General features: G+C 35.2%; 7 protein-coding genes and 1 pseudogene across 12 annotated transcripts; 3 read left to right on the plus strand and 5 right to left on the minus strand.

Annotated features, from left to right (window-relative positions):
* The first annotated feature begins 3,777 nt into the window (after nucleotides 1–3,777).
* On the plus strand, nucleotides 3,778–5,693 carry LOC121261356 (annotated as a pseudogene).
* Nucleotides 5,694–6,514: 821 nt separating this feature from the next.
* LOC121260687 (cryptochrome-1-like) lies at nucleotides 6,515–9,980 on the minus strand. The gene is made up of 4 exons (XM_041162644.1): nucleotides 9,668–9,980; nucleotides 8,997–9,215; nucleotides 7,696–8,402; nucleotides 6,515–7,374 (listed from the first exon to the last, which is right to left on the minus strand). Exons 1-4 carry the CDS (start codon nucleotides 9,978–9,980, stop codon nucleotides 6,571–6,573), a joined length of 2,043 nt encoding a protein of 680 aa, XP_041018578.1. The 3' UTR covers nucleotides 6,515–6,570.
* A 9,194-nt stretch (nucleotides 9,981–19,174) lies between these two features.
* LOC121260823 (multifunctional methyltransferase subunit TRM112 homolog A-like) lies at nucleotides 19,175–35,841 on the plus strand. The gene is given in 3 exon segments (XM_041162858.1): nucleotides 19,175–19,194; nucleotides 35,292–35,350; nucleotides 35,352–35,841. Coding segments are annotated over 2 exon segments (363 nt in total). The 5' UTR covers nucleotides 19,175–19,194; nucleotides 35,292–35,300; the 3' UTR covers nucleotides 35,665–35,841.
* On the minus strand, nucleotides 21,787–23,642 carry LOC121260822 (transcription factor MYB93-like). Its single transcript, XM_041162857.1, has 3 exons — nucleotides 23,261–23,642; nucleotides 23,029–23,158; nucleotides 21,787–22,899 (listed from the first exon to the last, which is right to left on the minus strand). Exons 1-3 carry the CDS (start codon nucleotides 23,391–23,393, stop codon nucleotides 22,143–22,145), a joined length of 1,020 nt encoding a protein of 339 aa, XP_041018791.1. The 5' UTR covers nucleotides 23,394–23,642; the 3' UTR covers nucleotides 21,787–22,142.
* Nucleotides 32,254–34,396, plus strand: LOC121260824 (signal peptidase complex-like protein DTM1). Its single transcript, XM_041162859.1, has 2 exons — nucleotides 32,254–32,495; nucleotides 34,108–34,396. Exons 1-2 carry the CDS (start codon nucleotides 32,254–32,256, stop codon nucleotides 34,193–34,195), a joined length of 330 nt encoding a protein of 109 aa, XP_041018793.1. The 3' UTR covers nucleotides 34,196–34,396.
* Nucleotides 35,842–39,985: 4,144 nt separating the features above from the next.
* LOC121260832 (transmembrane protein 135 homolog) lies at nucleotides 39,986–48,724 on the minus strand. Of its 6 annotated transcripts, none has more exons than XM_041162868.1 (8): nucleotides 48,233–48,724; nucleotides 47,984–48,124; nucleotides 47,626–47,853; nucleotides 44,548–44,755; nucleotides 42,144–42,280; nucleotides 41,280–41,360; nucleotides 40,525–40,591; nucleotides 39,986–40,443 (listed from the first exon to the last, which is right to left on the minus strand). In XM_041162868.1, exons 1-8 carry the CDS (start codon nucleotides 48,541–48,543, stop codon nucleotides 40,144–40,146), a joined length of 1,473 nt encoding a protein of 490 aa, XP_041018802.1. In that variant the 5' UTR covers nucleotides 48,544–48,724; the 3' UTR covers nucleotides 39,986–40,143. The 6 variants fall into 6 exon arrangements, with proteins under 6 accessions (XP_041018802.1, XP_041018805.1, XP_041018803.1 ...); XM_041162871.1 differs by having other exon boundaries at nucleotides 47,626–47,858; nucleotides 48,036–48,124; nucleotides 48,233–48,267; XM_041162869.1 differs by lacking the exon at nucleotides 47,984–48,124 and having other exon boundaries at nucleotides 48,233–48,723.
* A 1,938-nt stretch (nucleotides 48,725–50,662) lies between these two features.
* On the minus strand, nucleotides 50,663–54,748 carry LOC121259660 (probable mitochondrial adenine nucleotide transporter BTL3). The gene is made up of 4 exons (XM_041161325.1): nucleotides 53,953–54,748; nucleotides 52,203–52,506; nucleotides 51,643–52,110; nucleotides 50,663–51,009 (listed from the first exon to the last, which is right to left on the minus strand). Exons 1-4 carry the CDS (start codon nucleotides 54,417–54,419, stop codon nucleotides 50,941–50,943), a joined length of 1,308 nt encoding a protein of 435 aa, XP_041017259.1. The 5' UTR covers nucleotides 54,420–54,748; the 3' UTR covers nucleotides 50,663–50,940.
* A 1,918-nt stretch (nucleotides 54,749–56,666) lies between these two features.
* LOC121259661 lies at nucleotides 56,667–58,280 on the minus strand. The gene is made up of 2 exons (XM_041161327.1): nucleotides 57,846–58,280; nucleotides 56,667–57,608 (listed from the first exon to the last, which is right to left on the minus strand). Exons 1-2 carry the CDS (start codon nucleotides 58,071–58,073, stop codon nucleotides 57,144–57,146), a joined length of 693 nt encoding a protein of 230 aa, XP_041017261.1. The 5' UTR covers nucleotides 58,074–58,280; the 3' UTR covers nucleotides 56,667–57,143.
* Nucleotides 58,281–64,133: the final 5,853 nt, after the last annotated feature.

The raw sequence follows: 64,133 nt of genomic DNA on the forward strand, positions 1-64,133 counted from the left end.
AGAGGTTTTGAATTGAGATGAGTTTAGTGATTTGAGAGTTGGATGTTTAGATGTTAGACTCAGTTTAAAATTAAACTAAACTAAATTGATATTGATGCAGTCTAACAACCAAACGGGACCCAAATCAATCCATAGCATACATTGATTGGGCATTTTATGGTTTTTTTTTTAATATTTAAAAAAAAAAAACAAAAAACAAAATATGTAATCGATGCACACCATCAGTCCCGTATAGGAATCCTACAAGATTTGATACTACAAAAATTATTTATATAAATACATTTTTTATAAGAAATTTTATTATTTTGTGATCATTTAGGTAAGTATCACGTGTCCGAATTTCGATATTATCTAATGGAAAATGTTAAATGTATTTAAAAAAATTTATAAAATAACTTACTTCTCCACGTGTTAGTTATTAATATGTTAAAAATAATAAAATTTTAAAAGAAAACTAATAAAATAAATTTTATAAGTAAAATTGTAAATATATGTAACACTACTCTTATCTAATATGTTACCAATGGCTGATCATATGCAGAAACAACAAGAATCATCCATGTTCTAGCTTGAGTCTAGAAGATATTCCGTAAAAGTCTTTATTTATTTTTACCTGACCAGGTCATTCGATGAATGTTAATGTCTTCACATGATAAATATTACAACAATTTTCATCAATGTAGACGTTTTCCGCACCAAGAGTTTCATATATAATTATTTGAATGGGGAATTGTTAATTAAGTCGAATTTTCAATTCAAGCATCAAAATGTTGAAAATTGTACTTTTAAATTATGGGGATAGAGATTTTCTTCATACACATCCAACCAACAGATATTGGATTAGTTCTTATCTGTATTTTGTTTCTAATCTTGTTATTATGACTAACCCTATTCAATCAACACTACTTTCAAACCTCTTTAATACTGTTTTCGTTGTCATTGTCATGGTCCCTCTTTAGTGTTTCGTATCGTAACCAATTTTTCCAACGCGTTGAAAGCCCGTTAATTGTGTAACAACTAATATCATCAATTTATTACAACCTCCATTATCAATGCCGTGACATTTTAATTTAGTATATTTACTCAATTAATATCTTAATTTTCACAAAAATACTCATTTAAAAAATTAAAAATTACATCAAGACTAATGCGTTCCATCGTCCTATTAATTAACATTTATATTATGTTTGAACGCTATGACATTTTTCAGAATTATTAAATCTATTCTCAAATATTGCCCAAACTAAAAACACTTTTCAATTTTAAATTTTTTAAATTTATATTTAACCGTTACTTAATCATTGTTCAAAAATAAAAATCAATACAACTTTTACACAATTCTAAACAAAAATAGTTTATAATATTTTTATTCGACTTTTTTTTTTCTCATTTCTTAAAACCTAATAAAATATTTTTACTCAAACTATTTTATTACTATTCACAAAATTATGAGATACAAGTATCCAAATATGCTCTTATTACTCTTTGCACTCAAAACTATCAAAACGGCACATTATATTTTTAATCAAGATAAATAAAATTATAATTATTAAGACAAATGAAAAGGTAGGTGGAATGACAAAATATACTATAATGTACTGACATGGATAACATGAGACACAAAGTATACAACATTGCCGTAGAATACTTACTAGGATATACTTCTTTGTACAGTGGACAGTGCTACAAGGGAGTAGTCCGAGAGAAGTCACCGAGAAGGTCATTTGACCTTTTTTTTTTTTCACACACTTTTTTAATCCTCTTAAATACATATTTTTTAAAAAATTTACAATATTATTAAAAAAAACTTACTTAAGTATTAGATTAAAAAAAAAAGTATCGGGACTCATTATTGGGACACAAAACATTTTTACTATACAAATACAAAATGAGAAATGTTGTTTCTCGTGAGTCACCAAGAGAATAATATGCTCCATCAAGCATATATTTAATAGGGTGGCTCTACAATCATCGTTGGGGTTCTCATTAATGTATTTCATTTATATTTTTTTTCATACGCATTTTTTAATATTTTTAAATATTTAAAAAAAATTTACAATATTATTAAAAAATATTTCTTTAATTATTAAGTAAAAAAAATTAAAAAAAAAAAGATCAACGAAAGCCCAGCGGAAATACTAGCATTTTCGTAATTAACATTTCAATGGTCCAACTGGCATGGGCTGATGATCTTGAGGCACAGAGAGAAAAAGCCGCTCTGTTAAATTCCTTGCAGTCCATTTGAACGAGACAGATAAAAGAACAAAAAATTTGACCAGCTATATCTCATAAAAACCGTTGTCGAAACCTTCTCGATCGTTTGCCAAGTGTCATTGCCTGCCCTCCCTCCCTCCCTCCCTCCTCCTGCATCCCGACAATCAGAATGCTTTTCATTGCGAGAAATGCTTTAGATCCCGAATTCGGGACCGTCCCGAATGGAATTTTTTTTTTTTTATATATTTAGTGATTAAAGAAATATTTTTTAATAATATTATAAATTTTTTTATTTTTTAAAAAATGTTTATGATGATTAAAAAAATACATGAAAAAAATAAATAAATAAATAAAATGTGCTTTTCGGGACAAGTCTTCGAAATGTGTAGTGCTGCTCTTTCATCGCATGATGGGATGAAACTATGACGTTTTGCATCAAGAGAGAGTCAATAATATGCAAGTTTGGAGGATTGTGGTTTCTACAAATTGTCATCAAAACTTCATTCGGTAGCCTAAACAGCAGAAAATTTGAATTTGTATTCTAAACTCTAAACTATTAACCTTCAAATGTTAATCAAGATATAAATTAAAAATATAGATAATTTGGAGAAAAAATAAAAGTTTTTGTAAAAATTTAGGGTGCCATGTAAAAAATGATAGTTGATTATAGGTGGAAAGTGAAACTTCAAAAACATAGTACGGTGAAATTTGGATAGCGAGTTAAGATGAGATAAGTTGAAAGTTAAATAAAATATTGTTAGAATATTTTTTTAATATTATTATTGTTTTAGAATTTGAAAAAGTTGGATTGTTTATTATATTTTACATGAATATTAAAAAAATTGTAATGATTAGATGAGATGAGATAAAATGAGTTGAGATCAACTTTAAAACCAAACGGAACCGGAATAATACATGAGTATGGTTAAATGAAAGGTATTTTTATATTCTCTTTCTGGGTTTTTAGTTTTTTTTTTTTTTAAAAAAAAATTATATTCCAGTTGTAAATTGAGCTTACTACTGACGTCAACAACAGACAGTACTAAGTGGTTTTAGTGGCTAATCTCCCAAGCCAGCCGTCTAAGAATGTACTAGTCGTTTTATATCTGTGAATAGAATCAATGATAGATTAAAAAAAGAAAAACAACCAAATTCTTGTCTTTCAGTAACATACATTTTGCTTGACAACAAATGGGATTGAAGATTAAGCTTGAGACCCACCCCCCTTTTGATACCATCAAATGATTCCCAAATACTCGTGACATCCCAGTTACATCTTCAACTAGTCCAGCTTCCAATATATTATTCTAGGTGGTCATATTATATATAAAATTCATGACAATTGCTTTGATTTTTGTCATCACGCCAACTGTCGTGTCACATTTTAAGTGACTTTTAAGTCTGAAAATTCAATAATGAAATCAATGATGAAAAGTAACACTGTTTTTTAAAAAATAAAAAATAAAAAAAAAATGATTAAATGTTTAAAATATAGCCCTATAAGAATAGTTGCAAGAGATAGGCCACTTTCCATTGTGGTCTAGTTAACGAGTGTAACCATCCATGGCTGATTCACTTTCGATTACAGTTGAGCCCTCCCTCATAGTTGGACTGCCGGTTTGGCACTCTCCTATGGAAGAAGCAAAAGGCAGCCGCTTGCGAGAATCTTCCATTAGGGCTGACACCTCTCCATCTGTGTTCCAAAAGGTAGCCCATTAGAAGGGTAGCCACTAGATAGAACTGATTTTATATCAAGGCGCAAAATAACAATTTGGTATTAACCAAGATTTTCTCTCTTCAATCCCGTGCTTGCTTGACCAGATCGTTTCAGAGATCTTGGGCACGTTCATTCTCATATTTGCAGGCTGCGGGGCTGCTCTTGTCTACAAAATACAAATGCTCACGATTATGGGTATAGCAGTTGTGTGGGGTTTAACTCTAATGGCGCTTATATATGCACTTGCACACGCCTCTGGTGCTCATTTTAATCCTGCAGTTACCATTGACTTTGTTGCTGCCTCTAAATTTCCATGGAAACATGTGAGATACCTTTCGATACTTCTTTTCACGTAACATTTTTCCATGTTTGATGTGTTTTTTTTTTTTTTTTGTCAGCTTGGCCTTTTTCCTGGACCATTGGATGTCAACTAAAAACTTGCCTGCTACTCTAATATAATGTAGGTGCCAATGTATGTCTGTCTCAAGTGTTGGGTGCAGCACTTGCAAGCCTAACCCTCAGAGTATTGTTTCATGGCCAAGACAATACTCGTGCAGCAACGACTCAGTACTCGGATTCAACTACGGACCTGGAAGCCATCGCATGGGAATTCATAATTTCATTTATTCTGATGTTCAACATCTGTGGCGTTGCTTCTGATCACAGAGCAGTACGATGATCTTCTCTGCATCAATTGCTTTACCTGCTCATATTTCACCATGTTGAGTCGTGTTGTCCACCATCTCCCCCCCACCCCTCAAAAAACAAAAAGGAAAAAAAAATAAAATAAAACTTGGAATATTCATCTGTTCACGGACAGATTTGCTCCATTCCGGGATAGTAAAAGTTTTTGAACTGACTCAAATCTTCACTTATGTAACAAGCCTATTGAAAAAAGGCTATAATAACTAGGAAACGAGGGAGCTCCTCCAGAAATGAGAGTAGAGAGAAAAGATAGAAGATGACAAAATTGTCAGAATTCATTAAGCATGCGTAGCAAAGGGTACTGTCCAGCTTAAAAAGGCATCAGCTGGCTAACGGTCAGGAAACAAACAAAATACAATAACACTAAAGCAACAGACCATAAAGGCCAGATTGTCGTAAGGCCAAACGGCCAGAATAAGGAAATACAAAAACATAAAGTAACTGGGCCCCGGGGGAACACACTCCCAGCCCATTAACGAAATTAAGGTGATGAAGCATTGGCCCGGTCCAAGCCTTCTTTGACTCCCAAACGACGCCTTCTGTCAATCCCATTCAACTTTCACTTTGACCGACACTTCTTCTTCTCGAAAATGCCTCTTCTTCCTTCCGAACTCACTCCTGTTCTTCTATGGCTCTTAGATCGGTTTGATCAAGCCGTGTAACAACTGATAAAAACAGAACACAGGCCTCGCCGGAGTTGCAATAGGCGCTACAGTTATGTTTAACATCATAATTGCTGGGTAAATGAATTCCCTCCTAAAGTATTTCATCGTCCTTTTCTTTTCACTGCAATGGTATGTATTTTCCCAATCACACAACTAACTTGTCAGATTGGATTGGCAGGCCAGTCACTGGAGCTTCTATGAACCCTGCAAGGACTATCGGCCCTGCCATTGCCTCTGGTGTTTATGAAAATCTTTGGGTCTTTATTGTAGCCCCTGTTCTAGGAGCCCTGGCTGCTACTTTGGTGTACAGCCTTCTTCGTGTTCCTGAACCAGAAAAATCTGAGAGCTTTAAAGGCATATGCAATCATCTTTATTTACATACTGATCCATAGATGCCTGCCACTTTCAACCAACGTGAAGTTCGGCATGACTCTTGAGTTACAACTCTTAGTGCACAATGAAAAATCCCCTCTTGCATGCTGAATTGCAATTCCTGCTAGGAATTGAGAAATGAAGACAAGGCTTATTCTATTTCTTGGTTTCTTTTGCTAAATGGCCGCCTTTTGTTTGCCAACTACTTTTAAAGCTAGATCAGTCACGAAGTTGTCAAGGCAGAGGACATTTGGTTTACATAAAACATAAAGCAAATATGATATCAGCCTAACTAATAAAATGAGAAAGCACAAGCCTGGTTTATTGGAGAACTACACATCCTTCTTATGACTCAACTCTATTCTCCCCTTACAACATTTACTATACAGCATATATAATACAACAAGAAAGGAGAGTGGCTAGCAGATGAGCTTTCTGCATCAACTTCGAATCTCATAAACTATAAAGTCAGTCAAGTGAAAAGAAAAAGCCGGTGCATGATATATATGGGGATGCTCGTTCAATATCCCATTGGCCAACAGGCTGTGCATGATACTCATCTCCACCTCTGAACTACTACTCGTGTGTGTGTGTGTGTTCTACCTGTTGAGAAAAGAATCATTTAGAGAAATTTGAGAAACTTCTTTCGGAAATATTGAGAAAACACGATTTTGATCTCATTAACACTTTTTTTTTTTTTTGCATGATGACCTTACAGAAACTTCAGTATATGAGAGTAGCTGAACCAATTACATGTTGGCATCCACTTTCTCAAACTGATTAGCCAAAAGGAAGAATTGTTCAAACAAGAAAACCCAAAGCACAATCTGTTTATCGCTACCATGTTCAAAATGGAAATGAAAATTGTATTTGATAATACAAACGCTTCAAAAGCTCTTACCCGGTTTGAGATAGCCGTCTCCAATTAACTATTTGGTGAGACTGAGGATGCCTCTGCAAGTACGATGAACTATTTCCCATGCCATTTTCATCACCCACAAACTGCTCTGAGTAGCTAGAAGTTGAAGGAGACCAAACTGGAACAACACCTCCATCCCTTTCTCGCTTACTACTACTAGAAGATTCTGCTGTGGAAGCTTCAGAAGCACTCTGGAACACTATTGAAGGATCAAATTGCGCCAGATTGTCTCTTCGAACGGTCTGAAGAACCACTTGGTTTAACGAGTTCCTCATTGCTTCTTGATTTACATTTACATTTGTTGGCACTTGACCTCTGATATCTACGGCCACTCGAAGATCTGAAGAAGGTTCTTCCTCTTCCACTCTCACCAAAGAAGAAGTCATGCTTGGAACCATCTGATCCTCGTAGCGGTGAACTGTAGCATGGGGGCTGCTTCTCACTGGCTCATGATTTTCCTCCATAAGTATATCTTGAGGAAAGGCAATTGGGGCAGAATCAGTGGAGTCACCAAGCCCTTCCTCGGTTCCATTTTCAATTGCAGCTCTTGAGGCTGCTTCTTGCCGCCACATCTCCAATAGTGCTTCTTGCAATCTGGCTTTTGCTGCATCTATCTGTACAATGGGAAGAGGATAATTTGAACCCAGCTCAATTCCAGCGGCTTCAAGGACGGATTCTGGTGCATTCCATGGGTGGTGTATCCATTCAGTTGGTAGCCTGGCTAGTTCAGGAAGCCAACGTCGTACATATTCTCCATTAGTATCGAACTTGTAACCCTGAAACTGTAATTAAATCACAACTTAGTTGAAACATTTCCTTAAGTCTATCATCCACAAGCAGCTCTGCTGCTAATGGTAATGCACAAGTCAATGTCAATGTCAAAGTTGAATGATTGTATTCTCAGAGTTCGATATTCCTTACACTTTCAAAAAGGAGATCATTTTGAAAAGTAGATTAGAGGTCACAGAGAAATCAAAGTTGTTGGAACCTCGTGTAATAAGAAATATTCGAGAATAGATGAGTAAATGACAAATTGCTTGGATTTAAGTATACTTTTGAACAAAACCAAGATGGCCACAACTGTTAACTACATCAGTCCGCACCTGTGGATTATCTATCCGGTCAAGCTCACGGCCATCGGGGAGAGTACCAGATATATACTGCCATCCAAGAGCGTCACTCTCAAGATCTGCATCTAAGAGTGTATCCCAGAAATACTTCATTCCCCATCTCCAAGGAAGTTGAAGAACCTTCACAAAGAAACTAGAAACCACCACTCGTATCCGATCATGCAACCATCCAGTGGCCCATAACTCTCTCATCCCAGCATCCACCAATGGATAGCCAGTTCTACCTTGTCTCCAAGCTTTAAAGTAACCTTCATTCACAACCCAAGGGAAGTACTTGAGGTGCACAAGAAGTGGCCTTTCATGACTGTACGGATGGTTAAAACTCAAGTATCTTGAATATTCTCTAAGTCCAATAGATTTCAGAAATAAGTTGACACTTTCTTCACCAGCCTTGTTTCCTACATTGGCCCAGAGAACCTGCTTGATACGGACAAGATGAAACACTTTCCGTACACTCACCTCCCCAAAATGCAAGTGGGGAGAGAGAAATGAGGTTGTGATGCTATCGGCTTTCCTGCGATTTTTAGAATACTCAATTAATGGTCCATTGATGAATATAGTCAAAGCCTTATCAGCATTGCTCCACCCTGGTGACCATGCTCGAGCAAGAAGTGCATTGCTTCCCTTCTCTGAGTCGTCTTCAAATGCTAATGCATGTGATGGGCACCTTGATACATCACCTGAGAAGAAGCATATTAACATAGTCATGTTAGCCAGCATGGGTGGGTTGCTACATTTTGAGATTTTCTCCATTGACATTATGTAGGCTAAGCTGCTTTTGTAACTAAAAGATACAAACGTGATAAAGTATTGATCTTAGGGAAGACACTCTAATAAAATTCTTTTGCCTGCTTTTCTTCTTTCTTTTCCTATACTTTATGTGGAGTTTCAATCATCCTCAAGCTCTGTCACAGAAGCTATTTAGCGTTGTGACAATAAGATAGATAGGACGTAATTGCAAACATTTTAATAATATAGAGATTTGATTTTGAAAAAAACAAAATTAGGGACCCCATTTGTACATGATATAAACTTCAAAAGAAACCATATATCAGTTTGCCCTAAAGCCTTTTGGGAGCTTTAAAACTAATTAGTTAGACTCTTACCGATGTTTGTAATACTCTCTCAATAACTTTTTAGTTAGAATTAAGAGCCGGCCTTAATATTTTGAATAAACACACTATACAATCCATTGTTAACCTATAAAGGATCCCATCCTCATAAACAGCATGTAGAGGAAAGTTCAGGAAAAGATTTGAAAGAACCATATTGACCTGAAATTATCTTCTTAGGTGGGAGAAGTGGTGCCTCCGGATCATAAGGCATGCTAAGGCATCTTTCCCAAAAGGAGGCGAAAGTTGTGAAGGGGCGGCCATGGGCATCCTTAACATCCCACGGTTCATACAGCAAATCCGAATTGAAGGAGTGTACAGCTATCCCTTGTGCACTTAAAACCTCCTTTGCCCGGTGATCTCTAACAAGTGACAAAGGATCTGAATTTTGAAAAGCAGAAAGTAGCCAGTAAATATTAAACGAAAAAGCTACTATAGTTGACTGAACGACATAATTAATCAGATACTCGAGTTTATAAGAAGATAATGACTAGAATACCTTTTAGCAGAATAGAGAAACCTTTTTTCCCTTTTCAATTAATCGAGGGAACTTTTGATACTCAAAATTTAGTTATGAAAGATGAATGGATATAAAAGAAACTGATTAATCTAGCCGATCACAGAAAATAATAATCTTTGAATTTCTAATCTTGGAAGCTATCAAACGTATAAACAAAAAGTTACTTAATTTGATCATCCAAAAAGAACATGTTTCCATATAGAAAGAAAAAAATAAATACAAATTAAAGAAAAGAACGAGAATATTTAATACTAGCAATATAGGGTAACATTTGGGGAGACGAAACAGAAGAGAAAAAGAGTTGAAAACAGACCATATAAGTGGTTGAAGAAGAGTTGAGTAGCACCAGTGGACTTGACAACCTCGAGTAGAGAAGAAATGGAGTCGGTGGATTTCTTGGTGACGAGAGAAGTGCCAAGGCTTCTCAAAGAGGAATCAAGGTGAGCCAGACTGTGCTTAAGCCACCACCTGGAGACCCTGCCTGGGTAGTAGTGACCTTCCTCCTCAGGTGCCCATATGAACACTGCAACCACAGCACCTGCTCTCACTCCAGCACTCAGTGCCGGGTTATCCTCTACTCTCAGATCTCTTCTGAACCAGACTATGCTACACCCGCCACCTGACATCTCCCCCTTCCCCCCCCCCCCCCCCCCCCCCCCCCCCCCCCCCCCCCCCCCCCCCCCCCCCTCTCTCTCTCTCTCTCTCTCTCTCTGTTTGAGCTCACCAGGGTATTGGAATTAATCCTTATCTTTTGCTTTTTCCCTATAGTTTTTGGTATTATGAAGAGGGAATTTTAGGCCATGAGCAAGAATAAAGCTCAGTTCATTTTAGGGTGGATGGGTTGTGTACTTTGGCTTTTACTTGTGTTCCTGATATGATCATATTACTCTGTTACAGTATAATTTCTGTTTATTCATTTTCCCAATTTGTCGGGTGAGTGCCCTTTTTAGTCCTTTTAAGACCAGTTGCAACCAAAAGGCTCTTTGTGAGAGAGAGATTTGATTGGAGAAAGTGTGCAGACGAGATTGGGTAGTGGGGATACGAATTGATTGGCAAATTGCAGCCAATCAATTTTTTTCATTTTGTTCTTTTTTTCATTTTTTTTTGTTTTTTTTTGAATGTTTTTTCTTATCCTATGCAACAACAAATCTCACCCACCTCTCTAGTTCCTTCTCTTTGGCAGGGTGGAAATTTGTAAATTGAAAGCTATATAGATCCTTCTCTTATGCATTATCTTCTCGTCGGTCTGTATTTTGAAGCCATGAGGGCGCTCGTAATCATTTTATCACTGCAGCACCTATTAAATAAATCTCCTATTGTCGAATAATGTTTCTGTTTTTTTATGTAGAAATGACATGTTTGGTCTTTAATATTAGTCATCCACCTCAACCTGTTTTTCATTTTCTTCCTTTTCTTCTTTTATCTTCTTTTCTTTTGCTTGCACCTGATTTCAGTATTATTTTGCTTTTGTTTTCAATAACGTTACTTATCATTCTAATTACTATTATCCTCTTATTATTTTATGATATAATATTAAATAATTAAAAATTATTTATTCTATCTCATTTATAAATTTATCATTTAATATTATATTATATAATAATAATAAAATAAATGATGAATAAATTTGTTTCATTTTACGTTATTTTAAACTTGGGTTTGCTCGATATTAGAAGGAGACAGGATCCGTGGAAGAGATAAGCATGCTGACTAATTGGATTTGGCCTTTTTCCATTGAGGTGGGCCTCTTCTGCTTTTGTTTGGGGCTCTTCATGTTGCCAAGATTCCTTTTATATGTCACTGTTAGGATGATTTATGATGGGGCTCTTGTCCCTCCCCCTGCTCTGACAAGCCGTACTGTTATCGTTCAAGATTTTCTGACATCAATTAATATAATTTTTAAAAAAAATAATTAATTTAATTATAAAATTATTTTTATTATAAAATAAATTCAATAAATTTTATTGCTGCTTTTTTATTTCTAAAATAACTTTGCATCAAAATTGAGAACGAAGATGCGAAAACATAATGTGATATTTGTAACAAAAAAAAAAAAACAAAACGGTACATGATTCTAACTTTGATCCCAAATATCAACTTGGTCAAAGGACAAATTTTTAGTGCTTGGTATCAGAGTCTGAATCGTTCACGGTAATCAATTATCTTAACATCGTGACATGGTTCATTTAGACAGTGAGATAAAATAATTTTAAATGAATTAAATAAAATATTATTATTATTTTACAATTTAAAAAATAGTCACTATTTAGTGGCCTGTATTTTCTAATCAAGTAGATAATAAATAAATAAATTGGTCAGTTTTCTATAAGTATTTTACTAGAATAATCTGGTGATTTCAAAACTATCCATTATTTCGTAAGCATAAATTATGAAAAATGACATTCAGCATCTCGTAGGAACTAGGAATTGATTTGGATAATGAGTTAATCACTTGATATGAGAGTTAAAAGTTAAATAAAATATTGTTAAAATATAATTTTTATTTTAAGATTTAAAAAAATTAAATTGTTTATTATATTTTATTTGAAAAATTGAAAAAATTATAATGATTGGATGAGATCAATTGTGATAGTTTTTTAATCCAAATTGTAATGATTAGATGTGGAGATTTGGATAGTGAGTTGAATTGAGATGAAATGATATCAGAGTTGAAAGTTGAATAAAATATTATTTTTATTTTAAGATTTGAAAAAGATAAATTATTTATTATATTTTGTTTCAAAGTTTGAAAAAATCATAATGATTAGATGAGATAAAATAAGATTAGTTGAGATGATTTTTTAATCCAAACAAGAAGGAAGCTCATTTCTCCCCCTAACACTGTTGCTTTTAATTGTTTGTGTTAATAAAATGATACAACATATGTATTGGACATAACAAACACCATCTAGTACTAATGTTTTCCAAAATCAATTACTAAGAAAATGACAACGGACCAAACATATCAACAGGAGGATATTCTAGATATTATCCGTACAAAATGACTCTAGATAGCATGCAAGTGTATTAAATGTTCTAGTTCTATGTTTTAGATGGTGATGGATGGGAAGCCGTACTTTAGAAGTTATAAAAATTCTAATTATTTTTACGTACTCATTTATGTATTTTTTGTATATTTAATGTGATTGATTACATATTTTTTTGATATAAAATAACTATTAACTATTTTATTCAATTATATTAATAAATTACATAAAAAGTACACAAAATTGAAAGTAGGAGAACTGAGTTAAGGTTGCATGCCGAAGCTGGAGGATCTTAAATTAAATTAAATGACTGGTATAATAACCTGTGCCCCCCCGTATGTACTTCTGGTCCAAAACCACTGAGCTCGACAAGGCAGGGCCCGTTTTCCTGCAAAGAAACCGACGTGTAAGCCTTATTATTCAATGGGCAATGCTACTTTGCGGCCAGCATTTATCGCTGGCCGTGCTGCTCGGTCTGATTTTATTTTTCATATTTTTATTTTTTAAAAAATTAAAAAAATATATCAATATACTTAAAATCAATTCTTTAATCACGTAAAAAATAATAATAAAAAAATAAAAAATACCAGCGGTCAAAACAAGTGAACAAATCAATTGGGCAAAAAAATTTTTCCCTTATTCAATATCTTGATTACGGCTTTGTTTGAAATAGATTTCATTTTAAAATTTTTATCTTATCTTATCATATATTATTTTTAAATATAATTCAAATACAAATATTTTCAAACTAATTATTATAATTTTTTCAAATTAATCATTACAACTTTCTTAAATTTTCAAACAAAAAATAAAAAATAATTCAATTTTTTTTAAATCTACAAACAAAAATAATATTATAAAACTATCAAGGATAGCCGGCCCTAGTTTTAGAAAGAGAAACTCCTCATTCTCTCTAGAAACCACCACCAAATCAAAACCTGTGCAGAGGAGAGAGGAGCTTCGGCTCCTGCCTCCCTCCTCCCTCATTCATCCCTCTCCCATCTCCTATCTAGTTTTCTTCCCACAATTTTTTTGGTTCTTTTTTCAGGGCTAAGTATGGCAGAAGGCCGATCTAATGCTCTCTAGCATCTGACGACAACCACGTGCCCTACTGTAGGTTTCTCAAGGTGCCGATCCTTCAGTGAAATATGAAAAATTTCACTGAACGATGCTGCAGGTGAGACACATGCGTGGTCCAAAGTGGGCACATGAAATCCACGCGCCACCGCTAAGGGTGCTCTTCTGCCGCCACATGTGGCTTTTCTGTGTCCAGGGCTACCGGTTATTTTAGACTTGACTGATTGTCATACTCCTAGGGTGACATGTGGCTCTCACGGGCATCACAGTCACTTTGTTTGTCTTTTTTTTTCTCCAAAATTAAAAATGCGGTACTATGTCTTTTCAATATGGAATTCATTTTTTTTTTCATGTATCTTTAATTTCTGTTATGTATTTTATTTTAGAAAAATAAAAACAAAAAATACACAGTCTCTTGGACTTTTGTTCATAGAGTGTGTCTTTCACTCCATCTTAGACAGAGTATGGGGTTTGTAAACTCTGTCTTGGACAGAGTTGTGCTGTCTCTCAGATGGCGGTCTATATAGGTTTGCAGTATGAACTAGACCATATCAGTCACAGTTGTGTATTAGGAAGCTATTAATGTTGTAGTTGGCTTGTTATGTATGTTTCAGGTCAAAGTTGTAATATCCATTATTAATGCATGCAGTATGTCTTATAAAAATATATATATATAACTATATTCTAATAATATTTCAACTTTATAATAGTTTTTTATTTAAATTTTTCTCTCTTTTCTCAAAACTCAAAAAATACTCAACTCAAATTATTAGACAATTATTCACAAATTATCTTATTATTATTTACAAAATTTTCATCTCATTTTATTCTCCCAACGAGCCCAATAAGTAAGAGATATAGATATATGTATGTCTCTAATTAATGTCGTCAAATTATTGAGTTTGAGATTTCGAGATTTTCTATTGGTCTAGCAGTGGAGATTGAATCTGGTTTTATTCAGATCATATATATGAATCATATCTATAAATGCAGGGTTGTGAAGTGAAGATCGAGTTAAAGCAGCAAACTTCTATCATAGATGATCAGGAAATCATTGATTGTTTGGCACCTTTTCCAAAAGAAAAAATATTCATTGACCTGAGGACGCTGTGTGTGTGCAGAAGCTGCCCAATTCGGATGACAATCCGTAGAATCCTAGAGCCATTATAAAAGAGTCTCTAACTATTGCATGTCTAAAACTAATTTTTTAAAAAATTATTACAGTTATAAAAAAAATTTATAAAAATAAATTTATAAACTGATATAGTTTTGATATAATATATTAAATTTATTTTAAAATAAAATTAATTTTATAATTTAACATACCATATTATGAAGTTATATTAATTTATAAATTTATTTTTATAGAATCTATTTATACCTAAAATATTTTCTAATTTTTGAAGTTTTAAGTTGTAGACAACAAAAAAATAGAGAAGGTAAAGAAGAAAGATAGAATTAAAGATCTAACAAAAAAAGATATAGGATATATACTCATAATTTTGGATTTCAAGTTCATAAAATGCACGTACATGTACGTTGACTTCTAAAAAGAGTTTAGGGTTCCGAAATCGGCGTACCAACAGATGTAGTAGCAAGATTCGTCCTTTTTCTGACAACGTACCGTGCTGTCCAGAAACTCGTTGACATTTTTTACGAAGAAGGAGAACATGGTTAATTAGACGAAAGTACTGAGAAGCAAGAAAAATTGTAATTATCATTTTTATATCAAAAATTTTATATGAAGATTTTTACATAATTATTTTTATATATTTTATTTATATGATTGACTGTATTATTTTTTTTAATATAAAATATCTATTGTGATTAATCACAATAGTAGAATGTAGAACGAATACGTAAAAATAATTATATATAATATAATTTTTTTTATATTACACACTATATTTTTATTTTTTTTATTTTTTTCTTATCAAATATTTAGTGTGTGAATGATGAGTAGAATAATTTGTTTAATTAATAATAAAATAAATATAAATATAATGTATAATATAATGATGATGAGTGGAATGACCATGCTCAAAATTATTGCTAGTTTTTTTAATGTGTAAAAATATTACATTTGTGTGTGTTTTCTTATAATATTTAAAAGAACACAGAATTAAAGTCAAATGTACTAGAGCAACACTTGAGGGGACTTATTAGCAGCTGCAGCACCAAACTAAATGTAGGCACATGTGATCGTGTGGGTGTGGTCCGTCTGCTTCTGTTTGTAAGCAGGCATAGCATAATGCAGCTGCCACTGCATTAATAATTTTCCATGGGACTCGAGGTCCCCTGTTATTATCAACCACCAAACAACACTTTCAATTTGTGTTCAACCAAGCAACCATCCCCCCGTAAACCGCCCATTTAAAAAACAAAAGAAAAATATTCATCATCTTCATAAATCACTTCTTTTTTCAAGAAAAAACATGGTACATTCATTAAAAATGGACATCACAAATTGGACTTGAAAAATATATTATAAGCCAACTACAACATTAATAACTCTTCAGTACACATCCGTAACTGATATGGTCTAGTCCAAAGCTGCAAACTTCTACAGATCTAAAATCTGAGAGACAACACAACTCTACCTAAGATAGAGTTAATCAAATCCCATACTCCATCTAAGACGGAGTGGAGTAAACCAAACCTCACACTTCATTCAAGACAGAGTTGAAGACACACTCTACAGACCAACGTCCAAGAGACTGTATTTTTTTATTTTTATTTTTCTAAAAAATAAAATAAATTACAAAAGTTTTTTTTTTTTTTTGTTAAAAAAACTGAGAAATAATGGATTACATATTGGAAATATATAAATCCACATTTTTAACCTTGGAGGAAAAAGACAAACAAATAGCAGTTGTGATGGAGCGTGAGAGCTATGTGCCACCCTGGGTATATGGCAGACAGTCAGATCTGGAGTAGCCGGTGGTCCTTGACCCATAAAGGCTGCGCGTGGTGGCAGAATGACACCCTAGGTGATGGCGCGTGGAGTACACAAGCTCTCCGCTCTATTCGGCAAAACTCTTCGCCAGTCTGAAAGAATTGGCGTCTTAGGAAGCCTGTGGTGGAGTGCGTGGTGGTCGCCGGACGCCAAAGATCAACATATCAGTCTTCCTCCATACTTCGTCCAGAAAAAATACCCAAAAATAAAAAAATAAAAGGAGAAAACTAGAGATAAGAAAAATGAGAGGTCAGGGAGGGAGGAGGGAGGCTTCACTACACCGAGGGGATTTCTAGAGAGAAGGAGAGTCTCGTGTGTTTTCTACAGTAAAAGGGATGACAAAAATATTTCGACTTTATTATGGAAGTGGAAATTAGGATGGTTTTTTACTCTCGTGTGCTTTCAGGACACAGATCGGATGAAAAAGCTCCAGCTTCGTTAATAAAATCAAGGTTGGACGTTGTTGAGATCTCAATTAAGGATTAAAGTGGCAAGTATTGAAAAGTAAGGCTCCGTTTGGATGCGAGTATGTTATGATCATGAAAGTTAAAAATTTAAATAAATTAATATCCAACAGTCTTTAATAATTGATATAAAAACAAAGACAACATCATAAGTTCAAATTACGGAGGCCCATATGGGCACAACGTAAAATTATTTAATACTGATAGAGGAGTGAAGCCAATATTTTGAATATCGTACCGGATGTTGTACCGGTCAAAGTATTGAAATAAAATATTTCGATACGGTACCGTTTCGTGTACCGTTTCGAGATAGTCGATATATGAATAAATTATATATATAAATATAAAAAATGAGTAGTACTACACTTACCGAAAAAACATCCCGAATTTACTTCTCGAACAGCATATTTTCTTTTCTTTTATTTTCTTTTTTTTTTCATATATTTTTTTAATCATCGTAAACATTTTTAAAAAAATAAAAAAATTCACAACATCATTAAAAAACACTTTCTTAATCACTAAGCAAAAAGAAAAAAGAAAAAAAACCTCATTCGGGACACTTTTTGTGTCCTGAATTCGAGAGATTTAGCATTTCTCTAAAAAAATTATATTCCAAAATAATAGTCTATATATGAATAAATTATATATAAATACATATATAAATTATAAATAGCCTAGTCTAAATTATGGGTAAAAAAAATAAGCTTGTAGTTTGAAAAAATGAAAAAAAAAATTAAAGGCCGAAATATCGACCGGTACAGGTCGAAATATAGGCCAGTACAGCTGGTATTTGGGCCGGTACAAAATATATATGATACCTATACCGGCCTAGTAACCGGAACGGTAAATACTGACAGTATTGGCCGGTACAGTACGAGATTAAAAACAGTGAGTGAAGCTGCCAAAAGGAAAAAACCTATCTCCATGTTAGTGTTAATATAGTGTGCCGCTGTGAACGTTGGATTAAAAAACGTAGTGAAATATTATGATCCTGCGGATTAAAGGTTTCACTAAATTAATATTCAATAATTCTAGAACTTTTGTATTAATGGTTGGATCTTAAATAGAGTATCGCAGATCAACTGTGAATAGTAATGAAATAGTAATAAATAATTTGTGAATAGTTTATGAATAATAGTTAACTCGTAGAAAATAATAATAAAATAGTCTGAGAATAATTATATTCTCAAACATAACCTAAGAATTTTTGTGTCAAATGAGGATTTTTAAATTTTTTGTGGAGCCAGTTTTCCCAAGGAGGAGAAGCTAAATACGCCATTATAATTAATTAAACGATCATTGGCAAAGTTTTCCCAACACGTGGGTTAGAAAATGTTCGAGGGTATCAATTCTGGGGCCGCGCCATCTTTGTTAAGAGAAATGTTATCTTTCTTTTTAATTTAATTTAATTTATTCTATCTCTAATCACACCTATAAATGATACATTTTATGTTACTGTAATTATTTATTTAATTGATAGATGAAATCACTTAAAATGTATCATATAAATAAATATAATGAAGAATGACAACGTATAAGATAAAGATAAACATTGGTCATTTATTTTAAAAGAAAAAAAAAAAAACTTTTTCCTTCAGCCAATACAACAAGCAGTTAATGGTGAAAGGGGGAAAAATGGGTGAGTTCTAGGAATGGTGCGGTCACTAGGCTAATCCGGTTCCGTTCGACATATGCAGGCTTCAGGGGCCTGATTTACAGGCCCAAATTTTCGGACCGGACTCGGACCGAAACCTAATTTGCTACAGAGTTGAACTCATTTGGGTCAGTCCAAAAGAGTTCAGAGCCGTTGTCTGTTTAGACCAACTAGTATTCAACCGTAGGCCTTTTGTAAGGGCTATTTCAACCGATTAAGCCCAATAATTATGGGGTATTTAAAAAAAAAAACACTAAGGATAAAAGCTACAAGTAATTATATTCATCATCTTCTTATCATCTCTTGACGAGGTATTAGATGATTAGAAATTATTTATTATATTTTACTTGTAAATTTATAATTTAATATCACATTATGGGATGATGAAAGGAAGATGAGAAAAGAGATGATAGATAGATTTTTTCAAAATGTATTTGCACAAAACTTCCCCCTTTCGAGTAATACCGTATAGTTTAAGACCTCGGAGAATCCGTACTTTACTTCGTTGGGTGAATCTGTATACATGCATTAAAAGAACAAAGCTCAGAAAGACAAAAAGCAAAAAGAGAGAAGCACATATTTGAGGTTGCCTCTTGACTAGCTGGTTTAGTCATGGTAAGTGAGTGAATTTTGAGCTTGGTGAAGAGTAATATCGATAACTGACTACGAAGTCAATGGTAGGGAGAGAGAGAGAGAGAGAGAGTTGCTCCTTGCCTTACACACATACATATATGCAAGCAGTAAGCACAACATTCCTAGATTTTTCTTGTTCGTGTTATCATATTATTAGCTCATTTATATTATATTATATATATATATATATATATATATATATATATATATATATATATACGCGCTATAGGCATAAACGAATTTTTAAAAAATAAACTCACAAACTGACAAGTAACGTGGCTTTAAGTCATACTTTAAATTTATTTTCCTGTAAAAATAATTTTACAATCTGACTTACTCTATGATCAAATCACAACAGTTTATAAGTGTATTTTTATGAAATCCCTTTAGATAATGTGGTGATATGGATCCATTAGTTTTGTGAATTGCATTAACCCATGTTCCTAAAGCTAAAAAAACTAGAAAAAAAATTAAAAATAAAAGAAAATGACAATCCATGATTCTCATTATAGAATACATATCTTTATACATTAATTAATATATAAATTTGTTAAAATCATTGGTTCATAACTGTCTCTGTCATATTTAATCATATATTAATATACAATGGCGAGTTTGATTCTTATATATATGATCACTCAAATCAAAACATCCCTTTCTAATTGATGCTCCACTCGGAGCCATCTTTAATTTCCATGTTGTTGCCACCAACTCTATAATATTCTACGATCGCCTGATGGAGTCCCAATTCATACATCAACATGTGTTACTCGTATAATAAATTATACATGAACATCTTATATATTGACATGATTGCCATGACATAATGGTGAACTTTGGGTAGCATCCACAACAAATGGGATAGGATTAGGTGGTGAATATATATTTTCCTGATCTGTTTTAAATAGGGATCATATATATATATATGGAAGGAGAGACTTAATTAGCTAGAAACCTAACCATATCCTGTTTTTCTATGCTGCTTTGACAACAATGACCACTTGACCTAAATCATTCAATTTATATATAATTACCCTTAACGCAGCTAACAGCTGATCACAAAAGATACAAGTAACTCGTCGAGTCCGATCCATTGATGAGATATCGACGTGCGTGAGAAATTAACTTCATTATGAAGACTTTATTATACAAGGGCTGAGTTAATTGAGTCAATTTCTTGGAAGAAAAGAATGAAGTACTCTAACTGCTCACAATGGAAATAAGATCAGCCTTGTTGTAATTATTTACATGAATTTTTTTCAATCCTAAGAAATGATTGCATATTCAAATTATCATCCTCACCTATTCGATAGGGATTGACAATGATATATATATCTACCTATTATTGATCTATTGATAAAAATTGGAAAGCAAATCAAGGCCGGAGCAAACCATGTCTTAGCAATTTTGATGCCTCGATTTTAGTTTTTTGCTTATTTGTATATCTCAAATGTCTTGTTGTAATCATGATTTTCTTTCAATATAAATGAAAGACAATTAATAAAATTGAGGTGTCCTCTTTTTTAAAAAAAAAAAATAAAAAAAAATCAAGGGAGTACTCATTTAAAAATTTACCTCATTTGAAAGACTGTAGAAAGAAGGCACAAAAATGACTTCAGTAATCGCTCCGAGTTTTCCTAAAAGATCAGCACCATATGATCAGAAATTATCCAGTAGCATGCAGGACCTCTTCCATAGAGTACTATATATGGCAGAAAGGACTAGCTAGTACCATTCCTAGCCAACGAAGATAGACCAATAAACATTCCATGTAGCACACAGAGCCCCAGGACAAGGTTGAAAAGTGAAAAAAAAAAAGAAGCGGTTAGGTTCGAGCTGGCGCACGCGAGCGAGGCCGTTGACAAGTCAAAATGCAGCACCTGACAAGTTTGAGTACTATCTCCTTAATTCTCGCAACAGTTATATGATGCCTGGCCTTCGTGCATCGTTATGCAATTATTTTAAAAATAGTAAATAAATACAAGATGTATATGAAATTAAATTCATTTTTAATAGTAAATTTTGTTTTTTTAAAATGACTACGTGATATTTATATACTCTATAACTATACGTAGCATTATTCTTTTGGTACTAAAAGTGAGATGATCAGGACACGTGGTACACGATTAATTAACGCTCGTTGGAAACACGTACACCATGTTCCAAGCTGTTGCCAATGGACCTTTGTTTGTCTGATTCCCATGATTTGCAACTTACAGTATCGGTCATATGCGATTAATGCTTCTATCAACTTCTAGAATTGTAGCTTGTAAGTGCTCACAAAGTTCACTATAAATGGAAGTTCAACGAGATAATTAATCATTGTGCATCGATCGTAAAATTAGGTTTCATGTAAAGCTATGCTACTGAAGGGGATGGGCTTTCAATACCCCCAGCCTACTGCATCGCTTGCTGAATGATGAAAGATCGATAGCAATATGGAGCAAGTTCTTGGTTACATTACCAACGATTATTACAACGTAAAATAATACTGGAAAAACAAAATTCATTTATTTATATAGTTCTCTGCTCATATATATATATATATATATATATAATGATAATCATCCAACATTTTCCATATTTATTCATCAACCTGATCACATTTTCTTTAATTTATTGGACCATTTCCAAAACTCCTTCCCATAGACCAATTAAATTACAAATCACAGAGCAAACAAATAGCAATACAATCATAAATGGGGGGGGGGGGGGGGGGTGGTGTTGAGGTTGACATGGGGTAGAGCTAGATCGTATCGTATGAAACAAACAAAACTCAAAAGTGAAGCTAATACAATCAGAAATATACAAAAACTATATATAGGGATGATCACAGGTAAATATCATGTGTCGTATACATACATAGATCGATGCACTCGTGTAATGAGCTAGGTTGCTGTGCCTATATATATACATGCAATAAGCGTCTATTTATTACGAGAATGGACAATACGTACGTAACCACAACAATACATGCTGATGCAACTCCAAACGGCCTCCCAAACTGAAGTAATTAACTAAGCAATCTCATGCATAGTAGGATCTTCAAAATATAGTTCAGACCAATATGAAGAAACTCCTCCTCCATAGCTAGAGGTACTACTACTGGCATCTCCAGGATTGCTTATTGACGTCTCATCGGTCATAGTTGAAAGAACAGAAGAGGGAAATGGGAAAACCAATGAAGAGTGATCATCAGGTGGGTCATCTCCTTGGCTGATCATTGCAAAGTCAGAACCTTGGCCCATCTCATTACTATTGAAAGATGTTTGAAAACTGAAAGGGGCTTGTGGGTCTGACAGGTGAGCTAATAAGCTTGGGTGGTGGAGTGGTTGAGGGGTAACATTTCCAAGTGAAAATGAGGCTGGGTTCTCATTTTGTGATGAATTGAGAAGTGGATTTTCTTTGATAGTGGGAACTGAATAAAACAAATTGACAGCCTGATCCATATCTGTGATGCCATTTTGGCCATACGAGTTGGTGGTCATCGAAGTGGCGGATTGGAGAAGATGCTGTAAGCATTGGATCTTCACCAACTGGACAGCTTCTGCTTGTATTCTCAGAGCATGTTCATCCAAGGAGTGATGCTCCATCAGGTCTCTGAGGTTAGCAAGAGCTAAAAGATAGGGGAGGCTAGAAAACAGGTCAGTTCTTGGTTGGTGGGTCATTGGATCAAAACCCATCTGAATCAGCTTCTTCTTCAAATGAGTGTTCCAGAAATTCTTGATTTCATTGTCAGTCCGGCCAGGTAGGTGCGTCGCAATAGCCGACCATCTTGTAAAGCATCAATGCAGGCAGATAAATATAAGTTTGTGATAACAGAATAGCTAGGCAGAGTTAATATTGTTGATACTTATATATCTATTAGTTTCATAGAACGTCCAGGAGTTGAGAGAGAATTACTTGTTCCCAAGGATGGAATGGAGATGTAGAATAGTCTGCTCCTCATCTTGAGAAAATTTCCCTCTCTTGATATCCGGCCTCAAGTAATTCGTCCATCTTAACCTACAGCTCTTGCCGCATCTGTTTAGACCTGCGAAGAGAAAAAAAGGCAGATATGAACAAAGCCCCTGGGGAGAGAGAGAGAGAGAGAGAGAGAGAGAGATAGTCGGGTCTGTAATTAAAAATATTAAACCTGCAAGCTTGGGAAGCGCCCTCCAACTTCCATGGCCATGTTGGTGGATGTACTGGACAAGCTGTTCATCTTCTTCAGGAGTCCAGGGTCCTTTCTTGAGGCCATTTTCATCACAACAAGGAGACCTCCCCATTCTACTCCCCTTTGTCTAGATTTGCTTTCGTTTTGCTGCTTCCCTCAGTTGCAACATAAACTAGGGCTTGCTATATATTTAAAAGAAATTCTGGTGGTTGATCATGATCTTATTTAAAATAATAATCTCTGATCTCCTTTTCATTTGGTTGATCAAGATTGAGACACTCTCCCACCTGCTTACATAACACGAGAAGCCGGCCCCTCTTGCATGAAATGACAAGTATATCCTTTCACGTATTTCCATGAATTTCTTCAGCCGACACGAACCGGTTCCTAGGCTGAGGTCCGAGGAGAAAGCAGGTCTGCTGGCGGGCTAGCTGTTCTTTGACATTGGAAACGTATAGAACCTTATAAGTTGTAAGTTTTAATTGATGATAAACGAACATTTCTTCCAAGCTGATCGATTGCTATCGGAGAACAGGAAATTCCAGCTCAAATTCAAAATCAAAGCAAGTCATGTCCAATTTATTCGCAGTTTATGCCATGAATACATTTTCATGATATAATTAGTTCCGGACAGTACTTTTGGTAAAATATTATAAGAAAGGAGAACGTACACAGCAGCTTGTTACAGTGTTTCATTTTTAATTCATGCATTAGATTATGCTCAACTACTGGAACTTTCAAATCGGATTGCGTGTACACGTGGCTCGTCCCTACTTGACAGAGGAACGCATTCCATGCACGCAATAAGCAGCTACTTCGTCATTGTTTGCATGGCTTCAAACGACTTACGTCTTACATTTTGGATTTACGAGGCCCAAGGAATCGAATTTACTTTATACTTGTTATTATGTCTCGAATAGTGTTTGTAACATATACGTGACACAACCTGCACAATACATGAGGCGCTAATTGCATGAGGATATAATCATATACATAAATACACATATTTTTGTCACTAAAAATCATATATTAATTTTTAAAAACATGACATTTTAAGATGAAAGTACTACTACTCAAGGATTATAAATCTGATCATTTTTAGTCTATCAGGCAATTCGGGTGTGATATCTCATTCCGACTAATAAATAATATTAATGATTGATTTATGGTTGGGAAATGAAAATTTTACTCTTTGTAATGATTCAAATGGATTTTGATTATATTATTGAATAATTCTTTTTGAATATATGCACGTATGTAATCTGGGCTTTCTTTGTAACTTTAACATTGGGGGCTTAACATCACGTACATCTCCCTCTTATGTATTGTACGAGCGGAAATAAACTATAATATATATATTGATCTTCAGTACATTTCGTTTACCATGAAGGGTGCAGTACTGCAGAATACTTTTTGACGAAAACGATGCATTTACTAAAACACACGTGTGTGTATATATATATATATATTAGAAATGTTTTGTTTATAACTTTTTTTTATAAATATAAATTTATAAATTGACGTGATTTAATATATTCATTAAATTGTTAAACTCTTTTTAATATAAAGTAAATTTAATTTATTATATTAAGTCATGTCAATTTATAAAATTATTTTTGTAAAATGTTGATTTTGTAGGCCTAGCATTTATATTTACATAGTTAATAAATTGTTAAAGTGTTTAATTCAACTTTGAGTAATGGTGAATATTTTCTCATGAATATTTGCCCTGATAATTGGCTCGATCAACTTCCACATCCCATTACAGGGGCTACTACTTTCCTTCTCATAATTGAAAGTAACTATATATATAACCGATGTGCAACGTCTTCACGAAACAAGGTCGCGATGAAAGTTAAAACCACGTTTAGATGATCATAATTTGAAGCGATCGAAGCCAAAACCGCACTAGATGTTTGTCAACGATACATGCTGGAATGCATATTAATGTAGCTTAAACATCTTGCCTTAAACGCTAAATCAAAGCAGGTGGATATGAAAAAATATGTAAAAAAATGAAAAGAAAGAAAAGGAAAGAAATGACGCTAGCAGGGATATTTTTTCTTTTCGACAGAAGAGGATGTGATGTTCCATTAATTCGACGGAGAGGGTAGGGCAGTTAGGGGAATTAGTTGGTGGAGCAGACGCCCTTAGCGACAGTACACGCTTGAGATCAATACTTCAATGTCTTCATTCTCCTTTGCTCGTATATAAAAATTACTTTCCCCATGCATGCATGTCATGGGTGTCCTTTTAATTTGATAGTAAATGAACTCAAGTAAAAGGTTATGATCTGGTCTTGTAGCACATGCCGGTGTATATAAATTAAGCGTGTGAGAGCGTGCGCGTATATAATTACCAACCGCAACCAGTACTCAAGGTTTTCAAATTGTACGTACGTACGTAGAACCTATCTAGATTTTCGAACATCAAATCTTACCTATCAATCTCTTTAATGTGTATAATTATAAGACCAAGAAAGAAGAAAAGAAAAGATAAACGAGTCTCTGTTCATTTCTTATTTGTAACATACAATGGCAGGGGCAGCCATCTGCTGGATTCTGCATGGGTAAGTGAAGTTATTTGAAAATGGTGGTTAATTACCGTACTACAAAACTAGCAAAGTTTCAAACCTAATTTCTTATTTAATTGTTGGAGTGTCAGCGTCAAATGACAACGTCAGAAAGAGGACTGAGGACTAGTACTCATGAGGAGGGCTATTTTCTAAGCCTTTTTTTCTCTCTCTCAGTGATCATGAGCATATGCTGGAAAACCCTCATTTTCCCTCATACCTCCTTGAATTTGTTAGTAAACGGTTACTACTCAAACACAAAGACACTTGGAGATTTAATTTTGTCCTTAGTTGAGCCAAGGTTCGATTCCTTGTCGGGTGGACCATACGTTTGAATAAAAGACTCCAGTATGATGTCAGATAAATTGTAGTGTTTAGATATGGTCTAAAATAATAATCATTGTTAATTGTAGTGTCAGCTAAACAACTGATTTGCTTGCTTCAATAGGTTTCCAACCAACACATCCAAAACCCAGACTTTATGGCCATCTACTTGTTCGCCTAATCGCGCCACGTTAATCATGTCTCTTTTATCTTCACGTATGATACATGAGATATATTAATTTCTCACATAAAAAACCCTAGTGAGTACTACTATACTGTATGTATCGATCGATGTAAAGTTATCTGACTGTTGAATTCAAAAGAATTACCACCTAGGTTTTTTTGCATGGGTTATTATTCTTTCATCGTTAAATTTTAGGTGATCAGACTCGTTGTGTACCTAATTTTATCTCCCAAATCTGAAACTCAGAATGGCCATAGATCATATCATATGTCAGATATTGTAAGAGGAGATATATATATATATATATATATATATGCATGTATGTATTCATCATGCATGCATAGATGGGTGCATAAATTTAATATATGGTAGAGAATCATATATTCTTTGCGAGATCGATCGATCAGTAACTTGTGTACGTGCCTCATGGGTACGTAACCTAATCAGGACTTTGCAAGACTAAAGAAATCACTAAATAATATAACTGTAGACTTTTAGTTATTTATATATGATAGCTCGGTTTAATATATAATAGGGTACGCCTCACTCCATTGATCAACCATGCCCATGATGCTAGTTGGTTTATTTATTTCAGAGAGGTTGGAGCTAACTAGACCAATTAAGCTAATTAATTAATTATGATCTGATGATAAAAATGCTCTATATAATATGCATACATGCATGCATGCATTTTAATTTTATGTCTATGGAACGATATTACGCATGTATGCATGAGCGCGCGCGCGTGTGTATATATTAAAATTCTAGCCTCGTTATTATTTCATCATCGATTCACTTATTCCTAGCAAGCATTGAAGTTTCTTCTTTGACCTAAACGAAGATCAGGAAGAAAATTGATGACAAAAAAAAAAAAAAAAAAAAGACTTAAATGGCGAAGAAACATGAAAAAATAAAAATAAAAACAAAAAACTTAGGGATCGAATACTCAGCTATATGTACGAGAGGAATTATGAATTTAAATAGATTGCCCAATAACCAAACAATTAATTGTAAGATTTATATTTCATATATACATATTGCGAATGTCATGTATGTATGCATCATATATATATATATGTGTATGTATGCATGTATATATACGTTATTAATTAATTAATCATGTCATGGAAGATTAGATATGGAAAAAGAAATATATATCTACATACTAGATATATAGCTAGGTCAGTCTGTCTGATATATATAGCTAAACGGAGATCAATGGTAATTACTTAATTTTAATATCTAGCGCTACAGACAATATTAGACATTATTGTCATATTAATATTTAAATCATCATGGAATTAGTCTTTGTTCAATCGATAGAGATAGCGCCATGAGTCCACGCGCGGCCTATTTTTGAATACTACCTACTGAATATATATCATATATATGTATGTATATATGTAGCTCGGTCTGTGTAGCTAGCAAACAACTGCGACCTATGACTTAAATATATTACAAGTATTTCCTAACAGAGAATATTGCAAATCATGCAATAGCTATACTACTTACTCTCTGAATATCAGAGAGATCATGATCTCTCAGCTCTCTTCTGATTAATGATCACTCCATTACCAGTGATTGAAAAATTGAACACGTGAATATCACAATTAGTTGGGTATATGCATGGATCGATCACAGCCATAGGTTCATCAGTAGTACGTACGTGTCCCCCTTAATATTTTTGGCTGATCATCATCATGATCACTGCTAGCTGTACGTACATTGTTAGCAGGCCAGCCAGGACATACAGCTCAGATTTGCCATTTCACATTAAAATATATATATATATATATATATATTTACAATTATAAAAAACATATAAAATACGAAAATTATGTAAAAAAAATTAATTTTTTAATAATTAATTTTATTATTTTTAAATAATTGTCGATGCTTACACATTCTATTACTGTATGTAATATTATTAAAAAAAATATAAAATATATTGTACTACCTAGCTATTTCAATTAAGTTTATTATATCTAATTCTAAAAAATTCATATTAATTTTGATTCGGGATGTGCTAATTATTAGAATAACCAATTTGAAATACGATTAATATTGCTTGATCAGCATTAATTAGAAATCTCTCATGAGTCTGATTCACGTGTTGTGGTAGTCAAGTTGGAAGCGTTTAATGATATTATTGTCTTTCCAAGGAAGGCATGCATTTGTACGTTTTCTTTCGCAATTAAAATGGATTGACCTCTGTTAATTGGTCGAAGCCACGAATTAGCTAGCTAGCTCATATATCCAATATATACATCATACCAGCTAGGAATTAGAACACAACAAAATTTCCATCGATTAAGTAGCAGTACTACCCAATAGCCATGAGCCATTCCAACCACTGCAACAATCATATATATATATATACACACTAGGAAAGGACTATATATATTAGGAAAGGATAACTTGCCCTCCTCGTGTCCGGTTTAATTTTATATAATTTTATATTTTTTAAATAAAGAAATTACTTTAAAAAGTAAAAAGAATGAATTATAGAAAAAAAATTCAACTCATCATCTTTTATACTATACAATAACATGATGTGATTTTTCATTTTTATCATTCAATTTAAACATATATATTGATGTTTAAATATGTGTATTTACACATCAAGAAAAAAAATAAGAAATCACATATTAGTATGTGGTGTAGAGATGATGAATAACATTTTTTTAAAAAAAATCATTTTAAATCTAATATTTTTATTTTAAATGTAGCCGATAATTTTTAAATTGAGTCAAGTGTTCTAAAATCTTCTAAATATTTTATCAAAATCATTTTAAACGAGGTATTTGTAGTGTTATTGAACAAAGACTAATTTTTAAATAAACATTTTTATATTTTGGAGTTCTGAAAATAATATAGTTTAAAAAATTAATTTATTTAAATGATTTTTTATTTTAAGAATATTATTTAATATTCATTAATTTATTTTATATTAAGAACTCATTATTTAGATGACTCTATTCTCTTAAGAAATATTTATTAAAATTCATCATTTTATTTTATAATAAAAAATTTTAATTTTAGATCAAGAATAAAAACTTTGATTTTAGAATTTAGTATTTTTTTTTCCCTATCTATTTCTTTCTCTCTTATTTTTCTATGCATTATTTTCACCTCTTTTCCTTTCTCCCCAACCCACCTGCGCCAAGTTCTCTCTTTTTCACATGTGAAGAGCAAAAGTTCAAAATACCCCAATCTTTTCCTTTAACCCCAAGCCACCTACTTCTCTCTCTCTTTTCTTCTTTCGCCGACACGGTCATCCAGTTCTATCCAACCTTTTCACTTTCATACAAAAACACCCTCCAAAAAGCTACGATCAGGGTGGTCATTCTCGTTTTGTTATCTTGTGCAGATACTTTGCCTCTAGGTGTACTGTTCACACATTCCTAATGCCCGTTGTTTTTCTCTTTGTTTTGTTGGCTTCGTTTGGTTGGTAATGGCGTTGGGAGTCCGAAGAGGAGTGGACGGCGTTGGGTTATCCTTTTCTCATGCTGACGGAGACTAACTCGGTTTGCGTATTCGTCCTCACCATCGTCACGCACAGACTCTTCTGGGTTTTTTTTTTTAATTTCTACTATTTCGTAAAAACTTTCAAAAAGGTAACATTTTTCTGAATTTCTTCGTAAATCTGGAGTGTTGTGACGCACTGGTGTTTGTGAAATTGGTGGGTTTCTCGAGTGCATGTGAAATTTGTTCTTCTTTCCTTTGGGTTATTTTTCTTCGTTAATCTAGAGTGTAGATCCGTTTGTTTCTGGTTGTGTTTTTCTTTTCGGTTGAATTTAAAAATTTGAAACTTGTATGTGGGTTTTCTTTATGGTGCGCGTAGATTTTCGTCGGCGTGGTTTAGTGGTAAGGATTAATGGGTTATTGTCATTTCTTGGGTTTTTCTCTACAATATATACCTGTTTATTGGAAATCAGGGACAAAATTGGAAAGAAAATAGTGGAGCAAAACAATATGGCTCGATTGTTTTCAAGAAACATCTCATCTCATTTTATTATTATAATTTTTTTAAATTTTTACATAAAATAAAATAAATAATTTAATTTTTTCAAATTTCAAAATAAAAATAATATTAAAAAATATATTTAAATAATATTTTATTTAATTTTTTAATTTTAATTTTATTTTATCTCATCTCTGAAAACAAACTAATCCTATAGATCTCCAAAAGGATTCAATCCGTCAAAAGAAGTTATAAATTCATAAATGTAAAAAGAAAATATAGCCATAATCGGAGAAATAAAAGAAACAGAACAAAATGTAAATTTCCCATAAAATAAGGGACAAAATTGAAAAAAAATATGTTAGATGAAAATACGATTCATCAGTAATATTTAGCAATATTATAAATAGCATTCAGGCTATAGATCACTAGATGGAAGACTGCATAGCCATTCACGTTGAAAAATTTCTGGAAAAATAATGCTATGTAGTTGGCAAGAAATATTGTCGTTGGTCAAAGTTCATTCATACAAACAAAATCAAAAGAGTTGAAGACAAAATCCGACGATAAAAGGAATCTGTTAAGATAGTCATGATTATACCTTATCTGTTGGCATTTGTGCAAAAGATATAATAACGTTAGTAAATATAAAGAGCAGCCTAGCCTCCATATATTGCTAGCTTTTCGTTTCGATATCAAAATATCTTATTTTATTTTATCTTTTTTATTATAATTTTTATAAATTTATATATAAAATATAATAAATAATTCAATTTTTTTTAAAATTTAAAAAAATAATAATATTAAAAAATAATATTTTATTTAACTTTCATATAAAACCATCTCATCTTATATCATCTTATCTCAATATTTAAACTCTAATTATGTTCTAGAATTACTCTTTTTTAACCGAATCTGGATGGCAATTAGGGCTATATATATATATATATATATTTATTTATTCAGCTAGCCTGCCTAATCTCTTTGACAAGCCATCTATCTAGAACTCGATCCTCAAAATCATAAAGTTCCACACCAACTGTCATCTAATTGATTGTCGTTGTTGATGAACTTTAGACCTGTATATTATATTCATTAATAATGTATTTTTCTTAATTACAAATTATTAAAAACCAAGAAACTGTTTGCACTAAATCTGATGCGAACAAAATGTGGGATATAAACAGGCCCAGGCCTGCTTTCAATATTCAAGCGGTCCATGCCACATTCCTCACAAGCTGATCAGATGCCATGCCTATATAATCAAGCCATTTATATCAGCAATTTAATTAGGATGTTGAGTTTTTTTTTTTTTTTTTTTCTTCTTCTATTTTTACCCTCCACTTATTTATCCCTTCCCTTTTTGGGGTTAAACAATATGATATTCATTTATTTTTTTTTATCATTTTTCTAAACTTTATAAACTCCTTAAAATAATACGAATTGGACCTATCTATTGCATATATAAAATCAACATAAAATAGATAAACAAATTCAATCTACTAATATTTTTTTAAAAAAATAAAATCTTATTTTCAAAGAAAATACAGAAAATACTATAGTCTTGATAAACAAAATAGAAAGATATATTGGTCCTACTAATAAATATTGAACAGGCCCACTATGGTACTTACACGACGACGTGTGCTGCAAGGATCGGTACACTACACTTATTCAAGATGGGCCGAATGCGAAAGCTTTTTAAATCAAGATCGAGATGAAATCGCGCTGCTGTAGCTCAACACTTGTATATTCGCCACGTGGCAGAACGAATTAAAGATGCAACCTAACTACTAACAACTTGCGTTATGTAGCGCGCAAAAACCAACGCAGAATTCCATTTCCATGGCGTCCTTCTTCTTCGTCGTCGTGTTTGGCTCTTTGGGGGTTTACACTCACGATCTTCAAGACTCAGCCCCTGCAAGGTAATGGCAAATGTTGCCGCATTCCGGTACTCTCTGGTATGTTTAGCCGCAATTCTAGTGGTTGTCTGGGTGACCACGCAGTCTTTCAAGAAAACGATGGCCACGTACCTGATCGGTGTGCTTGGAATCGCTGGGGTGCTCCTACCCGATTGGGCTTACTTCGATCGTGATTTCTCAAGGTGGACTTCTCCTGTTACTGCACAAGAAAGGGCCTCTCATATTGCTCTAAGATCTGGATCAACAAGGTTTAGTGTCTAGCTTCCATTCATTTCTTGACTGGAGTTTACAACTTTTTATTCTTTGAATTCAAGCTTAATTTTATTGCAGCATGTTACTTTGTTTGGTTGCTTTTGAAAAATCCAAAAGAAACCCCGGTATTGGAGACATATTCCTATGTCTAAATCATACGTTAACTTGTACAAAAATCACAACACGTGCATCGAATTTGCCCTCGAAAGCCTCTTGACTTTCTTCCTGGCCTTCGTTCATGAAGGCACTGTTAACAATTATTTCATCGTGTCTTTCTTTGAATCAAAATAAGTTGACTTGGGTTTGAATAGAAACTTTAGAGAAGATGAGATGAGGTATTTTGAATAGCAGTTAAATTTTTTGAGTTAAAATAATACGAAATAGTTTGTAAAAAATTATGTATTTAAATAACGAAATGCGATGAGATATATTTTATTTTTTGGAATTTAATAAATGGGTGAGTCCCACTGTGCACTGTTCTTGCACTTATGCACTGTTTATGTCAGTTTTGTAACTGTTTATGTCCATTTTTACTGTTTATTTAGTCAAAATTACTGTATCATACGACTCCTATTTTCATCTTACTGTCTATTCGAACTCACATTTGGAAGGCCTACTTATGTGGAAAGGTTCTTCTTTATGTGTATCTAGGCTAAACGAACCTTTTTGGTTTGGCTTTTTGTTTCCCTCCTAGACTTTTTTTTTCCATCGCGGGTGCCAACCCCATTCAAATCCATCAATACGGGCAACCACCAAAGTCCCATTCAAAACCATCACCTTGATAAACACCTTGCTAGTTGCTATTCGAGTAATCACCATCGATTTCAGTACCCCCCACTCTTTCTCAGATCCAATCTCAAAAACTTCACTTGCAACAGCAACCCCATTTTCTCCCGAGCCACCAAAACATCATCCACACGGTTACATCATCAGAGGCTCAGTCGACCAGTGAGAGACTGCGATCAGCACTGAAGCATGATCTAATGACTACTGTGGGAGCGTAATGGTGAAAGATTTTATTTTATTTATTTATTTTTTTAAAAAAGGAAGAAATTTACACTCTCCCAGGACTTCAAGAAGTAACTGGCGCAGGCCGTGAAAATGATGAGAAAAACACGTCCGTTTGTTTGGGGGTGTCATACGGTGATACCCCATGGTGTGGATATCCAGGAGAGATTCAAATAATCATCAATTGAATGGCAATGCAGCAAAGAGGCTATTTGATTACCAACTTGTGATTGTCTTAATTACTATTTCATCAAACGTTTGTGTCCGTGGCTATTGATTAGCATGATGCACGGAAAGAGATGGTTGCTATCCCTGACCTTGTTTGAGACCGTTAGCCTTACTCATTAGCCCATGAATTTAGCACAGCTTTTTAGAAAACCATAGTGTTCAGCTCATTTTCTTTGAATAAATGGCAGTTTAGCCATGTCAAAAACACATTCAGAAACTTTATACCAAACATGACCGAAAGCAATTTTATTTTATATTTTTTTGAAATAACATTTCTGATTGGAACTAGTTGTTATGAGAAATGCTAGATTAGAAAATGACGGGAACGAATATTTTCTGACTTGATTTAGAAGTTCTTCTCTTTCGCTGCAGGTTTAGGATCTATCCACTGAGAACAGCCATCTACACGACAGTCTATGGCTTAGCGCTGTACAAGTGGTGGATATTTGTATCAAGCTAGTAGAAACCTTGGGGTTCGCATGGACCATGGTCCCATCATCAATGCTTCCTTATTTTGGTTTGTTCAAATGTATTCTTGGGTTTGCAAGATTTCATGTAGTACTAAATATGCAGCTAGTGAGTGTTAGTGTCATTTTTTTTTTTCTCATGAATTTTGTCTTTACCACACAATGGTGAGAACTGATCAACAATACTGGCCAAAGGAAGACCTTTTCCTTGCCATCGTGTTTGCATGATTGCATCTGAACTCACCTAGTTCAACGCTTAAGGTGAAAATTGCTGTTTCTGTTTTTTTTGTTTTTTTTTTTTACCTTTCAAATGTTTCAGCTGCACAATTCCATTGTAGTTTTCATATCAAATATGTTTTTTTTTTTTTTTTTCCTACTTAACTGCTTGTGATGTTCTAATCATTTCGGAAGAGGCAGATAAAAAGTAAAACTAATTTGAGCATATAGATCTAACCTTTGTCAATGATACGAGCTCTTCCTGCCATATTTTTACCCGCAAGAACAGCAAGGTCATGTAACTTTTCACCCGGCACGAGGTGGATTTCTCAGCAATTGAGGCTGGTCGATCGAGGATTTGGTGGTCTAGTCTTTGATCATTTCAACCATTGAGCCAAATCTATGTAAAGTATAAATAAAAGTTGGATCCATTCCTTCTGGCAGCTGGGAGTTCTTCGAGTTTATGAATCCCAAATGGCAGCGAGATCTTGGAACGTGCCCTCGGCTGAATGCAAGCGCATAATACTGAATGTACAAGGATTTTCTGAGGAAGAGCTGAACACGGCGATCCCAGCTTCAACGAGTACACGGCAAACTCGATATCTCCGACCTCTAAAGCGCATTCTGCTTGAGATGTGTATGAGGATACTTTAGGAATTATAATTCTCAATTCCCTCTGCTATATCCATGGTTGGTTGGATTAGCAAATTAGAATTTTAGCCCACCAACCAAGGTTTTCAATTTACCCATTTTACCCCTTGTCAAATATAATAGGAAAAGGTTTTTTCTTCCTCCTTCAAAACCCTTATTCCTCTTCAAAATACAAAAGGGCGAAAAGAGGCCATCCCGTCCATTGCGAGTGAAGTGATTAGGGAGAGAGAGATGAGGTTGCTAACTCACAACATGCTGTCGTCGAACATCAAGGGCGTGTGTCTTCCCACTCCGCATCGACGTGGAGAAGGTGGTGGAGAAGAAAGTGGACTTCAACGCCGGCTTCCTCCGGAACATTTTCCCCAAGGTCGAGTGGAAGGCCTTCGTCGACGCGGCCAGGACCATGGGCTACCCCGAGCTTCCTGAGGAGGCGGACTCTTCCATGCTAGACTCTGACGAATACTTGACAAAGTTCCACCATGGCCTTCTGCAGCTACACCTCGAGGAGGGCGCGCTCATTTGTCCCGAGACAGGTCGCCGTTTTCCTGTCAATAAGGGTATTCCCAATATGCTCCTTCATGAGGACGAGGTCTGAAATCCGAGATATCGGTGCTTATGATTTGAGATATAGGTGCAAATGAGTGTTTTTTGGCCAATAGGGTCGAGTGGGTGCTAGGAATTTCAAAAGCGTATGTGGTTTCGGAACATTTTAATTCCCGAGCCTTTGTTTGGGTTGGCGATCAATATAATGTGAAATTAGGGTTTTTGTTTATTCTGATATGATCTTTCTTTTTTCTTTTTGGTATTTGGGGGGGAGTGAATTAAAGTTAAAGTTATGCGCAAAATAGGTGACGTTTCAGTTTTTTCAGCTCAAATTATTTTAAGTTACGTTTAGACGTTGAATGATAAAATATTATTATAATATTAATTTTTAAAATTATTATTATTTTAAAATTTAAAAAAATTAAATTATTTATTATATTTTATATTAAAATTTGAAAAAAATTATAAAGATGAATTAAGTTTTCAAACGAACGTTCGAGTTCAAGGCTAAACCCTAGTTTTTTTTTTTGATACGTCATAGTTTGTCAGTAATTCCTGGAACAATCAGGTTTAGTCCTCGTCCGATGACTCGGAACAATCTTGAATCTTTGACGTATTGTCAAGCTTCAATCCGTCCGAGAAGAAGTGCAGAAGTCTAGGCATGATGCAGTAGGGGTGGGCAGCGGGGCCCCGCCCCCGCTGCCCCGACCCGCTTCCGCCCCGCCTCCGTTAGGCGGGGCGGATCACCCCGCCCGTCAGATGCGGGCGGCGGGGCCACCCGCCCGCATCTGGGGCAACATCCGGGGGCGGGGGCGGGCTGGGGTGACCCCCGCCCCGGATATAACCCGCCCCGCCCCGCGGATATTATTATATATAATATATATAATTATAATTATATATAATTATATTATATATTATACGTTATTTACATATATTTAAAAAAAAAAAAAAAAAAAAAAACCCAGGCATGAAACGACGTCGTTTCATGCCTGGGTTTAAAATTAAAACCGAAACCCTTCGTCCCTTACGCAGCTCCCCCTACTTCGCATCTCAGTTCTCACCTCTCGGCTCTCACTCTCGCTCGCAGCGGCGCAGCCTCGCTCTCGCCTCTCTCTCTCTCTGAGTTACTTCTCGCAGCCGTGAGCCGCCGCCCGGTCCATCACCTCTCTCTCTCTCCGGTTCATCTCTCTTCATCTCCGAAGGTAAGCCGTAAGAAACCCAAATTTTTAAATCATTTTTTTTTTTATTTACAGTCACAGTCGATAATGTCTCGTCTAACGATGTTGCATTGGGACATCTAAAGACCTATCTTAGAGAGGCAAATAAGACACTCATGGGTGGTGAGTGTCTGCATGTGAGATGTGCGGCACATATTCTGAATCTGATTGTCACTGATGGTTTGAGAGATCTTCATGACTCGATTGCTCGGGTTAGGACTGCTGTGAGATGGGTGAGATCTTCTCCTTCGAGGTTGGACAAATTCAAGGTTGCTGCGAGATCTGCGGGCCTAACATCTAAGAGGGGCCTTTGTACTGATATGCCTACACGATGGAACTCAACATTTCTGATGTTGGAGGCGGCCCAAGAATATAAGCTGGCATTTACATTATTGGGTGACGAAGACATCCAATATGTTAAATATTTTGATGATCACGGGGGATTGGGGAAACCCGTAGAGGATGATTGGGAAATTGTAACTAATTTTGTAGAGTTTTTGAGGCTTTTTTACGATGTCACCATGAGGCTATCTGGAACTTTGTACCCTACATCCAATATTGTATGTCAGCAAATATGTAGGGTAAAAGAAGAATTAGATGACATGGTCGCGGGTGGTCACATTAGAATGCGGGAGATGTCATTGATTATGAGGACAAAGTACGACAAGTATTGGGGAGATTTAACGAAGGCTAATATTTTGTTATATGTAGCTGTCGTCTTTGACCCGAGGTATAAGTTGGATGGCATGATATTTGGATTGGGCCTTGCGTACGGGCAAGTATGGGCAGAGCTTATTGCAGCAAGGGTTCGGGAAACCCTTACTAGATTATTTGATGAGTTTTCCACCCTGCGGGGTGGTAATATTGCGGCACCTACACCTACCCCCTCAGCCTCAAGCTCACAGTTTCCTGAAGTCGAGGTTGGGAAAAGACGTAGATTGGAGTGGGGTGAGAGGTATGAGCAGACCCCCTTCCTTCGGAGTTCTATAGAGGCTCAGTCAGAGATAGACAGATACTTAGCAGCAGAGATTCTACCATTTTCCCGAGATTTTGATATATTAAGTTGGTGGAAGGTGAATGCCGTGAAGTATCCCATCCTTGGAGAGATAGCCCGCACACTTTTGGCCATCCCTGTTAGCACAGTAGCCTCAGAGTCAGCCTTTAGCACGGGAGGACGTGTATTAGATTCATTTCGGAGTTCATTAGCTCCTGCCACTGTGGAGGCTTTGATTTGCACGCAGAATTGGATCAAGGGAACTCCAATTCATGTTCCGGATGTTCTTGAGTATGAGAAGGCCGACGTCGAGGAGGATAGTGATGATCAGTTTGGATCTGGTATTTATTTTAATTTCATTTTATAATTTCTTATTTTAATTTATTTATTTTCATTTAATTGGTATTCATTAATTTGATTTCAAATTTAATACTTATAGTGATACATGAGACGACGTCTACGGCTACCTCCGATGCAGTATGACTTTGTATTGGACCCACCATTGTCATGGTTTGCACTTTGCACAATTTCTTCCATAATTGTTTTTTGCATTTAAAATTTTGTTTCATCTTTATAACTTTTTAATTCTAATTTGTTTTATTTTTAACTTATTAATATTTCAGGTTTTATAACTTATTGACTTTTATGATCTTGATTTTCAGTCTCACAGCAATCGACATAACTCACCACTCAGTGAACTCACCGCTACGGCTCCACCCCAAAATCAAATTGATCAAATTGAAAAATTATGATTTTATTCATTTAACATTGATTGTAATGTTGCTACAATAGTTAATTGTATAATTTGTAATATTTATTTCTTTTAGAGGAGTTTGTAATAGTGTAATAGTTTATTAGTTCTCTTAATTTGTATAATTGTGAACAAAATATTTTAGCATAGTGCCTTAGTGATGATTACTACTTAATTAGTTAATAACGTAATAGTTCAATGTATGATTCTATATATCCCTTATATATATATATTTTTTTTCCTGTTTTTAAATATATATACTTTTTAATCTAAATAATGGGCTCAAATGGCCCAAAAATGAATTCTGGGCCCAAAGTGGCCTAAAAACCGATTCGGGGCCAAGTAGGGCCCAGAAAAATGTACTGGGCCGAAGGCCCAGTATGGGGCGGGGGGTGCGGACGGGTGGGGGTCCACCCCCGCACCCCGGCCCAACGGACGGGGGACCCCGCCCCCGCCATGCGGGGGCGGGGTCCGGGGAGAAATTCCCCACCCCCGCATATGCGGGGGCGGGGGGCGGGGGAGGGGTGGCCCCGCCCCGTAGGGGGCGGGTATCACCCCTATGATGCAGGCCATCTAACACTGCAAAGAGAAACGCCTTGTGTTTTGCTCTAATTCTGTTATTTTTTATGGAAATATCATGGACCTCAAAAAGATTGCACAGAGAAATGCCTAATGTTTACAAGCCATGTAAGGGCTTTTGGCAGAGCATGTCGGTTCCAGGAGAGGGTGCTATTTTTTTCAGGTGATTTCCAGGCCATCTGGCACTTCTGAGTTCTGAACCAAGGATTTTTCCTAACGAAACTTCCTTTCAAGTTTCAATACAATAATGGAGCTCTCGGTTTTCTGTCATTTACAGTATTGAGAGTATTGGCAATGAACTGGCCAAATGTCAATACAAGTCCAAACTTTAGTTAGATGTGAGAAAAAACTTCTATATTGGACTAGCCAATAGTCCAAAGCTTAAGACTCGATGAATAGTAAATCTTAAATCTTCTCCAAACATGACTAGCTATTATTCACAATGGAAAGCAATATTTAATTATTTCATCACTTCCCTCTCTTTTTGAATGGTAAAACATGTATGACATGCATATTATTTCTACTAATTGATAGAGTAGACACATTATTTCTACAAAGCATGAAGATCTAAGAAATATATAAATTGCATTTGTAAAAAAAAAAATAAAAAAAATGAAAAATATTATATTATATTATTATTTTAACTTTATAATGACTAGTCTAATGTGGAATCACCTAATCAAAAGTTGATATTATAGCAAAAAATTAAGATTTTAGCCAAACTTTAGACTTAGTAATGGCTAGACTATTGCCAATGCTATGAGAAAGCCACCAGAAGACATTCTGAAAGCACAATTTGTACCTCTGGCGCAAGTTTAAAGATGGCACAGACAAAAAAAAAAATGTCTAATCAAATTTAAGCATGAATAGTTACCAAAATTTAAGCATGAATGGTTACTTGAAGAATATATAAATTAACCCCTCATCGCTATAAGCAACTTCCCTGGACTCATTTTGGGAAAACATAAATGGAAAGAAAACTAGAGATTCTTAACTATTTTTGCAGCGCGGGGTTTCACAAGGGGGAGGAGGTACGCCAAACACCCAATCAAGAACATTCAAGTATTTTGATCGAAATACTTCCCTTTCCTGAGAATAGCAGTGCATTATGATGGCAGTTGATAAGCTGAATATCACCACATCAGCTCTCTTCAAGTTCTTCGACTGTGGCAGATATCCGGCTTCAGCCATGCATGTGAAGAAGCTCTCAATAGCCCGTGCTAGGCAGTAGAGTGATATCTCCATTCGCCTGCTTTTCTTCTCAATGGCCAATGCCAGGCCAGTTGGGAACTGCACAAGAGCACAAGGATTAGAAGTAACGCAAAAGCATACAACTTGTTATTATTAAAATGGTGAGGGTTAGTCCTGTACTGTTCCCATTGCCACCATTGGAATGTTACATCTCTTGAAAATCCTGAAGAGCAAGCAAGTCCACATCCTGGTAAAACAATAAAATTGGGATCTCTGAATATCTCAAGTTCATTATTCTCATACAGTGAACAATGCAAATGTTCGTATGAGCTAAAATGAAGATACTTTTAAAGATACATGCAATGAGTAAGTAAAAAGATTGGACCACTTCATGTAATGCAAAAGACTTGCAAAAACAACTTAGTTTGATCACTGACCAATAAGTTTTTATTGAGGCCCACCAAAACTTAGAGAAAGATGAAAGACACAAAAGGAAAAAAAGAATAGCATTTCTTTGTTGTAACAATAAGCAGAAATGCCAGAAGTTTCATGATTATTTATGTCACATTCCGTTACTTGATCGGAATCCTTTTTCAGTATTTGGAATCCTTTTGCAGTATTTAAACTTCTCTTTTTTCTCTGCATTCCTTTTTCTTTGTTAACAATAAGAATACTCATATAGCATTTCCAATCATTTATCATTTTGGAGTGACAATATACGCAAACAACCAGTTCATAACGTCATGCCATTCATGTGTTAATGTAGACATAAAATTTATAAGCCTCACATGTCACCAAATACCTTCTTGAGCTAGCAACAAACAACGTAAAAAGAAAATTTAGACCAGATTACAAACTACAATCAAAAAGTAAAAATAGAACTAAATTAATAGTATCATGACAGTGCATAAAATGATTAAAAAAAATAGTCTAACCATGCAGATGAGCAATATGCAGATAGAAACAAGCTTGATCTTGCAGTGCCAAGAAGACCTTTTCCTAATATCGTGTAAGGCCTGCAACCAATCAAACAGATTTCATGGCCAATGTTACAAGCAGAACATTAGTTCACAGCAAAAACACCCGCTATGTATATATAAAAACTTAAAGCACATTAAATCACAAAAAACAATGTCTTCTTAGCACAATCAAAAGGACCAGAGTCATCTTCAAAACTGGTTGGGTCCTGAATTCAACTTAGACTGTTAATTGAAATAAAAACAAGCCCAAAGCAGGAGAAATAAAGAAGGAGCTGAAACTGTAATTATAATGCAGAAAAAAGTTCAGAGAAAAAAGTAACTAAAAAATATTTTTGTAGTACTCGAACTTGACTTCGTCAGTCTCACAGAAAGACATCAGCTTTATATAAGACTGCTGCAGATGAGTCCATTAGGAGCTAACGGATGAATAGAAACAACTTTATATATATATATATATGTATATGAATATGAACAACTGTATAAAGATACGTAACAAACAACTGTGAATAAACTTGGTTCCATTATAGTAAGCTAAAGCAAAAATATTGTTTTAACTACGAAGGCATGCCAAGAATTTATAGTAAACTCATGCAGCCATGTAGCTAACTAGCATGTTAATATAAAAGTACATCTAGGAACTCTGGCAACCATATGAGCTTAGGATGTAGTCAATACAGAATAATTTTCACATGAAATGCCAACTAAACTTCAATTAGAACATTCTATAGCAATTAGAACCAGAAGACAATATAATGCATATCTTGTAGCAATTAAGCCAAGAAAGTAAATGATGACTTAGGAAAAATAACCAGTTGTCACCTTTTCAAGAGGCCCTGACGATGAACTATCAGTGCAGGAATCAAATATACTGGAAGATACACTGGTAATGCTCTTTTATAGGCTTGAAGGAAAAAAGAAAGAACATGTGAACTGCATGACTGATTTGCATGTATAATCTGCAACCAGCTAAACACATAAATATAAGTAGTATGCATAAAATGCGAGCAAAGTAGACTATAGCAATGAGAAACAAACTTAAAAGTGAAAAGTAAATATATGTCATTCTACGTTATATACCCCTTGAAGAGGATCTGCACGCTAAATGGATGGTGCAGAAACATCAAAGTAAAAATAATAATAAAGCAAAATGACATATTTCACATTCAAAGGCCACAGTTATCAGGAAATTTGCATAATACATTGTGCGGGAGAATATAGAATAAATCTACTCAACCCCCGGTCTGCGGATCACACACCACACTCCTCACGTGGCGAATCCGGTTCATCACCCACGTCACGGTTCTTCTCCGAGCTTCCCTCGTACTGACGCCCCTCACCCCAGCCTTCGATTTCCTCTTCTCCCTCGTCGGCCTCACCCCAACGCTCTTTTCTCCTTCTTCTCCCTCACCCCCAGATCCTCAACGAACTCTCAAACTCAAACCCTCTCCCATCACCTTGATGCCCCTCACCCCAGATCTCAGACCCAGACTCTTCTCCCTCACCCCTTACCCCAACGCCACAGAGAAACCCAAACGACGCAGAGAATCCAGATTCCCAGATCTGCTGTTCACTTCACAGTAACATTGATTACGTGAGGGTTTTTTTTTTGTTGATTTTGAGTAAATTTTTTGTGTAGGAATATCAAGCATTAGAATGTATGGTTCTAAATGATTCTGTTAAGAGTAATGCTAGAGAGAAGCCACTGTAGCAGTGCACACTTTGCACTCACTACATGATTACTTTTAGTTCTCTACTTTTTTATTTTAGACTTGGGAGATGTGTGGTCTAGATGATGCCACATCATGTGTGCAAAATGGTTGCTCTCAACAATGGCTTCTATCTATATTTATTCTTCTGTTAATATCCCAAACGATGAAAAAATGGAAAGGGTACTACCTGTTAATATCTAATGTTAACTTTTGTTAATATCCTAGACGATGAAAAAACGTTTTAATGCGGTTTGGTTCATCATCTGTTAATAACCCAGACGAGCAGTGAAAAGAGGAAATCTTGTCGACGAAGCCTTGCGGAAGTGATTTGTCACATGTGGTGAGAAGAGATCCGGATTTGAGCGGTGAGAAGAGAACGTGGGCTATGCAAGGATTTATGGAGAGAGATGGATTTATGGAAAGGTTTGGCTTGTGCGCCTTACGGAAGGGATTCAAGCTGGGTGGGAGAAAAGCGAACGCTGGGTGAAGGGGGAATGCAAGGGATGGGGGAAATGCAGATTCTTGGTTTTAATTTTCAACCTTTTACTAAAAAAATAAAAAAATTCCACGTCACCTGGTGTGTGGAGCTACAGTGCAGAAGTTGTATAGAAGGACTCGAGAATATATATCCCCCCCCTCCCCCTCCATTTGACGAATCCAGTCCACTCAATCTAAGTATTTGGGAGGTCCAATTTCAAACTACTGTTGCAAGTACATCTATGCATTTTGAATGATCAAGCAAAAATAATAATAAAGCAAAATGACATATTTCATATTCGAAGGTCCCAGTTGTCAGGAAATTTGCATAATACATTGGGTGGGAGAATAAATATCTCCACCCGCCCCCCGCCATTTGAAGAATCCTATCTACTCAATCTATGTATTTGGGAGTTCCTTCTCTCTCTCTCTCTCTCCTTATGTCGAGGAACCTCTCTAAGGCAGGGCCCTTTGGACTCACCCCTACAGAGTAAACCCCAGTCCCGTGCACCGCACCCTCAAAAGTTTTCCTACACGAAACTGGTTAAATCGCTGGCTTTTCACCAGGGGTGTGGCCCCAAATGATTGTTTGCACCCATGAGGTGTTAAACCTTGGACCTTGAAGGGAGTAATACCCAAAGACCAAGGCCTTCACCACTTGGGCCAATCCCTTGGGGTTTGGGAACTCCAATTTCAACTACTTTTGCAAGTACATCTATGCATTTTGAATGATCAATCATCCATTTTTCTGAAAGCCAGATTAATTGAGAATAATATCATTAAAATGCCACACAGGATTGAACTGGAGTGCTAGGAGTGAGAACTTAAAACACAATATTACAAATAAAGTTAGGAGTCATTTACCAAAATAGGAAAGTAAAGGAACTTTAGCCTTAGATTGTGCATCATTTGTAGAATGTTGAGCACCCAATTTTTATCACATTGTCCAATTGAGTACTGAATGGTGTATCCATGTACAAAAATGCATGATATGGTCACTTAATAAAATAAAAATATACAATAAACCTGGGACATACCGAGCAGGGAACCTTCATTTTTGGATCTAGTTTGATGTCTGTGCCCATGGCCTTGAAATATTTCTCAATTTCCTCCAAGTTCGTCAAAGGCATGCCACTTGCAATCTGTTTCACACCTTCGAGGATAATGGAATCCTTTCCACCATGTTTGTTGAGAAAGGACTTGTATGATGGAGGCAGACTCTCTTGCTTCAATATGTAAGCAGACCTGGAAAACATAATTCTGGTTAGAATGTATAATAGGAAAAAGGAATCAACTGCCTTTTTATAAACATATCAATCAAAACAGATTTTGAAGTCAGCTATTGACCTATAAACCTATCAGAAGAATACATTTCTTCAATTTGGAAGTTTTGCATGGCCAAATTAGTCCACCGTGTATTTTTTTGCCCAAAAAAGTAGGAACAAAAATTCCATTTATCATAACTATAATTTGACAATCTAAAACCCTAAACACTGCCTCACTATGATTTAATACATCTAAAACCAAATGGGGAATGGTATAAATATCTTAGATGATCCCTTCTTTCCCTCTCTCTTATGAAATCAAAGTTTCTTAATTCAAGACTTGAAAAGTGTCTTTCACCTTTGTTTGTCCTCTCTCTTGCAACATATAATTGTTGACCATCAAATGTTGTGAGTTGAACATGGCACCCAACACTCGTCGGACATAGCTTCATAATTTTCATATTCAAGCAGATAGTTACTAGCTACAAGTCCAAGTAGGCATGGAAGTTGTTTGAGCTTAACGGGATAGCACGACACCCAACATATTTACCAGTTAAGCCACTTGGAATGTCAAATTTAATATAGCTCATTCAATATTGGGTATAAAGTAATTCAGCATATTATTATTTTTTTTTTATAAGTAAATAAGTAGCTTTATTGAATAGAATGAAACTAGGCAATGCCCAAGTATACAGGAAGTATACAAAGTGAGACACCTAATTACGTTCTAGTGAACTGAAAAGAAGATAGAAACTCATGGACATTCCCACCCTTCAATACAATAGCAGAAAACCACTGTAAAAGAGAGATTATAAAAAAAAATTCAAATTTCCCCCACTGCACGCTCCTTGTTTGATAAACACCTATCATTCATTTCCGACCATAGACACCACATTAAGCACAAAGGTATTATACGCCACGCTGCTACCAATTGTGCACTGATATGCCTCCTGTTCCAGCACGCTAGTAATTCCACCACACTCTTAGGCATTACCCAACTCAGTCAGGCTCTATCAAGGATACCAGCCCATAATTCCCCCACCACCTCACAATGTAAAAGCAAGTGATCTATCGATTCTCCATTCCTTTTGCATATGTAGCACCACTCCATGACCACCATACCCCGCTTCCTTAAATTATCAACCGTCAAAATCTTTCCAAGTGCAGCTGTCCAAATAAGAAACGCAACTTTAGACGGAATTAGTGCCTTCCAAATACTCTTCCACGGGAAGAAAGTGGGCTGTTATACTGTCAAAGCCTTGTAAAAGGATTTAACAGTAAACTTTTTTCTCCTCGTGTGAATCCACAACATACGGTCACCCCCATTTCCTCCTACCTTTACTGAATACAAGTAACTATAAAAGGTTGTCATCTCATCAAGTTCCCAATCCTGAGCATTTCTAATAAAAAAGACATTCCAAGTTACCGTCCCATTGGCACAACACAGCAAATCTGAAACTGCCGCTTGCTGATTTCCAGCCATGTTAAATGTGACTGGAAAGACAATGGAAAGAGGGCACTCCCCACTCCAAGCATCGAACCAAAAGCGGAGTCTTGCTCCATCACTTACTTCAAACCTTAAATGTTTTTCAAAAGTGTTTCATCCCTTTCTAATAAATTTCCATTGGCTTACTTCATATGACCCCCTACCCTCCTTAGAACACCAGCCCCCCTACTCACTACCATACTTGTGTTCAATTACCTCTCTCCACAACGAGTTCCCTTCCATTTGATACCTCCACAACCACTTACCAAGAATGGCCTTGTTGAAGATGCTCAAGTTTCACACCCCTAATCCCCCATTCACAATCTGACAGCACACCTTTTGCCAACTTACAAGGTGAAATTTGATTTCCTCCCCCATGCCACCCCACAAGAAAGCTCTAAACAACTTTTCAATACGGTTAGCCACTCCCACCAGTAATGGAAAGAGGGAAAGATAGTAAGTAGGAAGATTGGAAAGTGTACTTTTAATAAGTGTTAACCTCCCCCTTTTGATAGATATAGCCACTTCCACCCCGATAATCTTTTCTCAATCTTCTCTACCACCCCATCCCAAATACTCTTGCTTTAAATGGCGCCCCCAAGGGGAGTTCAAGATATTTCTTAGGAAGTGAAGCAATTTTACAGCCCAACAACTCTGCTAGAGAAGCAATATTAATCACAACCCCCACCGGTACCAATTTTGACTTCCCCAAGTTTACCTTAAGTCCTAAAACAGCTTCAAAACATAACAAAACTACCCTTAGAGTTTGAATCTGGTCGCTAACAACATCACAGAAGATAAGCGTATCATCCGCAAATAATAAGTGAGAAATAGAACTGACACCATTACTGTTGTTGCCCACCGAAAAACCAGCAATAAATCCCCTCATAACGGCAGCCTCCACCATGCAACTCAAAGCCTTCATTACTAAAACAAAGAGAAATAGTGATAGTGGATCCCCTCGTCGCAAACCCCTCGAAGGCTGAAAAAAACCACAAGATTTTCCATTGACTAAGACCGAAAACTGAGTTGTCGAAACACAATATTTAATCCATTCGCACCACCAATCAAACATCTACATAGGTATTTTCAAATAGTTGTTGGACATACTTTATCAGCCAAGTAAAGATCATAATTGCCGTGTTATTCTCAGCTGGAATATCAGCTGATAAATCTTCTGAAAAGATCGCAAGGTCTTGCAAACTTTATACAGTTTGTAGTAGCATTATACCTCACAATACACCGCCAGAAATATATGCAGAAAACAACCTAATATGAAAACATATCGAAATCTTAAAAGCTAAAAAAACTGCAAATCTGCTATACATTTAATGGAAAATGATTTTGGCAGTAAGGATACATACAAAATTTGTGAAGAGGAGAGACACATGAGGAATATGTCACCATGCGACCACGTCAGAGGTTTACAAATTTGCCAGAACCGCTTGCTTTTTATCCCGCATCGTGAGGCCAAGACGGCAGCGCGCAGAAGTATGTACATCGCCAAGCTCGTATGCTGTGTGTTTAACCCTGTCAGCAGCATTGAAGGCCCTGCCACTGCCCCCGCTACCAGAGCCCTCCATCGCGCAGTCCTGAACTAGAGTTACAACAGTCCACCCATCAAATACGAGCACCAAAGCTGATAAGTTTATTAAACAAAGATGTCTCAAATTCAAACAATTTAGAGAGCAAAAACTACCAAATAGAAGATATAAGACATGCCTACGATGACCACCAAAAGAACCAATAATCTCATCCACAGAGACGAATGTACCCGAAAAAGTGCCAAGAAAGAGACCGTATCTCAAGGTCTCCTTCACAGCCATTATAGTTGCTTCACTATTCGTAATCACACTCTCTTTCCTGAACCCGAAAAAGAACTAAATAAATATTAAATAAAAAGTAAGAATAAACTCATAAAAAAGGATAATTAAAAAAAATACAGAAGATTTGATATTCAACGAATCTCACCTGAGAGAGGTTAGAACCTTTCGTCGCCTCAATCGAGCAAGGATCGAGAAGAGAGCAAGGCCACCTTTAAGACCAGCTCCGATTGCGAAGCCCTTAGCGGAAGCAATGAAAATCCTCCGTAGCTTCTCCGAGTCCGTCAACAGAATCGAATCCAATGCGGGCGAAGAATATGAATATGAAGACGACCTATCAGATTTTCCGCAATGCTGGCAGTTCGGATCACTGGATCGGTCGTGATCGCCGTGAAAACAACAATTCTCTCCGTCAAAGCACGCGCAGCGGCGGGAGGTTTCTTCACCGGGCGGCTGCATGCTGGCGGATCAGGGAAAATCGAGGGGTCTGGATTTGTAACCGATAAAACTTGGTGGGAACTTTTGAAAGCGGAAGGGAAAAGACGGAAAGTGAGAAGAAGGGGCGTTTGAGTTTATAGATAGGTCGAGTGAATAACGTACGGATCGTGTGAAAGGCTCGGCTATCAATTCCTATTTGTGGGGTTGAAAGAAAGGCAGTTTTCCATTTCGCCAAGAACAGTGTGTGGTTTATATTAATATGAGTCATATGACATAATAATCAAGCCCGTGAAATAATTAATTTGCTTAATTTTGTTTAGAACATAGTTTTTAAGCTCATATATTAAATGTATCAAGTTATATATTTAGATGAGATCATTTATTTTTTGGATCTTCAAAATATTATAATCGAAAGAATAAAAATTAAGGGCAGGTTTAGTACATTGAATGATTAATCCATTGGAAAAATTAATAATGGTTCTTGAAAACCAAAGATACGATCATATTATTTTATTTTATTATAGAATAGGTATACGTAGATATAACATTTGAGTTTCACTGTGTTTAATACCAGGATCCACATCGTTCACGACCAATACTTTAATGTTACGAAATTTACGTATTATGTCTATCTTTATTCAAATTGTAGAAAATTCTAGGTCAAAAAATTGTAAGTGTATTCCAAGAATATGTGCGATATATGTATTAAAAACTCATGTTTCTTGAAACAGGAGTACAAAATGTCTATAAAGGATTATCTAATCTTATCTCATTTCATCATTACAATTTTTTTAAATTCTCACACAAAATATAATAAACAATTCAACCTTTCCAAATACCAAAACAATAATAATATTAAAAAATAATATTTTATTTAATTTTCAACTTTCATCTAAAATCATCTCATTATTCAAACCCCACCTATATTTATCTACCACATTACTCCGATATATTTTTAGGGTGCTCGAAATACCAAGACTTGGGGGCGGGGCTTGGTTGGTGGTGGTTGGAAGATACGTTGTCGAAGATAAATTCTACTTATCATCCCCTACACCACATATAATTTGATTTGTCATTTTTATCTTTCTATTTAAAGACACATTGATGTGTAAATATGTGCATTTAAATAAAAATATAAAAATGACAAATCACACATTGATATTTGGTGGTGTGGAAATGACAAGTAGCATTTTTCGCTGCAGTCGAATCAATTTCGGCTGACCAGGCAAATCTACAATCGATCAAACACATGCCCTGAGTTAAGGCGATTTATTATTTCCATCTCAAGGTAAGGCTACAAGCGATAAAAACAAAGAGGAAGTAGTTGCGGAGTGGGTGAACGTCACACTCAGAGAATAATAAAGAGTTTCACCAAGCAATGCATGCTACGAGCAATCAGGAAATGGGATGGTTTCCTGTTTATGGGAGATCCAAAATGGCTGTTTTCACTCCTCTTGGTTTTCAACCAATATAAAACAGTAAGTTCCAAATACAGAGTCTGAATCACTTAATGGGATACATGAGGTCTAGATCATAATCGTGGAGTAAAACCAACTAAACCAAGTAAGAGCCACATCAGGTTTAAATCAAACTCGTATCAACACCAACAAAATGGCAAGTTAACTAACAGACTGCAGTGGCAGAGTCAAGAAGAACGAGAGTTTAGAGGGTTTTGAGTTTCCTCTGGTCTCTTCTGCACCTAATTCTCAAATGAAGGTAACCGGCAATAGAGGATAAGGCTGTCACCAGATCTAATCTTGTGCAAGTTAGCCAGATCTAGTTACATGTACCTAACTACTAAATCGGTGTTTGACGGAATTCAATTTAATTGCATTTATTAACACAATCCTAGTCGCAAAATGGTAACACAATACAATTTCTGCCAAGTGGGCATGGTGTACATTTTCTGATTTGGTTGCTCTTGGTCATCTCGAAAATATATGTATTAAGCAAATGAGATAATATGCTTAAAGCCTAAAACATGCCCAATCTAATAAGAACTTTACTGATCAAATTACGTTTCTTACTGTATGAAAGTCACAATTGGGCAGTGACCTAGGCATTAGATTATATGAAAGACTGACTTATTGAAAAAGAAAGAAAGAAAAAATAGTAAGTTGTAGGGCTTAGAACAGGAGAATGTCGACGCATCTTGGAAGTTATTTTATTTTTTATTTTTGATAAGTAATTGTTGCATTACTCTAAATATCTTGGAAGATATTTTATTTCCATCTTGCAATTCAATAAGAACACAGAATAAATAGATGTAGCCGTGTGGTGAGGACAGAGCAAAGTAGCTTCTGCCTTGAAGAAGTGAACATCAATGGGGGAAAGTATGGCATACCAATCTAAATTATATCCGTTGGAGTCGCTGTACAATCTCCAACAAATTCTACTAGAGGATCCATCATTTCTTGTTCATTCCACTTTGAGAACAATCTTCATGAATTCATAGACGAAGTAACTTATTGAAGCTGAAGGAAGTACCTGAATATGCACAACATCAATATTAAAAGAAAAAAAAAATCAAGAAACCTTGTTAGCAAGAAATTTAAAAGAAAAGGTGATCCTGAAAAGGAACATGAAGAAATAAACTTTGATAAATCATTATTAAAATATCAAAATTAAAATAAGCACACCGTACAACTGAATACATAAATTGAAGCCAAATAAGCGCATAAAACTCTTAAAAATGGTTGAGTCAGTAATAAATGATAAGCCGGTTGCTTTATAGGCAGCCACGTTTGACGACAAAGCCAATTGACCACTGTAGGGCAGGGCCACACATCTTCACAGAGGAAATAACTGAACGTGATATAACACAGCAGGGAGGGAAAAGACAAAAGGACATGGAAGAGAGACCAGCTGAAGGAGCAAAGCCACCTTATAATCCCTTTGTTCGTGTTTATGTAAGATGAAATGGTGTAATGTATTTTCAGACCTGAGATCTAAAGAAATAACTTCCAGAGCCAATATCCCCAGAAGATTCCAGAAGGTCTATAATGATCAGAGTTTTTTAATTTTCATAAAAATAACCAAAGAAAACCTATGAAATTAAAAGCATTGCACAGATCAACAGCCAGAGTCTTTAGAGTAGATCAAGATTTTTGCATTACGTGCCTGTAGCAAACTAGGAATAAGTCCTGCATACAGAGCCGGGATTCCTCCTTGCTCAACTATCTTGACGCAAGTTGCCAAAGCACCCAATTTAGTTGCTCGGACTTGCAATTGAAGCTGTCTCCTCACAACTTCAAATGGATAAGTAGCTGCTTCTGCACAAGCACCAGCAATAGCCCCATATAATAATGTCCTAATCGGTCCCAACTCAAGCTGGTCTAAAGCACTCAGTTCCTGCCCCTGCTGGCTCATATTCTGAATTCTCTTCCTCCCTTCTGGTGAATGCAGATATGCTGATTTCAGTATATCATACACACCATAGAAAACAGCACCTGAAGGTGCCATACTTATAATGGAGGGTACCAAGCCCTTGTAAAGAGAGAAGAATCCTTCAGTTCGGATCATGTGACGGAAAGCACCAATAACACCACCCAAGGCTTCCCCACCTGGTGCCACCATCTTGGTCCTGATCTAAAAGACAGTGTATATATATATTGTTTAGATTTCAGATATAAATGCAGGCTTAAATCAAGCAGAAGAGTAAATTCCAAGTTGTCACATACAGTATCAAGTGGTAAACAGAGGATAGTAGCAGTAATTCCAGCAGCAGCACCAGCAAAAAACCTCTCAAAATTTGTAGTTTCTTCGTTTCCAGACAGTTTCAGCAATTGTTTTCTATATGTATCATTAGCATAAAAATTAACTGCCTTAAATGGAGCTGTACGAAGAATGTTGACAAGGTTTCCCTTCCAAAATCCTCTCAAGCCCTGAGAAGCTGCAATAGTCTTAATAAGTTCAAAAAGATCCTTTTGTTCGCCGCGAACCATATATTCCAGCTTCAGTCTCTCGAGTGGTGCAACGAAGGTCCTGAAATCAACAATATTCAACAACATTCATTTGTTTACAGAGAAATTTTGAATGATACCAAAACAACTATGTATGATTTGATCTAATTATATGTTCCTTGGTAGAAGATATTCATTAGTTTAATTCACAATGTCTCCAAATGCAAAGTAGAAAATCATCCATTTTTGAGTTATCACTCCAGGCAACCAAAAGTGGAAGAAGCACAAACCTCCTATAGGAAACCCTCACTAAGTGCCATGAACCATGCAGAACGGACATGACATGTACCACGTCACAAGTCAAGGCTATTGCACTTTTGAAATATGAGTTATCAGTGGTGCCCAGTACCAAACATTATCAGCATATTACACCATTTACACTAGTATATATACAATGTGCAAAAAAATTATCTATGTTCTAATTTTCCCTGCCTACATCAAGACAGTTGACTGGATTTTTCTAGCACATGTATAATTTGCTCACATGCCTAGCACGATGCTTTGCTTTCATATTTGAGTAAATAGCACGTAAAATATTAAAATCCAGACAAAATTGTATGTATAACTTGCTAAAGCAATATAGTTTCCATCCAGGGATGCTTGAATATAGTTCATAAGAATGCGCAATTGCAGAATAATTGATTGACTGTAGGTCCTAGGTTTGAATTCGAATATAGACTCACTTTAGACTGGTGTATTTGCCACCTAAGCATTTATTGAATTTACTAGTGTGGCTGTGGTCTAAGCATGGCTCAAATCCGGCTTGAGGCACCTGTGGCTTTGCGCCTTCTAGGGCCTTCTTGTCTGGTTCCCAACGTGTAGAGTACTACTACACCAGCTGTAAAAAAAGCTCCAATTGCCATCTACTACCTTTTTTTTTACGTGGCTTAAAAAATTGACTTATAAGAGCACTAGTAGTGAACTAGGCATCGTTAAATTTTGGCCAAACTTTAGTTAGTTTGCTTAAAAAACATCTACATCAAACTAGCTAAATCTATAATAAATTTGTCCATCATCTTCTTGGCTGGCTAAATCTAGCCAGCTCAAGTTCCTTATTCAGTGAATATAAGGCTGCGAGTATATATTTATCTATGTTTTGCCTTTTGCTGACAATGGGCTACGGGAATACTATACCACTACCAGCAGCTTGGTATATCCAAACTTGGTGGTGCAGAGTGCAATATAGGAAAAGGAAGCTAACACCAACAGAAGTAAATATTTACTTCTTTTTTTACTTTTCAAAATAAAACTTCGCTTGTTCTTCTAATACACCGAAGGGATGTTTATTTAGACGTCATTAACAGTTTAGGAAGGCCACACACGATTAGGAAGGCCAAAAAATAGGCTCTAACAGAACTACAGTTTCCTCTTGCAACACCAGAGTTACGAGTATTTTGTCAGGGTAAGAAATGTGGATGTAAGCAGAGATAGCAAAATGAGATGAAGTATAATCAACCCCAACACACACCTGGAGACCATGGCAGCTACAGCACCAGCCCATAGATGCATGGTGGTGTTCATGGCATAGCCTCCCCGTAACTTGAGCTTCGGTTTCTTTCCTTGCTCAACAACCGCATCGGCTCCCTCGAGTGTCGACGACTTCTCGGACCCCTCCTGTCCGTTTTCCCGAACAAACCCATCACTCTTCAAGCTCACCGTCAAAAACCCTACGTTCTTCTCAGGCCTAAAAGCCCCAAAAACCACGGGCTTTCGACCACGGATGCAAGAAGAAACCGAACCCGGCAAACCAACTGAAGAACTTCTGGACGAAATTGAGTTAATGAATGACGAAGGAATCGTGTGTTCGAGAAACAACCCGCCGCTAACAAATAAACTCAAATTGGAATTTATCTCACAAAGCAGATTTGTATCATAAGAATTAGATTGTTCTTGTGAGTAAGAGTTGCCAAAGCGGAGGTCCAGTCCTAGCAGCATTTTGCGAGCGAAGCAGAGTAGGGTGAGATGCTTGGGAAATCTAGGGTTTTGGATGTAGAAGACGTGAGCTTCCTAGGCTTTCTTAAGAGAGTAGCGATATGGTTGGAGGATACGAGGGAATGGGATAACAGAACTGGGAGTTGGAGCATTGGAGAAAGAAAATGGCGTATTCGGCAACTTTGCTTCCATCGCCGCGCATAGGCGCAAAGCGGAATTCCCTCCTCGACCGACTCAAAAGTCGTTTTGTTTAGTTTCTTTTTATCTCTATTTTCGTTCACCTGTTCAGAAATTTTGTACCACAGACAACAACTCCCTCGCGAGCCTTCCAAGAAGAAACAAAGGTGATCCTATATATGCCCGTTGTTGTATTTGTCCCTTCACGCTGATTTTTTTTTTTTTTTTTGACGATCCTTCCCCCTGAATTTCAAAAAACATATAAATACATTATTTTTCACAATATTTTACACAACAATATTTTAAAAAGATAGATATTTTTACAAAATACTTTATAAAACTAACATCATTTTATAAAAATGTCCTTATTTTACAACATGTGTTATAAAATATATTATAAAATATGTTGTGTGGGCATCATTACTTGAATTTGAAACCCTTGTCACACAATCGGCCTATAAATAAACATAACAGAAGGATACCGTTCAAAAACTCGAGGATTCTTTGGAAGAGTTGTGGCTTGATTGTGAATCTCATTTTCTTTTCAAATATTACTTAAATACAAATATTTTATTAATTTCTTATTTTTTATTATAATCATTACAATTTTGTCAAACTTTCAAACAAAACACAAAAAATAATTTAACATTTTCAAATTACAAAACAAAAATTATATTAAAGAAATTAGATTCTAATAATATTTTAAATTTATAATATTATTTTTATTCAACTTTTTCTCTCTCATTTTTCAAAACTCAATAAAACATCATAATTCAAACTATTTTACTATTATTTAAAAATTAACAATTTCATTAATATTTACAAATTTATCATCTCATCTCGTTCACTAAACATATTAATAATCCTATTTTATCTTTATTGTCGAAAAAGAGCAGAGTTTTCAGCAGACGGTGTTCACTACTCTTTTCTAATTATTTTATAAATTACATTAAATAGGTGATATATAGTTTTAGAATTTACTTGTAATGAAATCATATATTTGTATTTGTATTGACTTTCTGTAAAATCAGTTGTAAATTATTTATAAATTTATCATTATTCTTTAAAAAAAAAAAGGACTATTTATCATTATTTAATCATCATCATTGTATCATCCTCTTAATGTAATATCAAATGATTCAGAAACTAATTATTACCATTTATTTATCTTCATCGTATAAGAAGATGATTAGAAGATGGTAGTTAAAGACTCGAGAGGATGATAAATATCATTTTCGTTTTATTGTACGATAGTGATGTTGATTAATCCGTAATCAATTTCAAAAAATAATAAATTTATTTGTTGATGAATAATTTGATCATAGTATGCTGACGCAAAATATATGGTATTTTCTTGTCCAAAAAACTTGTAGCAAATTATTAGATATTAACCTATCAATAAGAATCCAATTAAATTATTAGGCATCTGATCATGTACACGTTAATATCATATTTCAAGGATTATATACTGTGAAATGATATTCAAATTAAAAGACCAACCCAGCTTGTTGTGACGAGTGGTTACAATTGCATAAACCCACGACAATTATTGAGTTCTCTTATAATCCAAGTAAATAAACAGGTACGTTAAATCAAGTTTTACTATTTATCTACATACATCACACATCATAATTATTTTTATTTATTTTTTTATTAATTAATTTTTTTTATTCTTCCTAAATTAATTCAGTAACAAAACTCGATAATTTCTCTTACCAAAAAATCCATATATTCTACTCAATTACCCTAAATTAATTTTTATTTTTAATTTTTAATTTTTAATTTTTAATTTTTTTCTCTTACCAAATGTGTTATATATGGATGATAAATTGAATAATTTAATTAGTTTAAGAAGAATAAAATTAAATTTAAAAAAATTAAAAATCTAAAAAATTAAAAAATTAAAAATAAATATTAATGTGTGGTGTGTGGACCGTATAATGAGTAGCACATCTCCTTCTCTGAAAGAAAGCATGCATCCATGCTACACCTGCAGGCCGTACCGTTTTACCAACTTATAAGAGGAAACAAAAAAATGGCCCACAATTTAATTGTTACTTCGATTTGATAAATAATAAATTAAGCCATATAGTTATATGGGTTGCATATGTATAGGAAACATGGAATTAATATTAGTACTGGTTACATCTTTATGGTTCGGATTCTCATGCAGGGTATTTGGAACGTTTGTGTGTACGTGCGTATCTGTGGCTGGATCATGTATTCTCATCCTGAAGAAGTTACTCTACTTCTGGCATTTATCGACGTAAATATCTACCGTCGACACTGGAATTTTGCGAGTCTTCGACAAACTCAGGAAGAGAAAGCTAGCACTTGTATATTTACACTGTTTACATATTAATTAGTTAAACTCGATCTCTCTCTCTGATCTTCTCTTAGAGCAGTCATTTCTTTCCAATAGATCAGGTGCCTCTCTAGCAAGATACTTTTCTTTTAAAGATGGATTTGAAGGCCTAACATACGTGCTTTGGTGCAGATACGTACCAAACCTTATGAAGCCAAATTAAACTATGCTTAATTTGTTTTGTACTAGCAAAAGAGGGTACACCTTCTCTTGAATAGGGTTGGAGTGCCCTGGTCTGGTGGGTGAATGAATTTGCAGTTAGGACAAGAAGGAGAGGACTTGCACAGCATGACTAACATGTGGCATCGCATGCAGACAGTTGCTACCATCTCGTGCTGATCATCCCCAATATCGAATGCCAACCACGATGGAGTACTACGCGCGGAGCCTCCCAAGCCTTTGATCTCTACTTGTGCGTTGGATTCCATGAACTGATGATGATCAGTAGTACTCGAACCAAGTGCGGGCCTGTTGATCAAATTGTCGTCGTCCGCATGGCTCTTTCTGAGCGACTCGCAGGGTAGGATACTCAACTGGAGCTCTAAGCTCATATGCTCGTCCGGACTGGCTGGCTCTGGCTCAGGGCTTCTCCTTGGATCCCTAGACGTCCTCTTATGGGTCCTCGTGTTGTAAAAGTGTATCTGACCTGACTGCATATATATATATATATATATATATATATATGAAGAATGGCGAAATAAAAGTTAACCCGGATCGTACGTATATTATTATACTACAATTCTGGCTTGAGAATGGTAAGTACCTATATGTGAATTAAGGAAGTTTTAATTAATATCGTAAGGATCGAGTATATGTCTTGAAATATTGTAAATTGAAAGATCAATATATAACTTGGCGCGCGCGTGTGTATATATATAGGGTAATACCTGGATATCTAGGCACCGTTGCCACTCTAGAGGTAATGGAGTCTCGAGGTACTGTAGCTCGATGTCAAGTATGGAATTCGTGCTTTCCCGTTTTGATCGTTTCTCGAAAAATTGTTCTTCTCGGGAACCTTCCAACTTTCTCTTCTTCGATAAGTTCTCAAACTCTTGGATCGACTTCCTTCTGTTAGGAGAAAGGACTGGTTTCAAGGAGACCATAGCTAGCTTCATTAATCCAAAAAGCTCGCTCTCTCTCTCTCTCTCTCTCTCTCTCTCTCTCGTTCACATGAGAAAGAGTAGTAGTGATGGAACGATGAGAATATTTTGCTGGTTATATAGGCTGAGTTGAAGTATAAACTGGAAGAGAGATAAATGGATGGAAGGGTGTTTGGCCGCCTTCCTATGCATGACGTGCCTCCAAGTTGGCTCTTCGTCAATTGCTTGGGCATGCAGCTCCAAGCCTGCTCTTAAATTCTAGGATGTGAAATCCTAACCAACTTTGAATGAGATCAAGCTCGGCCTACCCCTGATCTCTCTCGATCGGTCAAATTCCCAACCCCTTCCTGACTAATTAAACTGCCACCACCTGATTTTGATGCCGCCCAAAACTTGCTGATATCTATATCTATCTATCTAAATATATATATATATATATATATATATATATATATTAGGGTGAATTCGGATCGAGGCACGAGATCAGATTCCAAATTAATGGAAAGGTAAAGTTAAAAGCCGAAATCCAAAAAATCCGAAAGGCCGATTTTTGGTTTAATGAGTGGCGGTGCGGAGGGGATGGACCGGAAGAGGTAGATCAGGTGGAGGTAGAGGTGCGGAAGGTTCATAAATGTGATGAGTCTGTAGACAGTTGAAGGAAGTAAGGCTTTGAATGCTATTTGGATTCTTTAACGTGGACAATAACTCCTACTTCCACAATTGGGTACTCTTCGAAATTATAACTGACGACTTAAAAGCTCTCCCCCCTTCAGCCATGCATATAAAACACAGTTACACTCATGCATTACCTTTATTATTAAAGAGCTAAGCAGATACAAAAAGATTATATAAAAATAAATTATCAATTGATGTACTTTTATGATATTCGTTATATTTATTTTATAATAAAAATAATTTTATAAACTGTAACATAGGAAGGCATATAGTTTTTGTTCTTTTATCTCTAACACATTCTAAATTTTTTGTTCTTATCTCTAACACATTCTATCATTCTGTAATATGTACGCATCATATTTACGTAATGATTAATTATATCATGTATTTTCTCTTTTTTGTTTATTTATATATATAAAAAAATGATACCTGGCTCTGTGAAGTTAGACCTCACGACCTCGTCCAGTCGTCCTCTTCTTTATAATAAGATCAGGACATATGCATGGGAGTTAAATTATAAATTAATCAATCGACTCGATCCCATATTTAAAAATAATTAAGTTTTAACTGCAAAATTCCAAGTGCTGAATTAATTATGCATATACTCGATCCTGAGGTTATTCTAAAGTCTGGATAAGGACGAAATTTAATTTACAGGAAAAAAAAACATAATTAATATTTGTTATTTTTCCCTTTTATTTATCATGTTCTTGGCAACCAACGAACCATCATGCGCACGTTCCCCAACTACAATAGTACCATTTCATATTTCACAACATTAGCCATGATAAAGGGTGTGAGTCAAATTTCAGCAACTATATATATATATATGAATCATGAATTGTATGCAGGGGAATGATCGATCCTAATTCCTATATATCCTATATATATATATATATATATATGTCATATATATAGTGATAATTTGTTTGCCAGACAGTACTAGCAATAAAACTGAAACATGCTAGCTGAGGGTACCTAATTTGTAACCTAGCGATCAAAATTTAAAAATAAAGAAGATGAAAATTAAGAGAAATTAATAAATATTGGAAAACAAGCTAGGGACCCAAGTCATTAAAGGCTTTGAGAAGGCGAGACAGAGGGTTCACTACAAGTAAGTCCACCTGCCTTCATTAACTCATCTTGAATTCGCTTTAATGCAGAATTCAAGGATGACCATTTCTCATCACCTGTTTCCTCCTGTTTAATGCTCCCAACCCACCTCTCCTTCCATTCATTTATGCTTCTCTCTCTCTCTCTCTCTCTCAAAAACTAGTTTTCATTCATGGCCTCAAAGTTTCAACCACTCCTCCCGTATATATGGCAATTAAGTTTTAGAGTCTATAATTAATCTAACATATTAAATGACTGGCCAGTTTTGCAAATTATAAAATTCTAAATTGCAACTGGCCCAACCAAAAAAAAAAACAAATCAAGAACTGCATGCATGCATATATATATATATATATCGAGCGGCATAAAAAAATATGTATACTATAAATTTATGGATACATGAATTGAAATCATCATGACTAGAAGAAGTGCATGAAAAAAATGTGGGAAAAGTTCGTTGATGAGCCGACAATTATTGAGTAGCTGGGTGAAATATTACACATATATATGAGCCATGAATTGGACCATCCGATTGGAGAAACTCTACTGTCATTTTGATTGATCTAGATCAGTAGTGAATCTAGTGATTATGCATGATTTATCTTAAAATTATATTAATTAGCTTCAACCTAGCTAGCCTTATTTCCATTGTATATATAAGGTATTATATAATTAGTGGGCTTCATTTGGTGAGGGACTATTTGAACAATTAACACGTTTGGGCAATGGCACGACGGGTGAATTATATATATAGAGAGAGAGATTCTACATGGAAGTTTTACACCACGTGACACCTCCCCTAATCAATATGTAATTTGTCATTTTTACCATTATATATTAATGATTATATACATGTGTTTAAATATAGAGATAAAAATGACAAAATTCATATTGATTGGGTGGATCTGTGTGGTATAAGACTAACTTGTAGTATTTCTCACATATACATGAGTTTTGTCTTGCCAGGCCAAATCATGTAGCAATTGTCTCACTCCAAATCTCATTAGTTAGGATTTTTTTTTATTTATTTATTTATTTAAAAAAGAACAGGTTTGAAAGTATCCATCTTTCTTTCATGACTCTAGACTCTAGAATTTCGTTAAGAACTCTAAAAGTATTCAAAACCCTTATATTTGGGAGGACTGAAATTAGCATTGGTGGATATATATACATATATAATTGGGAGCTGGAATATTCCATTATTGACCTCTTGCAATACTTTGGCTTTTTTACTTAAAAAATACATACGGCGGTACCATGTACGTACATTGAGAACTAGACAAAGTGATTCACCTAGCTAGGCACCGGGCTTCGTGCACGTTTTATATGGTGCAAAAAACAATGGACAATCTCATGCAAAATAAATTTATGGTTTGTTTTTTCAATGAATATTTCGGTTGTATTAAATTAACACCACTATTTATTTCCCTTGGTTAAATTAATAATTAAACGTAAAACCTCATGACTCTGATCAAGTCTCAAAGGTAACTCCTCCTTTTGCAAACAACATTTAATTATTATTAATTTATTTCTCAAATAATTATGAGTTTCCATATTCATGATCGGAAACAACATTTCTTTCTTTTGCAGTCGATTGATCTCAGCTAAAGTATATAAAATTTTAATTACGGTCTTGTCCGTAGATGTAATATGATCAGCACGCGAATGCATGCATCTACGTACTCATCACCCTATTCATTATGTTCATGCAGTGATTGCTTTCAAAATTAGTACTGGACGCCTGGCAGACTGAACCGGACGTTCGTTTTCCTGTGAATTAGTGAACCGGCGCCCTCTCATCAATCACGATATATATATATATATATATATATATATATATATATAATATATAACGATCAAGGATTAATTCTGAATTAATATATTAATGAAATGATCCCCGTGATTTATTGAACAATTAATTAATACTGCTTGAAAAATTCAATCCATCGTAGATATAAATATTATGAAGTCTATTTTATGTATCTACCTCTCTTCCATTTTAAAATCGAAAATTACAGAAAATCTTAAATCTAAAAAAAAAAATAGTAAAACCCAGGATTATATAATAGTCACAAAACTGGGACTCCCGTATGAGGTGGTTAGGTGGTATATAAGACCAACTTTGGAACATCCGCTAGCTGTTGATCACGCTCATCAACTAAATGAATGAATGAATATTAATGCTCGCAATGATTCAATTACTTAGATCAGAAAAGTAGTTGTGTTGGATGGTGGTCCAATTTCGGTGCGTAGTTGCGTACGTAAGATCTATTATGGGGTCCTACTTCGTCGTACTCGCTGAGTAAACTGTATGTATGAGAGCAGTACGTAGTACTACTGGCCGAGACAGCTGGTTTCGTGGATACTGCTGATAGTCATGCTCTCTCGGTCGGTGTTGCCAGTTTATTAGCTATGCCGGTTGCGGACCCAGATTGGAGATGATCAGGACGCATTCATAACTCTACCTACGTATCCTTCATTTTTATACATTTAATGAAAGAATGATATATAGCTGGTCGTGCCTATTGATATAAAGTTTATATTTTATTCTTTTTATTCTTTTCTTTTTTATATTTTTAAAATATTTTTAAAAAATATAAAAAAGACACCAATACACTAAAAATTGTTTCTTTAATCATAAAATAAGAAAAATTTAAATATATGAGTAGTTAAAATGAGGGATAAAACTGGACCTATTAGCATTTTTCTTTAATGAAATGAAGAAAAATAAAATAAAAAACTTGCGTGCATATATGCTAGCTAGCTGCAGTCCTCATTGAATGCATGGATAAGCTGGACATGAGGCAATCGATCTTTAAATTTCCTGCATGCATGCATATGGATGTTTGAGTTCGCACTTTTGTATGCTTGCTAGCTATTGTGCAAATTGATGTATTTTCACAAAATTTATTGCATTTGGAGCTAGCTAGGATCTAGAATCAAATCTGTATCACTTAATTAATTTCAATATTCACCTTAAAGAACATCTATGCATCGAAGAGTGCCATTTATTCATACCTATTAATTATTTAATATAGAAGGCTTCGTGCTAAGAGTCTAATGGCCTGATGAGATATAGCTCCATTTTACCAATAGAAAATCTGGTTTTAAACTCCCATCCCCTTATATGTAAATATATTTATATATATAGAACGTTCCATCGAGTCCTGCCCCTAAAAAGAAAAAGAAAAAGAAAAAGAAAAAACAGATCATTATCGTGAGCTAATGTAATGAACCATAATGCGTTGGAATTAGAGGCTCTAAAAACAGATCATAGGGTGGATCCTATCGTATAATAATATTTTTATTATATGTTAGCAATATTGCTTGAAAAAAAAAAATTATATTTAGCTCAAAACTGTAGCCGATTAGAAGTTAGCTGACCCGACTCCAGACCAGATCCTCAAAAGGCTAACCCAAACAAGACCGTTCGTTCTCCCCTGATCCCTGGCTCAACAAGGAACTATGGGCCAGTCTAATTTGTTTTCCATTAACAAATCTAAGGTTCTAAGTTGGGTGGCAAGTATCATCAGCATGTTTGCATAAATGCAAACCATTTAATTAGTTGAACTTTGGGCCTTATGGGGAGCCCAAATCTATTTTCAATTTATTTTTCAAACAAGTTGTTTCTTTTCAACTTTGGGCCCCTATAAGAATTAGTTAGCTATATAAAATCTTCTCTTTTTTTTTTTAAAGGAAACTCTATTGATCACTCCTTTATAACAAAGATGAACTGCATGGAGGATGCTCCTTCATGTTAACCATTACATCAGAGATAGCTAAAAGAATCTTTTGCCAAAACATGGGGCAACAAGATTCATACCCCTTCTAACATGGTTAACATCTCACATAAGGTTAGGTTTAGATAATGAGTTGAGTTGAGTTGAGACGAAAGTTAAAAGTTAAATAGAATATTATTTTTTAATAATATTATTGTTTTGAGATTTTAAAAAGTTGAATTGTTTATTATATTTTATGTGAGAATTTGTAAAAATTATAATAATGAGATGAGATGAGATGAGCTTAGCAAAATTCCTTAGTTTCTCCTTGGCTTCACTCACAATGTACCTGCACTGGTCTAAGAATTCTCTCCATTCTTAATGGACTTAATGATCTGAAGAGAATCGCTCTCTAGAATTACATTTCCGAGACCTAGCTCTAGGCCAAAAATTGTTGCTTGAAGTACCCCATATGATTTATTCATTCTCAGAGTAGCTATAACCTTCCATTCACAATCTCGAGCAACAACTCCTATATATGCCAATCTTGCACTGAGTCTTGTCTACA

The sequence above is a fragment of the Juglans microcarpa x Juglans regia genome, chromosome 4D, assembly GCF_004785595.1.
Source record: "Juglans microcarpa x Juglans regia isolate MS1-56 chromosome 4D, Jm3101_v1.0, whole genome shotgun sequence".
NCBI classification, from domain to species: domain Eukaryota; kingdom Viridiplantae; phylum Streptophyta; class Magnoliopsida; order Fagales; family Juglandaceae; genus Juglans; species Juglans microcarpa x Juglans regia.

What these genes read in the sequence shown, in the direction of transcription:
- LOC121260687 (XM_041162644.1), bottom strand. Translation starts at nt 9,980, where the DNA reads ATGTCAGGTGGCGGGTGTAGCATAGTCTGGTTCAGAAGAGATCTGAGA. An exon ending in CTTCTTCAACCACTTATATG is followed by an intron (nt 9,216 to 9,667) that starts GTCTGTTTTCAA and finishes TTCAAAATTCAG; the next exon opens with ATCCTTTGTCACTTGTTAGA. An exon ending in ACCTAAGAAGATAATTTCAG is followed by an intron (nt 8,403 to 8,996) that starts GTCAATATGGTT and finishes GCTTCTTCTCAG; the next exon opens with GTGATGTATCAAGGTGCCCA.
- LOC121260822 (XM_041162857.1), bottom strand. Translation starts at nt 23,393, where the DNA reads ATGGGGAGGTCTCCTTGTTGTGATGAAAATGGCCTCAAGAAAGGACCC. An exon ending in GGCGCTTCCCAAGCTTGCAG is followed by an intron (nt 23,159 to 23,260) that starts GTTTAATATTTT and finishes TTCTCTTCGCAG; the next exon opens with GTCTAAACAGATGCGGCAAG. An exon ending in CATTCCATCCTTGGGAACAA is followed by an intron (nt 22,900 to 23,028) that starts GTAATTCTCTCT and finishes ATGCTTTACAAG; the next exon opens with ATGGTCGGCTATTGCGACGC.
- LOC121260824 (XM_041162859.1), top strand. Translation starts at nt 32,254, where the DNA reads ATGGCAAATGTTGCCGCATTCCGGTACTCTCTGGTATGTTTAGCCGCA. An exon ending in CTAAGATCTGGATCAACAAG is followed by an intron (nt 32,496 to 34,107) that starts GTTTAGTGTCTA and finishes CTTTCGCTGCAG; the next exon opens with GTTTAGGATCTATCCACTGA.
- LOC121260832 (XM_041162868.1), bottom strand. Translation starts at nt 48,543, where the DNA reads ATGCAGCCGCCCGGTGAAGAAACCTCCCGCCGCTGCGCGTGCTTTGAC. An exon ending in CTCTCCTCTTCACAAATTTT is followed by an intron (nt 44,756 to 47,625) that starts GTATGTATCCTT and finishes TATGTTTTCCAG; the next exon opens with GTCTGCTTACATATTGAAGC. An exon ending in CGTCAGGGCCTCTTGAAAAG is followed by an intron (nt 41,361 to 42,143) that starts GTGACAACTGGT and finishes GATTGGTTGCAG; the next exon opens with GCCTTACACGATATTAGGAA.
- LOC121259660 (XM_041161325.1), bottom strand. Translation starts at nt 54,419, where the DNA reads ATGCTGCTAGGACTGGACCTCCGCTTTGGCAACTCTTACTCACAAGAA. An exon ending in GTAGCTGCCATGGTCTCCAG is followed by an intron (nt 52,507 to 53,952) that starts GTGTGTGTTGGG and finishes TGTTGATTTCAG; the next exon opens with GACCTTCGTTGCACCACTCG. An exon ending in TTATTCCTAGTTTGCTACAG is followed by an intron (nt 51,010 to 51,642) that starts GCACGTAATGCA and finishes GTGCATATTCAG; the next exon opens with GTACTTCCTTCAGCTTCAAT.
- LOC121259661 (XM_041161327.1), bottom strand. Translation starts at nt 58,073, where the DNA reads ATGAAGCTAGCTATGGTCTCCTTGAAACCAGTCCTTTCTCCTAACAGA. An exon ending in AACGGTGCCTAGATATCCAG is followed by an intron (nt 57,609 to 57,845) that starts GTATTACCCTAT and finishes ATATATATGCAG; the next exon opens with TCAGGTCAGATACACTTTTA.